This window comes from Thunnus albacares, chromosome 6 (assembly GCF_914725855.1).
Source record: "Thunnus albacares chromosome 6, fThuAlb1.1, whole genome shotgun sequence".
NCBI classification, from domain to species: domain Eukaryota; kingdom Metazoa; phylum Chordata; class Actinopteri; order Scombriformes; family Scombridae; genus Thunnus; species Thunnus albacares.
In genome coordinates, this window is record NC_058111.1 from 3,521,167 (window position 1) to 3,593,255 (window position 72,089).

At 39.0% G+C, this 72,089-nt stretch overlaps 3 protein-coding genes across 12 annotated transcripts in view; 1 reads left to right on the forward strand and 2 right to left on the reverse strand.

Annotated features, from left to right (window-relative positions):
- myo7aa (myosin VIIAa) overlaps positions 1–4,287 on the forward strand; it is a 76,921-nt gene extending 72,634 nt beyond the window's left edge. For all 4 annotated transcript variants that reach the window (XM_044355225.1, XM_044355223.1, XM_044355226.1 and 1 more), the window contains 3 exons: positions 711–794; positions 1,840–1,959; positions 3,710–4,287. In XM_044355225.1, the coding sequence (XP_044211160.1) occupies positions 711–794; positions 1,840–1,959; positions 3,710–3,802 (297 nt within the window). In that variant the 3' untranslated portion in view covers positions 3,803–4,287. The remainder of the gene's footprint in view (positions 1–710; positions 795–1,839; positions 1,960–3,709) is intronic.
- Positions 4,288–10,690: 6,403 nt separating this feature from the next.
- On the reverse strand, positions 10,691–56,350 carry gdpd4a (glycerophosphodiester phosphodiesterase domain containing 4a). Of its 4 annotated transcripts, none has more exons than XM_044355238.1 (18): positions 56,072–56,349; positions 36,082–36,240; positions 34,374–34,479; positions 33,752–33,855; positions 33,423–33,516; positions 32,731–32,790; positions 32,466–32,564; positions 31,827–31,920; positions 28,507–28,652; positions 28,282–28,364; positions 26,258–26,408; positions 25,540–25,758; positions 25,248–25,405; positions 16,562–16,709; positions 15,076–15,158; positions 13,343–13,422; positions 12,653–12,791; positions 11,498–11,586 (listed from the first exon to the last, which is right to left on the reverse strand). In XM_044355238.1, the coding sequence occupies exons 2-17, from the start codon at positions 36,141–36,143 to the stop codon at positions 12,697–12,699; spliced, it is 1,782 nt and encodes a 593-aa protein (XP_044211173.1). In that variant the 5' UTR covers positions 36,144–36,240; positions 56,072–56,349; the 3' UTR covers positions 11,498–11,586; positions 12,653–12,696. The 4 variants fall into 4 exon arrangements, with proteins under 4 accessions (XP_044211170.1, XP_044211173.1, XP_044211174.1 ...); XM_044355239.1 differs by having other exon boundaries at positions 11,504–11,586; positions 12,674–12,791; positions 56,072–56,350; XM_044355235.1 differs by lacking the exon at positions 12,653–12,791 and having other exon boundaries at positions 10,691–11,586; positions 56,072–56,350.
- A 15,138-nt stretch (positions 56,351–71,488) lies between these two features.
- pak1 (p21 protein (Cdc42/Rac)-activated kinase 1) overlaps positions 71,489–72,089 on the reverse strand; it is a 68,115-nt gene continuing 67,514 nt past the window's right edge. For all 4 annotated transcript variants that reach the window (XM_044355244.1, XM_044355240.1, XM_044355242.1 and 1 more), the window contains exon 16: positions 71,489–72,089. This exon is cut by the window's right edge and continues 3,969 nt beyond it. The gene's annotated coding sequence lies outside the window, so the exon portion shown is untranslated.

A 72,089-nucleotide genomic window follows, 5' to 3' on the forward strand; every position in this document is an offset into this window, starting at 1 on the left:
TCGGTTCTCATTTTCTCATGTCTAAAGGTAAACTAACGGTCTAGAGCTGACTGTGACTCTCCATGGCAACAGATGAAACTGCCTATCAGTGCACATTAGTTAAAGGACGAGTTCACAGTTTTTCAAGTGTGTCTTAAACCAACAGTCAGGAGCTCAAATGAACATTAAACCAGTTTTTCTTGCTGTAATCATTCCTCCAGTTCATACTGACCATTAGAAGATCCCTTCATAATGACCTTACAATGGAAGAGATAGAGGACAAAATCTGTGCAAAAAAAAAAAAAAAAAAGTATTTAAAAGTTTATCTGAAGCTAATATGAAGCTCTGGCAGTCTGAGTTCATCAGATAATGTGGATATCTCCCAAAGTTAATCTTTTTAGTATTAAATAGAATAATAACAAAAAATGGGACGTTTAACTAAAAAGACTGAGGAAGATATTTACTTTATTTGACTATTTGATCACTTATATTGTAAGGTCATTATGAAAGGTCATTATAAACTCTTGTTTATCAGATTTTGTTCTCACTTGGAACAAGTTTAAACAACATTTTCCACGTATGCAGCAGACACACTGAGACTGGTGTTCATTTGTAAAATTGTTGAAGTTTTCCTTTAAGAGGGAGACGAGCATCATCTGAACCAGAGACACATCACTGCTTTAATGTGATAGATGATAAACAAGGTAAACATCTGTCTCTCTTGTCTTCAGCAAACCACAGAACCAAACTTCCCAGAAATCCTGCTGATCGCCATCAACAAGCACGGAGTCAGTCTCATCGACCCCAAGACCAAGGTTTGTGTCGAGAAATAATCGTTACTCCTCTAAACAACCGTCTGAATGATTTTAACCCTCAGATTGAGTTTCACTCAGTAGATAAAAGGTTCACATTCACATGAAGGAATGAAAGAAACCTGCAAATCACATCAATGGTCAGACATGTTAAAGATGAGCGTCTGTGTTGTGACGTTAACGTCTGTTTACAGATCATTTCATTCTCAGACTTTAAGTGTATTTGACTAAAACGTCACAGAGGATCAGTTAGCAGGTTTAAATAAAGCAGATCATAGTAACTGGGGTCTGACTGATACTGATACCGATATCAATATATCGGCTGATAATCTTATATATACAAAACATAAATGCACGTTTTTTTCAATGATCCTTCATGATGTGGTTATCAAACCTTTGTGACAAAGATATGTGATAGAGGATATTTTAATTTATTTAATAATAAACTTTAAACAGTAAACTTCACTGGGAATTTAATAATTATAAAACAATATAAATAAATAAAAAACACACACAAAAAAAACTTGTACATATATATTAAACTTGAATTATGAAAAATGATAAAATATACATAAAATGCTGCCTGTATAACTTCATAAAAAAAAATATCGGTCCATATCAGACAAGATGTATGCAGATACCGATATATGTGTGATAATATCAGCTGCTGATATATCAGTCAGGCTCTAATAACAACATCCATGACTGTAGTTTATATAATGTTGAACTCTACATATTAACTGTGATTTAGTTTCTCTTCATTATTCTGTCAGACGTGTTTTTGATGTTTTGTTAGTTTTAGCAGTTTGTTGTTGAAGTAGTTGGTTTCTTTAGTCGTCTTGCTGTTATAAATCTTATTCACGTGAGTCAGAGATTCTTATTCTTGTCTTCAAACCTCTGATTGGTTGTTGAAACTCATTGTTAAGTTGGAAAACCGCAGACTGGGACCAGTATGTGTTCTGTTGGGACTTGTACTGTGGCCTTGTGGGTAATGTAGGCCTGTTTTATCTGTGTGTGTGTGTGTGTGTGTGTGTGTTTGTGTGTGCAGGACATTCTGACCACACATCCCTTCACCAAGATCTCCAACTGGAGCAGCGGGAACACCTACTTCCACATCACCATCGGCAACCTGGTCAGAGGAAGCAAACTGCTGTGTGAGACGTCGCTGGTGGGTGACGGCAACACACACACACACGCACGCACGCACGCACGCACGCACACACACACACACACACAGGCTTGTTGAATCAATACACAATTAAACCTGCAGTGTGGAGCTTTTACATATGAATGAACGTTGCTGATTAAGCCGATCACCATCAGATAAATCTCTCTATAGCAGCGGGAACGTCAGCTGCAACGTTTTGGCCGTTCATCAAGCAGCTCATCTAGATTTTCCAAACGTTTTCGGACCAAATGAATCAAATTTTGATAGTGAAACAAGTCATTTTGCAGAGGTTGTGTGGCGCTCAAGCTAATTTATCCACTGATTTACAGCCAACAGTAGGTTACAGCCAGTATGTACTGGTCATCGGGGCATACTGGGACAAATCCCAGTGGGGCCGGTGGACTGTCAAAACACACAGCGGCCCTCTCTGTGTGTGTCTGTCATGCAGGGTGCACATGAGAGCCGCTGCAGGCTTGTGTCAGCCAATCACAGCCGAGCGCCTCCCTTCACTCTCACAGCCAGAAGGAGGAGACAAAAGTCTGTCGTTCCAGATTTAATTGTCACCTCTCCTCTTCCTCACTAACGATGAATCAAACCATGTCTGTGAAGACTCTCCGTCCTCTCAGTGCAGCTCTTATTAGTTCTTATGACTGAGTCGTATTTATTGATCATATTCAGTCATTCAGAACACTTTCAGATATTTGTTTCCTAAAACATGAATTCAGAGTAAAATATGGATCCATTTAACGAGTCTGGTGAATGTCACAATAATTAATATAAATAGATTTGAAGAACACTTTTATGACTTCTGTTATCTCATTATCTTATCAGCAGGATCTCTTAGTGACATTTTAACAAATGTTTGTGTGACTGAAACAACCTGCTGATAGAGAGACATAGAGACATAGAGACATAGAGAGAGGGGGGGAGAGAGAGAGAGAGAGAGAGAGAGGGAGAGAGAGACAGAGAGAGAGAGACAGAGACAGAGAGAGAGAGAAAGACAGAGAGAGAGAGAGACATAGAGACAGAGAGAGAGAGAGGGGGAGAGAGAGAGCTGCACAGTGAACTGTAACAGAGTGAACCTGTCAACATACTCATACTCAGTGTTTCTATATTATAGAAGAACTGTAGCATTTATATATAATATAATATAATAATATGATAGAAGAGCTGTAGATTTATAATATAATATAATATAATAGATGAACTGTAGCATTTATATTCTGACAAACTGAACTTTCTGTTACATTAACAGTTTACGCCTGCTATTGCCACGACAACAGTCCATAACCTGAAGATATTCAGTTACTATCATAGAGGATTAAAGAACAGAAACAGGAAATATTCACATTTGAGAAGTTTGAATCAGAGAATTTTCACATTTCTTCTTGGATTATAAAAATAGTTGGTGATTAATTTTCTGTCAATCGATTAATCAACTAATCGTTGCAGCTTCACTAAACTTTTTATCAAAGAAATAATCTGCAGATGAAACAGCTGAGGCTCTGAAATGGGCAATAATCTGAAACTACAACAATTATACTATTATATTATATTTTGTACTTGTATTGATGGATATTTATTGATTCTGACCTCGTTATCACTGATATTTATTATTTCTGTTTTATCTATTCTTCTTTATAAAATGAGTGAAGTAAATATGTGTAAAGTCTTAAATATAAACGCACCAGAATTCTGTTGTTTTTGCATAATGTCAATAAAGTTTGTTGACTTGAACTCACGCCTGCAGGGCTACAAGATGGACGACCTGCTGACCTCCTACATCAGTCAGATGTTGACGACCATGAACAAGCAGCGCTCCGGTCGGGGCCACAACAAGTGAACTTCTTACTGGCAGGAGGCCGCCGAGCTCATCCGGCTCTTGCGCCCTATTGGCCAGCACTGCAGCTGGGGGCGGAGCTTCGCCCACCAGCTGTGGAGGATGAGCCGCAGTCCTTCTGCTAGCTCGGAAGGGTCGAAGCTCACCGGGGAGAGTTCGGCCGTCGGCGTTGGCGGCGACGACGACAACGACGACCCCGGCGAAGGCCCCAGCAACTACTACCACTACAACTACAATAACGATGATGATGAGGATGAGCCGTCCAGTGAGGATGACTACCTCTAAAAGCTCCGTCCAACAGATGTTCGGTCTTCCTGGTTCAGGTTGAACCGAGGACTCTTTAGTTTAGTCGGAAGGTTTGAAACTTTAGCTTCTGCCGTCGTTCTCTGGACGCGGCGAGGTCGGTTTGACGCTTCCTGCATTCGTGAACATAACTGCTGGTTGTTTTTGTTCTGTTGGTACAATAAATCGTCTCAGTCGGTGTGTTTACATGTCGTAACCTGCTCTGACCTCATTCTGCAGGCGTGGCGGAGTTGAACTGGTAGACGACGCTGCTTTCTCACTTTCTTTGTTTTCCTGGTTTGCAGCAGCCTGAAGGCGGCAGTAGACGCCATCAGAAGTACTTTGTCGTCATACTCCTCCTCCTCCTCTGTGTGGGACCATTTCTGTAACTTCCTAAACCCACATTCAACTATTTATGTCACTTTCCATGTGAACAACTGAGTGCAACACTATGAATATCTTTTCGCTCCACCTTCACGTGTTGCTGTTCGATACAGATATAAATGTCGTCAGAACTAGTTCTGATCGAGCATAAACTGACCCCGACTGGTGCAGCGAGACTTCAGATGAAATTAATTTAAATAAGAGGACGCGTCGCTCCGCTGTGTTTTCTCTGTGTGTCTTTTGTCCTGCACATGCGTACTTGTAAAAGGCTGATTATAAACTCAGCTCCAAGAGAAATCTACCGTTTACATGACCGTCAGGAAATCAGCTGACTGGAGAAAGTCGACTGTAACCTGAGTTACTGCAGATTACACGTTTACACCATAACTGTGATTTAAAGGATCAGTCTGGTGATTTTCTATTATTTTCTTATTGTCAATAATCTCATGAACTGATCTACTAACTAACTAACTAAGTATTGTGTGTGAATCAAAGCCTGGTATATCTTATTCCTCCGTTATTGTCCAGAAACTATCAAAAACACGTCAGTGAGCCGCACCGCTGCGCTGGGTGACATGTTCCTTCATCATGAAGAGTTTGGTCACGTTAGTTTGTTTAGAAACGGCTCCAAAGACTAATAACAGCATCATGTTTTCAGTCATCAGAGAGTAGTTCTGTGTAATGCAGACGCTACTGAGCATGTGCAGGAATGAGGTTCTGTTTGCAGCTTTGCTAGCTTGTTGTGCTACATATCACAACCTCTGGACTTTGTACTACACTGTAAATTTTTCAGAGGTTGTGATATGTAGCACAACAAGCTAGCGAAGCTAAGTTTTTAATAGTTTCTGGACAGGATTTGCTACACACACGATACTTGTTAGTAGATTATTGTTGACATTTGTTGACAAGAACAAAAAGATAGAAAATCACCAGACTGATCCTTTAAAGTGATAAGCGTGTTACTATCCACTCTGGTGACGTGGCTCTATGGAAGACAATGTGTGTCAGACTTAGCATTAGCATGTTACGCTAACTTGCTTTATTTAAGCCTTTTACCATGTTAGTGTTTAACACGGTGAAAACACTGTACCGGGACCTTGTGCTGCACTGTTAGCGTAGGAACGTTTGACTGTTTGTAAGCACATAAACATGTATGTTAACTGTTGGAGGTTAACATGCTAACGTTAGCATCTAGCTTATAGTTGAACTCAGAGGGTGAATAATGTTTGTTTAGGTAACAACACGACCTTCTCTGTACTGTTGTTCTCACACTGGATGCTTTTTGTCCCAACAGTGATTAGAATCTAAAAATATCACATTTTCACCCGTTTTTGTCGTGTGTAACGAGCGTCACACTGTAGACATTTAGTCTTCTTGTCTTTTTACATCTTGTCGTTCTCTCTTTACAGTTTTGGCTGTAATTTGCTCCCAGAAAACAAGATGAGAAACAGTTTCCAGTGTTTTCCTGCAGCTGAGTTCATGTTTTCATCACTTTGAATGATTTCCTCAGTGTTTCGATGATTCATCCTTCTTTGGTTTAGAAAAACATTGATCTGTTGTTTTTCTGGCCTTGGATGCAAACAGTGTAACTGAAGTGGCGTTCAGGGACCTGAACTCGTTTATTTAAGAATCTATTTTTACATGTGATCCGCTAGAAACAGACCTGTCGTGTGTTTGCTGTATTTTGGCCTTTTACTGTGTGTAACAGCTTTTAACTTTTTATTTTAAAACTTCTGTTTTTTTTAATAACATGGTTTATGTTTACATGTTGTAGTTTATTATCAGCTGTTTAGTTTTATATTTAATGCCTTAAATGTTTCTCTATTTCTGTTGAAACTGCGTTACCCAGCATCCTCTGCTGTTCTTACAGTGACATCCTCGTAGTTTGACAAATTAGTATTAATAAAAGGTCGACCTGCTAGCGTTTTCTGGAGCTTTCAGTCACATCTCACTGTCTTTGTCAGCCGTCTCCACCTGCTGAGTGACATAAATATGGAACTAAAGTCACATCATAACCATGAGATGCAGTTGAAAGCTCTGGAAAAAGCTCTTAAGTAGACTAGTGTGATTATTTTTACTGTTACATTTGTCTTACTACGTGCTGACGTTTGTGAATTCAAACTGTACATTTATGATTCTGAGCTCCAGATTTATATCATCGTGTTTAAAAAGGTACTTTTTTTTTTTTTTTTCCTTGAAATTGTCGTATTTACTAAGAAACTTAAAAGCTCAAATCCAAACAAAAAATACTTTTAACAGACCTGCTGAGACCGAGGCGTTCAAGTTCACCTGGAAAAACAAGTAAAACAAGTTAATGAGAATAAAAAAACCTTTCAGAAACGTTCTGGATGCTGATTCTGACACTCAGCTGCTTTCCAAGACGACAGAACATCAGATTAAACTCCAGTAACTCCAGTTTCATTACAAACAGACTGTGTGGCTCACGTCTGACTAAACTGGAGGCTAAACTGGGAGAAGATGATGGTCAGCTGTGGGTTTAGTTCTTCGCTTTAACCCTTTGTGGCACCGATCAGCAAGTTTTTCTTGTGTTTCGTTAGTTAGAAACGATACTTGATGTCTGTGTTTTTAGTCTCATTGTGAACGCGACTCTCCAAATACAAACTTAATACCTGCATGGTTGTCAAATAAAAAACAGAAATAAAATGTTTCAGACATCAAAAATCAAATCTGTGCCTCAAAGATTTAGAAACTCTGTTTTATTTTGTGTGTTTTGGTGAAACTCGACTGTCGTTCTGCCTCGTTTTGTGTGAAAGTTTTTACTTGTTGAACAAACACGCCGGTGTTTTCAGTGCCAACATTTACATTTGTTACCTTTGTGTTGTTCAGTTTGTCGTCTTTGTGGCTTTTTAGACTTTATTAAGTGTTTTTTTGTTTTTTCTCCAGCTGTGTAACTAAATCATCTTTACTTCCTGTAGTGTTTTCATGGTCTGTGTGACTTTTGTATAAAATATTAAACATGTTTTGTTTTGACTTGTCTGATACATGTGAGTGAATATAACTCGTATTCACAATGTATCTTCAACACTGATCTCACTAGTTTATACTGTAGATATATTTATATGCTGACATGTTGGGTTTAAGTGTGTTAATATGCTGTTTACAGTAATATAATACTAGTTAATAACCTCATATATCATCTCCTGACTTCACTGATGACATCCGACTAATTTAAGTGTTACAAACATCTAACATTGATCAGCTCGGAGCTCCTTCCTGCTGGATGTCGTCGTCTTGTTTGACATAAAGCAACATTTTCCTCCTTCAGCAGATGAATGTGAAAACAAACTCTGCACATTCATCAGTCAGTGAAGCTTAAACATCAAAGTACAGCAACAAGAAGCAAAACACATATTTGATTTTTGTGCTACCAACATCCAAACCTCTTTTTTTTTTCTCTAATGTTTTAATACCAGATGACAGCAGCATTTACAATCAGAGAAAAAGTTACAGTGAAATGTAAAAAAAAAAAAGAGAAGAAGAAAAGAAGAAAGAAAAGAAATAGGAGCGCTTCTCTAAAATAAAACAGAAGAAGCTGTTCAGTAAACACATGATGTAAAACGCTACAGAAATGTTTTAACAGAATCACATCTGGACTGTTTCACTGTACGTTTCTTTACTTTCCTTTTAGCACCGAATATCAAAGATCAATAATCAATAACTGCTGAGTGTTTCTACAGCAGCAGTGACGTCAGCCTGTCTGACTGTTTACTGTTTTATTTTATTTTCATGGTTTCATTCGTAGTTTTCAGAGTGATTTTCTAATTCAGAAGCTGTTTTTTTTACGTCCACACTGTCTTCACATTATCTACAACTGTCACATGAATCATCACATTGAGTCACCAGTGCTCCCAGTCAGAGCGTTTTCACACCACTGCTGGGCCAAATGTAACAAACAGGACACTGACTTTGAAAACAGCTGTGTAAAAATAAAACAAAATAAAATAAAAATAAAATATCGACAGCACATTCCTGCAAGCATGAAGACAGCGAAGCCCGATATGTTGGACCGATGAGTCGAACGAGGTTTTTGCACTTAAATCACTAAGAAACAAGAAAAACTCTTTTCATGCATCAGTTTATTTTGGTCACAAGTCTTGAGGTGAAGGTGGCTGAGATTAAAGAACCAGATGTTTTCCTCCAGTCAGAGTTTATATCAACTTCTTTTTTCCTCTGAGTATCATCAGTCGTGTATTTTTTTTTTAGATGTTTAGATCTTCTTTACGGTTTGAACACTCTCATCCAGGTTTTGCTTTATCTTTGCTGAAATAACGTGCAGAGCAGCATGCGAGGTTCACCTGCGTTTAAAAACAATGTAAAACAGCCAAAAGATGACTGGACAGAGAGTTAAATATAAAAACAGAACCCCGGGGTCAAACCTCTGCTTTCAGGATGCAAAATACATTTTATCTTAACTTATCAACACTTGAATCACCGATGAGAAAAATCTCTTTACATAAATCATTTAAGTCTGGAGAGTTTGATACTTAAACGATAGATTGGAGGAGGATCACTCAAAGATGAAAGACTTGAAGTGCAGCTCGTCTCTGAATCCGACGCAGCGCTGCGTCGTCACCAGATCGACTAAAGTGGGAAACATCATGTTCAATAATGATTGATAACTGTAACTAAAGGGATCAGCCTGTAAATCCACAAATACAGTTAAAATCACTGATTGATAAAACATTACGATACAGAGCAGGAAGTCGTTTACAGTCATGTGATTATCTGCTGTAACGACCTCATTTTTTTTGTAAATTTTAGCTCCAGATCGACCACAATCTCATCCAGAAGTCTTGTGTTTGTGGCCAGTGTTTGGTTTGTCCGCTCTGGGCTACCGTAGAAACATGGCGCCGCTCCTCAGAAGAGGACCTGCTCCCTCTGTAGATATAAAGGTCTCATTCTAAGGTAACAAACACACAATGATTCTTATTTTCAGGTGATTATACGCTAATTAAAAACATATTTATGAATATTTTATTCCATTTCTGTCAAGTCTGTTCTGCTAGATGCCACTAAATTCTACAGACTGCACCTTTAAAGTTGTGTAAGACAAAAAAAAAACAAAAAAACAAACAAAAACAAAAAAAATCCAACCTAATCTTACACTTAAATAATCTGATAATAATCCAAGTGTCAGATTGACAGATAATGGATATAAAATACTGAATGAAAAGATGAGTCTAGTTGGATAAAATGGTTTCAGGATAAACAGCCTGTTGAACTGTGTAACACTGATTCCTTCATGTTTGGATGGTTGGATCTACAGTACTGAGGAATAATAAGATATATCAGGATTTAGATCCACATACATACTTGTTAGTAGATCAGTTCATTGTTGGTTTGGATCCAAACATGAGATTTGTTGACAAAAAGAAAAAAAAATATAGAAAATGTCCAGACTGATCCTTTAACTGTGCTGAGTGAATAAACTGATTCTGAATAATGATTTTAATGGCACTTACTGTATCACTTCCTGCTTCACCTCCAACACTGAGCAGCAAGCCAGCAAAAAAAAAAACCTAAAAAATAATAAAAATCGAGGCTCCTAACCTCGTGGATTTCACTCCTGATACGTTGAGACAAGTCAGAAACAAAACAGATGCTGCTTTTTAAAAAGAGCACACGGTCTGGATTCTCAAGAGCTTTTTTTTTTTTTTGTTGTTTGTTTTTTTTAGATTTATTTAGAGCAGCTAATACATTTGGCACAAACCTGTAGCCAAACTGAAATGACTTCCAGCCCAAAAAAACTTTTATGCTTAGTGAAATGTGGCCTCGCTTGATAATACATTCACTTTAATAACAAAACATAAATAACTAACTAACTAAAACCTTCTGAAGCCTCAGGTTTACATTCAGTCTGTCAGTCCCAACACGTGTAAAGTTCAGGGCTTTGCAAACACTGCAAACCGACGACTCACAGCAGACACGCACAGAATAAAACTTTTTAAGGACATGGTTGAAAGGTTTTCGGTCTGATGCACCTGATGTCTGTACAGCTGAAGATGAAGTAAAGTAAAAGATCACACAGAGTCCACGTTTCATCTCCGGCAGCTTTCAGTCACTCAGAGCTTCACCTCCGAAAAAAAAACTTTTTGATCAACTTGAAACACGAGACGTAAAGAGTGAAAGCGACTCATGTTATTACTACAGCAGTATATATATATATATATATATATTATATTATATTATATTATATTATATTATATTATATTATATTATATATATATAATCACTGTTTTTTCTTCTTTTCTTTTGTGAGGTTTAGTATCTTTGATTTCTTGCGTTGTTGAGCTCAGCTGGTGGTATCGAATGACAAACAGAAAGAGGAAGAAAAAAAAATGTTCTCAAGCGTGTCAGTCAGCCTCGCAGGCGCCGCTTCTCTACTCGGAGCGTTAAAATGTGTCCTCACTCACCCGCCACATGTTAATGGTATCGATGAGATTATACTGTGTGGTAATGGGACACTGGGTGGTGGCGGCGGAGGTGGAGGCGACGACGGCGACGGCGACAGCGGCGGCGGCGCTCCCTGTCCGGAGTGTCTCTCTGCTCTCCGTCCCTGTTGGCAGCTCAGTGTAGTTTGGTTCAGTCGTCTGCAGGCGGTCGCAGACGGAGAGGACGACGGGGGGAGAGGAAGTCTCTGTTTCTTTCTGCTCTGTTCTTGGTCCCTTTCACGTTAATCTGATCTGAATTTTAAACATTTGTAAAAATCTGCCTCCCTCTATTTTCTGCAAGAGATAGAAAAGTTTTGCTTCTTTGATATGAAAGAGTTCTGCTTCTCTTACTGGTCTTTTTTTTTTTTTAGTTTAATATTCTTTTAATAAATAATAATAAAGCGTGTTTCTTCTTGTTGCTTATTTCATAATGAACATTTAGAGAAACACTTTGACAGATTTGGGCTTTTACTTTCCATCTCTTATTATCTGTACCTTTCTCTCCTGCCTCTCTCTGTCTCTCTGTCTCCCCCTCCTTCCTCCTCCCCTCCTCCTCCGCCGGTCACTCCTCTGTGATGGTGGGCAGGTGAGGGGCACTGGGTGAACTGGGCGTGCTCCGTAGGTCTGGCCGGACATTGACGCTGGAGACAGACCACACATCGCTCAGCTCTGCAAAAGGAGGAGGGGGGAGGGAGGGAGGGGTCAGAGGTCAAACAGTCAAGAGTTTATACCGTCACATGTCATGGAGCATTGTGGGTAATACAGAGGTTATACTGGAGGAGAGAGAGAGGTCAGTTATAGAGCTACAGCACATCAAACATTTACAGTATTTGGAGATTTAATGATTTCAGTGTTTTTAGTTTAGTTGCATCTTGAAAAGCATTTTTTTTTTTTAGGTGTCCGTCACTCTTTCATCTGCTTTTATCTCAAAAAAAAAAAAAAAGTAAATGTTAATCCTGTGACAGTCGGTCGCTGTCACTTCTCCTCCTGCTGTCTGCAGGTCGCCTGGAGGTTCAGATATGTGGAGCCGTCTAATCTGATATCTGATGCCTCGATCATTTAGAGCGGCTCTCTCTTATCATCACCGCTGCAGCCTGGGCCGCCGGCGTGTCCGGGATCCACATTTTTGTCACAGCGAATGTTCAATGAGCTAAACAAAACGGGATTTAAACTATTTTATATGATGTTTTGTTTAGAGCTACTGTAAGGTAACAGTAACAGTAATAAATGACTGTGTTGTCTGAGAGAGAGGCCTGACTACACATGTATGTACATGTAGCACGTCTTCGCTCACACTGCACATAAACATGGCAACATGGCATCCCCCCCATCAGTTCCAGTTTATTCTATAATTGGTTTAATCGAACCAGCTGCATCTACTTTCTGTTATTCTGTTTTGAATGAAAGGAAAGAAAAAAAAAAAAGAGAAATACGGAGCCGCAGAAAGCTGGAAAGATTGCGGACAATGATGTCTGTCTGTTTTATTTCAATCACAACGTTTTTAAAAGAAGCCACAACAACAACAAAATAAATCCAGAAATTCAACCAGATCATTGATTGTTCAGCACAATGAATCAGGCGCCGTGACCCCCGTCAAACTGAACTTTCACTGACGACCAATCTGGAAGAAATTTGACCCAAATAATTTCTTCATTTGGGCTTCATAGAGGGTTTTTTTTTTTTGGTGGGAAACATAGACGTTTGTACAGTTCAAAGAGGGTTCAAGGGTTCCTACAAGGTTCCTGAAGGGCTTTACATGCAGGGCTGACATGCAGGGTGTCATGGGTTGAAGACCAGGGGGAGGGAGACGAGGGCTCCGGCGGGGGAGTCAGTGTGGAGGGGGCTCCAGCGAACACACAGGACCTCCGAAGAGTCTGACACACACACACACACACACACACATATAGATAGACACATATAATCACACACACACACACACACACACACACACACACAGACAGCAGGGGATCACTGCATGCAAAGACAGGACTCATAAAATAATGTCTAATTATTTTATGACTCTGGTGATTGTTTGTGGCTTAAAAGGAATTAAAATAAAAGATCAAAAGATGTTTTAAGGCAAAAATCAACTGAAAAGAGCCTCAACATTTTCTCTGATAGTTGATGTCATTTCTTATAATTTAAACTTCTCAGAGACAAGACAGGCAATATTTATAAGAAGCTAATATTTGGTTTTAAGATGTATAATTTTCTCTGGTTATCTGCCTCATCAGTAAAAACCCCAAATCACAGTAAACACAGCTTGTGTCGGCCATGACGAGGCCTCAGATTCAATAGAAACGGGTCTCATATGTATATTATATACATTATGTACATTATGTACATGTGTATGTTCATCACATGACAGTACAGCAGACACACGAGCCTCAACGAAGAGCGAAGAGAAGAAAAAATGTTGTCATACCCGTCCTGAACTTGCTGTACGGTCCGTTCTCGTGAGTCTGACGGCTGCCAGACCAGAAGGGCAGACCTCTCTCTCTCCACCTGTGACACACACACACACACACACACACACACACACACACACACACACACACACACACACACACACACACACACCAAAGAGAGAGAGATCAGAGCAGCAGAGGATAACCAGGTGTCTATATGTGGCTCTGTGTTTACTACTGCAACTACTTTGATGTCTTCACTGAGCGTGTGTGTGTGTGTGTGTGTGTGTGTGTGTGTGTGTGTGTGTGTGTGTCCAGGTGAGTGATTAAAGTCCAGGTGTAAAGGGAGAAGAGGGGGACTGATGATGAAATAGGTTGTATATGAAAGAACAAATAAAAACACAGAGGAGGACATGAAGAACAACACATATCCTCAGTTTGTGAGTTTGTTCTGTTAATTAAAGATTTTAGTCTGAATTATATTAGTAACGTCTGTAAATCAGCTGTTTATCACCCGAGCTCCTCTCATACCTGCTACTGTGTTTACAACAAGCAAAAAACACTGCAGCTAGAACCTTATTCTCTAACAAGATGTATTTCATTATTTAATTGTATCTTATTTTCTCCTCTTTCCTTTGCTGTTATATTTTTATTGTCATGTACAATATATTTCTTACTGTGTTCTCTTATTTTAATCATGTGAATCACTTTATTGACTTGTACAAATGCTCCACAAACAGTATAAATAGAGTTAAAGCTAGTCTGGAGCTGACTATCTATTCCTACCACTAGGTGTCCTCTTCAGCGACACTAAAAGTTCCTATTAAGATATGGAGCTGTTTCCCTATCTTTATTCAAGAGCATGGTATATCAATGTGAGAGCATAATTTATTGATTTCACGTTCAAATTTTGTAATTTGTCCCTCAAAACCCCGCCCTCGCACTCTGCTCTGCTGCTTAGATTTGCTCTGTTTCTGCTCAAATCGTGTGTTTGCACTCAAATATAACGTCGCTTGCACAGATTTCCTGCTCCAGCTTCAGCGTTCAGGCTGCTTCTGAGCGCTCGTGAAACTTCTGCTCTCAGATTTCTGCTCTGCTTTTGGATTTTTTTGTGCAACAACTCTGTCAAAATCCCCCGACCAATAGAAGGCCAGGTTTACTGTTGACCAATGAAATGATCTCTGCCTCCTTGCGAGCTTGTTCGCTTTACTTCTTAGAGCGTCCCGTACGGGCGGGTACTCCCCTCCCGCCCTCCTGGGCTTTAATTAAATGTACTTCTCTTGCTTTATTTATGACTTTTGGACTAAGAGGACGGTTCATTTATACACTAGCACCTGTGATTTTTACTATAGTAGCTGCATACAGTATGATAGTAGCCGCTCTTGAATAAAGATAGTAAAAAAGCTCCATATTAAGACCAATCCACAAAGCTGCTGAGAACAACTTTTATAAAGGAACTGAGACTGACCCGTCTGTGTCAGAACGACAAGACAACTGAGCGACAGATATCATTCATTTGTGAGTTTTATACACCGTGACACAGATTTCATACATGAAACATGTTTCCTTCACTCTCTGTGCATCGTACGGCCGACGGTGACATCTCAGATTACATGTTAATAATAAAACCTCATCAGCAGCCAGGATGACTCATCTCCGCACAGCCTCGACACCAGACGCTACACAGAGGAGAAGCAGGGGAGGGTAATTATGTGTGAGTGTGTGTGTGAGTGTGTGTGTGTCTACGCACCAATGGAAAATGAAAATGGCGATGATGAGGAAGGCAGATACGGCATCAGTCAGGATCCACATCAGACTATATTCCTCTGGAGTCTGAAGAAGAGAGAAACAGAAAGAGAGAAAAAAGAGTTTATTGGGTTTGAAATAAACAGAGTCAGCAGAGTGTGGACGTGAATATCATTAGTTTGTTATGTAACATATGAAACTGGGACTTGAACGCTCATATTAAAAAACTTCATCAAACTCATTGGAACTTATTGGAGGTTCAATCTTCAGACATCTATGATTGTGACACTGATAGAGAAGCTGATATCTTCCCCACTCAACTGAACACAGCCGGAGGTGTGAATGAGAACTTCTTTAATGAGGAAATAATGGTGTTTGTAACTAAAATGAGCCAAACTTCCACTGTTTAGAAAGATCATTTGAAAATGCCTAAAGATGTGGTATTATGCTATTAGTCTATTTTAAACATATCTGTGACATTTTACTGTTTAGATTTCTCTAAATCCATCTTTCCTTACAGCCCAGACTCTCCTCCTGTCCTCCTACAGGCTGTTTCTGAAACTATTTACATAAAGCTGGTGTTATTAATGAGCACCTACTCCGATTGGCTGGACTAATGGCTGCCGCTGAAGACATGAAACAGCGTCTATGAACCTGAATCTGAGACTCAACAGGATGTTTCAGAACGGTGAGATTGTGTCTAAGTCATGGATGTATAATAAGAGCTGGATGGGGCGCCGCTGAGATAGATTGAGTAATTTTACAGCACAGGAGGCCTCACCATCACCCTGATCCACCGCAAAGATCATTATTATTGTTTTTCCACAATACCAGCTCTTTAACTTTTCATTTAATTTCACTCTTTGTTCACATAACAATATAGAAAGACTCTTTCTAAGTAGACGTTGAAAACCTCAGACAAATCTGGTCTTTGTTAAACAGCACAAACATAGACTCACAGGACATTAATGACAAAAAAACAATGAAAATATCTCAACATTTTGGTTCTAGCTAGTTAGCAATACTTTCTAACAACAAAGGCTTTAAAGCAGATGTAGAAAAAGTTTACGGTGACTGACGTTTTAAGACATTTTTGTGATTTCACAGATAGAAGTATAAAACATTGCTCTCAACCTAAAACAACAAAAGTCAACATTCAAAGCACAAAAAGGAGTTTTCATAATCAATACATGCACAGACGTTTTGGTTATGCCTTTGTTAGTGCGCAATCAACTGCATTTTTTCCCCTGAGATCAAGTTTGACTGAGAAAATTAAATTAAAAAAAAACAATCTAACTGATTTTGGTGTTTTGAATGATCTCACAGATGTGTGTCTGAGGAAAAACGGAGCAGCAGAGTCTGTAAGATAACTCGTACAGACTGCTGAGATCACAGACGGGGCGACACGCAGCCAAACTAAACCTTTAAGAAATATGATGTGAACTTTATTCAAGATCATAACGTCTGATGAAAGAGTCGAACATGCTCACCATGAGGAAGAGCGGCTTGTTGATGTTGGACAGGATGTGGATGGAGTTGGTGGTTACAGACTGAGCTCCGGCGCACCAGGCCAGAGTGTAGAGCCACGGCTGGCTGATCACATACAGGTTAGTGCTGATGTTCACTGACTGGTACTTACTGTAAAGACACAGAGAGGGAGAGAAGGGAGGTTGGACGAGGTGAGAGTGAAGAAAAGTGACCTTCAACTACTTCACTGCCTTGTTTTAAAAACCCAGGAGGAAAACTTTAAAGGGGACACATCGTGCTTTATGTGATTTTCTGTTATTTTTATGCTGTTATGATGTTAAAACACGAGGTGAACGTATGTAGAAAAGCTCCCTACAAGTCAAAATCCAGGGCTCCAGCCTGCTCTGAACACTTCGTTTGCAAAGTTACCTCTATTTCCTCTTCTTGAAGCTTGTTCGCACATGCAGCTGTCTGTTCTGTAGCCTTGGTTGCTAAGGTTGTTGCTAAGGTTGTTGCTAAGGTTGTTGCTAAGGTTGTTGCTAAGGTTGTTGGTAAGGTTGTTGGTAAGGTTGCTCCAACATGTACAGATGTACAAGTGAAATCCTGCTACTATAGTTTGTTTACGTAGCCCCCGGAGCCGGAGGAAGCTTCCTGAAGCTGACCAATCAGAGCAGAGTGGGCTCATCGGGAGGCGGGGCCTTAAAGAGACAGGAGCTTAAACGGCCTGTTTCAGACAGAGGCTGAACTGAGGGGCTGCATAAAGGACCAGTAGAAGATAAATAAGGAGTTTTTAACTGGAAATCATGCAAAGATATTCCAGTAGAGCCCCAGAAGATAAATATAGAGCTGGAAATGTGCAGAATATGTCTCCTCGGTCACCTGGTCATGTGACAATTACAAACACTAAGGAACATCAAGAAAACATTAAATTGGGACAAAGAATCCAACACAATCAAATTATACACAATTAAAAAAAAACAAACTCCAGTTTGTGGAAGCTCAGACGTTTAAGTCGACTGTACAACAGCTTCACACTCACAAGCTGACTTCTGATTAGAAATATAAAGAAGCCGGTTTACTCTGCCAGACGTGTTTGTCGGATGGTCAAACATAGGGGACTGGACTGTGAAGGGCCATTTTTACTCACTTCACACGATCGGCCAGCTGTGCAGAGGTGAGAAAGTCAGTTTTAAGTCACCTCTCTAGGTCTCTTTTGGCTTTCCTGACATAACCACGTCAGTCAGTGTGAATAGCTGAGAGCAACACTTGCTCCTTCTGTGAGATACTGTCTAAAAATATGCACCGTTTTCCTACCTGTAAACAACGTCACCTTCAGTGTAGCCGTTCAGAACAACTTTAAACTCTTTTACTCTCTGTTGTACCAACCAGTTCTGATCAACCATCATTTTTCCAGTTTATATGACTGCATGTGAATGCCACATCTCTTTCAATCACACTTTTCAGACTTTTCATAGGAAGATGTAAAAAATACCAAAAAAATGGATGAGCTGCCGAAATAATTTTCTATTAACAATATTAAAGATAAAGCTCTCATTCACTATCAATACATTACTGTCAAAACTGATTACAAAACTAGGACTATAATTAAATGATATGAAATCATAATAAAGATGATTGGGAGCCAACTACATTTCCCATGAACCTCACTACTTCCTGTAAGCTTTGTCCTTTCCTGGTGCGAGCTCAGAGGAGGCCAAAGACACCTTTGAATAATGTGGAAAATCCTGAGAATTTAAAATGGAAATGAGTTCTTTCATCAGTGGAACTAATCTGTCCCTCGTGGGTCACTGTAGGGGATTTGAGGAAGTCATCCTGACCTGAACATGTTAGCACTACAGAGCCAACAGAAGGAGAAAATGTAGACCGACTGACACAAAACTGTCACGTCAACAAAAACTAAACCGTGAAAGCGGTGAGAGATCGAGCGGATGATGAATCTCTCGTCACTCACCTTGCAGAAGGAGAGAAATTACAACAACACTGTGACGGCTGAGTTATTGAGAAAGACGTTAAAACAAATGGTTGAAAGCCAAAACGCTCTTTAAGAGTTCAAATTTAATAGCTTCTGACACCTTTAGATCTTTATATGAAAATTTTAACATACTTTTTTAACTGAAAATAGCCTTAAATATACAGTATATAGTACCACTGATATGCAGGATAGTGGTATAGAACTATCCCAAAAAACTATGTATGCTACAACTGGTTGTGACGTAGTGATTATACTGTAAGTCTTAAAATAAAGTGAAACAATAGCCAAAAAACAGCCTCACCTCAAAACAATCTCTCACATCAAAGGCAGGGAATATTACAAGGTTTGGCACTGATATCTAATAAAAGGCCCCTTTGCTATTAGTCCTACCCTAGCAGGAAGTCGGCTCACTCAGACAGTCTCAATGACTCCCGGTCTGAGTCAGCTGTAGACTGGATGGGGGGGCGGGTGGGGTGGGGGGGGATGGAGGGATAGAGAAAGAAGTTGGTAAGCAGCAAGAAAAGAGGAAAAGAGGCAGACAGACACACTGCCAAGCACTCATATCTCTTTCTCTTTCTGTTCCCTCCCTTTGTGTACCGAGTAGAATAACATACATTTTATTTCCTCCTCTCCTCCCTCTCTGTGCAGCGATCAGGGCCCCTGATAGTGATGCCGAGTACAAAACCGCAGCAGCAGCAGCAGCCTCCCCGCTAAGTGTTTTTCAGCTCCTGTTTTTTCAGGACCTGGCGCCACCTGGAGCACCGTAACAATAAACATGGGACAACTCAAGGCCGTCTAGTGGTTTTTTTGGGGGTTTTTTTGGTACCTGATTCACTTCAGGGAGGCGTACACACATCATCACATGTACAAAGTGTCATTGTGAGCAATTAGTGATGCATTCAGAGGCAGAGCGTGCACGGTTGAGTGACAGCTATAAGTCTGAACACATGAACACACGGGCGATCTCTGCAAAAATTTGACTTTTCAATCTCTATTGTAAAAAGTCAAATAAGCTTTAACAACCCACAAAAACAGTCGTGAGCCGTGCAGCCGAAGGAAGCTGCCATTCACACGAGTAACTAAAGCTGTCAGATAAATGTAGTGGAGTAGAAATATAAAGTAACATCAAATAGAAATACTCAAGTAAAGTACAAATACCTCAAAAATTTACTGAAGTACAGTACTTGAGTAAATGTACTGGGTTACTTTCCACCACTGGTATAAGTCCACCTCTCTCTCTCTCTCTCTCTCTCTCTCTCACACACACACACACACACACACACACACACACACGTATCTCTCTGCGTCCCTGTTGAGATGAAAACATCCTTTGAAAGTCTAATGATCATCTGCTGAAGTAAACAGTTTGAGCGAGACAGAAAAAACAGAGGATGAGGAAGAGAAAAAAAAAGAGGAAGAGAGATCAGAGGAGACAGAGAGAGAGAGAGAGAGAGAGAGAGAGAGAGAGAGAGAGAGAGAGAGAGAGAGAGAGAGAGAGAGAGAGAGAGAGAGAGAGATATTTAGAGACATCGATTTTCCATTAAGAGGAAGATCAGAGCTGAGAGGAGGAAATTACACTTTGCCAGATTATAGAAGCAGGAGTCTGTGTGTTAACAATTTTTACCTATTATTCTGGTTCAAATGATGCGATTTGTCTCAATAAAAACTTACAGAGTGGGGAGTGCCAGCTTCAAACTTTAACAGCACTTCATTAACCTCTCTGACTGCAAACTCCTGCTAAATAAGACTAAAAACTCTTATTTTATATAACATAAACTCATTATGTGTACAGTAGTGAGCAATAGAAACATTGTTTTACCGTATCTATTGCAGCTTTTAATATAACATTTATAACACTTTAAATATTGGTGCTATAAAAAGAGAAGCAGAAACTCTTACATTTATATCATCTGCTTTCACAGACACAAAGTTACATGAATATGACGATAGATTAGACTCTCACATTTTCAGTTATTGTTTTCAAAAGGAACGTCTTGTCGTAACAATAATCCAGGCACAAAGCACGGCAGAGTTTACAGCTGAAACCTTTAAAGTAGTAATGAATCCTTACAAGTGTCCAAATTAATTAATTCTTTTTTGAGCTCTTTTCTGTGATATGAGTATGTTAACTTTATGAAACACAGGATTTGAGTTTTCGTCTGAGATATGTAGCTAAATATTAACTTGTATTTCTCTCTACAGGCTGTTTGGACTCTTAGGGAGAGATGAGCCACTAGGTCTCCATTCAGTGATGTTGAGGGACGGCTGTAGTCTGTTCTGCTCATCCTGTTCAGTCAGTTGTTGTTTAATGAAGTTTAATTATATAAAATGGTGTCATTCTTGTAACTTTGTGCAACATTAATCACGTCATATTTTTTGTAATATGTATATTTTCATTTTTCGTGCCCTTTGTAAAATGTTTACTTTGAGAAAATGAAGACTGTGACTGTTTTTATCTCAGCAGTTGTACTGAGCGAACCTGAAGAAGCTACAGGAGAAACGCGTTGTTCGCTCTTAATAAAGTCACAGTAAAGTCATTACAGTGTGCAGCGCTGGTTAATTTTGATTTTCACCTCATATGTTCCTGCGACCCACCAGCACCTGACTGAAAATACTGACTGTGCACGAGGAGTTCTGTCCCCTAATATATATATATATATATATATATATATATATATATATATATATATATATATACTCATTGCTCATTGTCTTTAATACAGTGTGTTATATTCTTGATATTGACAACAGCATCCCAACAACAGTTCGGGAAGCTTTTTTAAATATTTAAATGTAAATGTTGAAAGTTTGACACACATATAACACTAATTATATAATAACCACACATGCGAAGTGTTTATAATGTGTTGTGAACACAACCTTAAGACAACTGTTACCACATGATTCATCCAACCAGTAGTTGATGACAAACACGACGCTTCATGTTTTGATGAGATATTAGAGTGAAGATGAATCAACATAAAGGGGAAAAACTATTTCAGGGGACAGTTGTGTGTGTCAGTTGTGTTATAACTCAACGTGTGAGTCACTCGACCATCTTCATCGCCTCCCTCTTTCCAGATTGTTCTCCCACAGTTCCTGTTCAAGTTCCTATACAAGTACCTCCTACTCATTTCTCTTGTACTGTTCATCCGCCTCTTCTCTTCTAAACCACCTCCGTTCGTTTCAACTTTCTCTTCCCCCCTTCACCGCCTCTCCTAACTTCTCTCTGTTCTCCAACCGATCCTCTCGTCTACTGAACACGTTTCCCCAAGTTTCATTTTCCTCTGTGTGCTTTATCACTTATAGTATGTGCAATATAACCTATATTTGTATATGTTTTATTTCTCTCCTCTCTCTCTTCTCTCTCTCCTTTTTTTATAATTGTAAATATTTATTATATACTCTAATTGAAACCAAATCTCACTGCCTTCAGCAGTCGTGTTTCCATTAGATTCACTGGATAATTTTAAGCAAACTTTTGAAATGTTGCAAAAAGGAAAATGCAAATTAGGTGCGTTTCCATCAACTGGTTTGAAGCAAATAAACTGGGCTATGTAACACATAGTTTCATCAGAATATGGCGGTATAGATTTAAATTATCCGCCAGTAAACAGTAGAAGAAGTAGAGGTTGCCAACTGGAAACAAAACAAATAGTTATATTGCCTTGACAATGTCAGTTAGTATCAGTCGTGCTTCATCTTCATGCGATCTGGAGATGCTGGAAGACGCCGAGAGCGGAAACAGCTGATCAGTCATGTCAGTTAAACGTTTGCTACGTCATTATTTATTCGACAAATGCGTTTCCATTACCCATTCTGTGCATAAACTCTTTTTCGACATTTCCAAAATCCACCTCAAGCGAGCGTAAAAACTTTTTTTTTTCAAATGTAGACGTTTCCATTAAGCTTTTTTAATGTGATATTTCAAAATGTGCATAAAATAGGTTAATGGACACACGGCTCTTGAATAAAAGCTAAAAGCTCTTGAATCTCTTCTGTCCATCATCTTCATCTCTCTACACTCCTGCCATGAACTTCTCACCCAGCTGCCCTCTGCCTCCCTCTCGTCCTCCCCTCCCTTCACCTCCTGTCACTTATCTGGAGTCGTTCACAAGCAACACATGAGGACAAACAGGACGTGGCGACCATCTGTACCTTGAGTTATATAACTACACACAAACACATAGCATAGACGGTATCAGAGTCTCTCTCAACAAGTAAAAACAGGAGGGTTTGATAATTAAATGGGCACGATTACACAAGTCTTAATGTTGAAAAATATAAAATAAGACAGCTGATGATTTGATTATAGATAATAAATCTGGAGCATGAGCATTCTGTAGATGTAGATTTATCATTTATTGTTTTTCTCTTGTGCAAAATAAAGAGCACATCAGAAATGTCTCATTTCTTCCTTCAGTTTCTATTAATGGAAGCAGGAGTGTCCATTCAACTCATTTATTCATTAGTAGTAGGGATGTGCTGGTATCAAATTTACCTGCTATGATTATCATAAGTAAAAATATCATTATAAACAGTAAACAGTATTATCACGATAATTACTTGTCCTGAAATCCTACTATTAGTGCTAAAATAAAGTGGATGGAGACCACGATGAAATAACTGACATCTCTTCTTCAACACGATACTTCTTTATTTCTCTTTTAACATCAAAACTGATGAATAAATCTAAACAAGAATAAACTAACAAATGAAATTATTTAACTCATAAGAACCCATTTAAAGGAGAATTATGGGGAATATAAAACAGACCAAATGGACCACAAGGAACACATTTCTGAATTTTATTTTGAAATTCTACCTTCAGTGTCAAAGATCTGTAATGTAACATATATGTCATAACTTGTTTTATATCAATTTGTTGAAGAAATGTGGTCAGAACAGGTTAAATATAATACAGGACGTCTTATTAAAGCATCAGAATTGTTAAATAGGTTGAAACCTTCCTTTAGTAACAAAAAAACAAGCTTTTTAAAATTAGCTAGTTCTGTCACTTTTGCTGACCAGGCACACCGCCGCCATTTTGGAAGTGATGTCATGGTGACACCTGAGTCTCCATGGGGTTCTTATGGGTTAAGATTGGAATAATTTTTAGATGAAAATAAAAACAGCAGGCCTGAAAATTTTAAATGAATTCAGGGCATTGTCCTCTGAAATAATAACTTCTCGTCTTCAACAGGACGGGTTTATTGATTACGACCGCTCCAGTTAAACAATCTCAATCGACTGAGGGCAGCCCTAAAACATTAACATACGCATTGTGAAACTCTGCCCCCTCAAAAAAACTAACCTAATGACACCCGAGAAGTAAAGTACTGTGCAAAAGTTTTAGGCACTAAAAGTAAAGTGCTTACAAAAATATTGCTATAAATTGTTTTAATTTATCAATTAACTTCTTACAAAGTTGAGTAAACAGCAGAAACCTAAATGAGCAGCTTTGTCTTTAAAAACAGCAGCAGTTCTCCTCGGTTCACTTTAACACAGTTTTTCATGGTAACTTGCAGGAAGAATGTTCTTCTGTGGATTTATTATTTAGGCCGTCCCAGGTGCTTCTTCATGTAATCCCAGATTGACTCCATGATGTTGAGATCAGGTCTCTGTGGGGGCCAGACCATACCATCTGCTGCAGGACTCATCATTCTTCTTGTTGCTGAAAATAGTTCTTCATGACTCTAGCTGTATGCTCGGGGTCATTGTCATGTCATGAATAAATTTAGGACCAATCAGACGCCTCCCTGATGGTGCTGCATAATGGATAAGAATCTAAAACTTTTGCACAGTTCTGTATTTCTGAACAGTTGTTTGTAAATAACCTTCATCTATTCACACATCAAGATCTTTGTTACTATTCAGTATAAACATCATCAACAACGAGCCAGTTCAGTTACACAAAGCAGTCATCTCACATACACACTAATGAATACAGTGTTTCCCCTGTATTCATTCAGCAGCGGCGCACCGTCACTGCAAAATTATGAGCGCCGCTGCTAAAATTTCAGACGATCATTAATATCAACGAGCTACTAATGATTTTCACTTGCACTCTGTGTGAGCACAATAACACCCTACGTTACTGTGGATTTTGTTTAGTCATCCTCCCTCTCTTCGTTCTTCAAAGGACATCTACATGAAAGGTACAAGAGTAGCGTAGCTCCGTTAAGGAATAAGGCAGTGCGTGTGTGTGTGTGCATGTGTAAATGTGTGTGTGTAGTTGTGCGAGCGGCAGAAACGTGATGTGAACATGAGCGGAGCAGAGGAAAAGTTTAGCCGTAAGTTGTCAGTCTGGCAGTAAATGTAGAGTACAGACTGTATGTCAGTTAGCCCTGAAGTTACCAACAACGTGTTAGCTTAAGTTGACCAGGCTAACTTAAGGTGGACTGACTTTTAAGGTGGACCAGCAGTCTCTGTCTTGAGTTTTTCATATGCCCTAACCTCCATAGCAGTCAACCAAGGGGAAACACTGCATATTATTGAAAATATCAGCAAGTGGGCCTTTAAAGCCCGTCAGAGTGTCCCTAACTTCAGTTTGATGCATAATACTGGAAACCAGTCTTCCCCAGATCAGAGCTGGTTCCTTGGCTGTCTTGAATTCTGCCAGTCAGTGTTTGTGTCTTCGCATCGGATCATAGTCTATGTCTACTGAGAATGTAAAGTATGTGTTTTCTGGTTAAAACTGCTCGTGTGTGTTTTACCTGATCTGTTGTTGTGACATGGAGCTGTAGTGCAGGTTCAGTCTGGAGATGTGGTTGTCTGTCAGTTCCTGAATAGAAGCCTTTTCTCCAGAGGTCTGCTGCAGCTCCGGGTCCAGAGCCTGGACTAAGTCTCTGTCCTCAGACGGCAGCCACAGCACCTGCACACACACACACACACACATACAGAAACACACACAGTGTTAAGTCCACGTTATATAAGTTAGCCAGAGTGATTCACTGGAGCTTCATTGGAACAGTTTTTCTTTTATTTATGTCGATGCAGCACATTTACCTGAGATGAGTTGATGTGTGCCTGCACCACCTGCAGAGTGGTGTTGATGTACGACTGACTGTAGGGATGTCCGTACGGTGGCCTGTGCAGGTCAAACAGCACTAGTCTGCCGCTACGAGCGGCTACCTCCAGGAACTGGGCCAGCGAGGGAACAGACTGGTTCTGGGCATGGGAGCGGTCCGCCTCAGACAGGGACGACACAGTACCGAACGGATCCCTCTGTGAGAGAGTAGTGTGTGTGTGTGTGTGTGTGTGTGTAACAGAAGGATGTGGAGGAAGAAAGACGCTTAGTCATTTTGAGAATTCACAGAAACAGAAAACAAACAAACAAATCAATATTGAACAGTTTGGCTTCATTATTTTAGTTCTTTTTTCCAAACGAACTGAGAATTTATTGGTGTGTTTTGATAATCCAAAATGTAAAAAACACTATAAAAATCAAGCTAATGCCCAATTTTTAAAAACCTTGTATGCAAAGAAATTCATTTTAAGTATTTATTGGGGTTTTTTTCCACTTAGAGGGATCCCATATGTCCACCATTTATTACTATTAACAAACAGTGATTAGTGTCAATCACTTTGGGTGACATCAAGTTATTTTCAAACATATCATCACAGTGTTCACGTTTGCATTTTATCAACAAACCAAAGCATATCTGGATATATTGTTTCTGTGTGTGTGTGTGTGTGTGTGTGTGTGTGTGTGTGTTACCCCCACCATTAAGAACCAGTCTCCAGCATTCAGCTGCTGTAGCTCGGCCCAGGTGAACATGGAGGCGTCGAGGTTCGTTCGGTTCGGGAAAACCTCGGCGACGTTAGTGGTTCTCCTCAGAGTGGAGTCATGCATCAGGAAGGGAACTCCATCATAACTACGGAGAGAAAGAGACAGAACAACAGCAGAGAATATATTAAATGTGTGATAAAGTACATAAAGGGAGAGAAAGTGTAGGACACAAAAATGAAAGATGAAGGGTGAAAAGGGAACAATGATAAAGGAGTGGAGTGAAAGGAAAATAAATAAAACAAGGAAAGCAGAGGAGAGGAAATGAGGGAAGTCACCAATAAGCATAATTTATAAACACACGCACAAGTCAGCTTGTTATCTCAATTAATTACACATGATATCACTTACAGTATGTACATTCCCATAAACACACACACACACACTCTAATAGATTTCCTCACACAAACAAACCTTTGACAGTTTAATTACACAGGAACTGCCAAGTAGGCATAGTCATTCATGCAGACACCACACACACACACACACACTCTCATTCTTACATTACCAGACTCACCGGGGTCACCAGCAGTACGGGATTAAACTAACCCACTAATGGTGACTCATGTCGTGCTGCTAATCCCCCTGTTTTCAGATCCAACTGTGTGTCACCCACCAGGCGTGGGCTAATGGAAAAGGCTAACGGCTAACTGGATTAGCATGGCAGTAATCACCTTAGTGCTGAGTGTAGCACGCTAACCTCTGCTCTGCACAATTAGCACCGAGCCACAGACTCAGCATGAGTTCACTGTTGACCAACTGCTCTGCGGATAATTTTAGCCGCAAGAAAAACATGTGTTGATCTCTCCTGTTGCTAAACACTGATGATGATTTCATCATTTCACACAAAGATAATCACGTCTCATTGCTAATGCACACTTTTAAAAATGTGCTCAGTAAGTCAGGCAGTCGTTAATTCGAGGAAATTCACTGTAAAAGGATTTTTGGGTGTTTTTTATACTAATATTGACACTTATCTTCTTAGTAGCCCCAGTACATTTCTGTAATAAACAAGGTTTTTATTGTAGGATGTTTATCCATCCTTATAAAATATAGATTGCTATCATGGGATATGAGCTGATCTGAACCTTTTGATGTTTGTATTTTTCTGTTATATTTGTATTTATTTGATTCAACTGTGGGCATGAAAACATTTTTTTTTGAAAAATATGTATTGATGTACTTTCTTTGCTTGTTTGTAAACAAACTATGTAATGTTTCCACATGATACTGGGTTTATTTACCTTCACAGGAGCTCATTGAATTCTATTTTCATGGATACTGGGAGGTGCTACTGATGCCCTGTGACTGGTTCATTTACATTTACATATATATGACACTGGAGCCCTTTGTCTGTATGAACATTTCCTGATGAAGGTCAAAGTTTTTTTGGTCCTTTAACAATGTAAGAGTTTTAAAAATCTTTAGTCTGAGCTTGGCTGTGCTTGTCAGACCTTTTTCCTGCCATCAGAAGTGTCCATCTTCATCTGTCAGGTCTGCTGTGTTATGCAGGACCCCGTGGAGTGTTCTTGTTATCTTTGCTTTCATTCAACACATTTTGGAACCTGCGTTTTTAACATCCATGTTTACGTCAGCTAGCGGTCACCAACCGTCCATAAGCAAAATATTTCTGGTAGCATCAGTAGTGAACCAAAAACTCCACCTTTAATTTAGCAGAGGTGTTCAGTATTCATTTTTTCCTCCTTTCAGCTCCCACAAGGCACAAGAAATATGTGGAAATATTTATATAATATATGGAAACCAGAAATAGCAGTTTTAAATTGCTTCTCCAGCTCTGCAGCTGGAGGACGAATAAAATAAGCTGCAACAACAGATACAAGACTGATCCAGAAAGACAGATTAAAGATATAAAACATATGTATATTTATTTATTATCATTGATTAATTTTTTAGTATTATGAGAATACATGATGGGTGCAGACGAGTGCGGTGTGACGTACCTGATGGTGACATCAGTCTCCAGTCCTTCTCCTCCAGCTTCCACTGCTTTCTCAAACGACATCACAGTATTCTCTGGAGCGAGCTACACACACACACACACACACACACACACACACACACACACACACACACACAAAGGTCAAACAATACAACAGCACACATACACAACATGTCCATAAAATATGATCATAACCAATATAAATGCTGGTCTGGTCCGGTCTTACCATCGGTGCTCCTCTGTGTCCGATGAGTGTCGGCGCAGGTCCCAGCGTTCCCGCCTCTTTAATGCAGGGCGAGTACATTCCCAGAGGGACCAGGTAGAGACTGAACAGCATGGACAGGTAGAGACCCAGGATGGCCACCTGACGCGCTGAAGAACACACAACCATACAAAGATACTCGTTGATTTAAAAAGGACTCCTCACTAAACTAATTATAGTATTATTAGAAATTACAATATTGTGTACAGTGTCATTTCTGTTGCATCCGGTTCAACATGGACTTGTTCTCGCTGGCAGAGCTGCACTGATGCATCACATCAATGTTTTAAATGAACTCTGCACACACACACACACACACACACACACGGAAAAGTGCAACTGCAGTAGACTTAACTTCACTGTGCACACATTATACATCTCTGAGCCTATAAATGCTGCTATATTAAGGGAGACTGAGTCGGGCTGGTGTAGAAATCGGAATGTAATCTGGATAATATCCAGTAAATCTTTCCTGATAGGATCAACATGTTGCTGAACAGCAGCCGTACGGGCAACAGGCAGACTGAACTAGGACTGTGAAAACTGCATCATTTTTTTTTTTTTTTCATGACAGAAATGATTGGTATTATCTAGATAATTGTTCAAAAATAAAACTGGATGAAAAAATGAAAGTACTTCCATAATACATGTTAAAATATATCACAAAATAGACGATCTACAAGTTTGTTTTATTGTAAAATGATGCAGAAATTTACTCAATGTACAGTTTAAAGACAACACTGAGCAGCTTAATCAGATTTAAATGTTTTCCTCTTCAAATCCAGAACTTGGACCAAAGTAAAAAGATCTTTTCTAATTAGTTTAATTACATAACTAACACAAGTGTCGATGTACAGTGTATGCTTTTGATGGATCATCCAGAAACACTCGCTGACAGAGTAAAATTGGCTAATGGCTGATTATTGGGATAGAAAATTACTGTAATACAATAAATCACTGACACTGTGAAAAATGTTACATGTGTAATATGTGATATATTTGTGAAATTAAACCTATTTTTGATACTATTTATGGTCTCTCTATATAGCGGTTTTAACTGTTGCCTTCAGATGATACATATATATATTTACAAACAATGCCCTTATTGTTTGTACTTTTATCTCATTGACATCAGCCTCACAGTTCACCGTCCACCTCCATACAGCTGGATCACAGCTGTATTAACTCACTGCTAATGCAAACTCAACACTTCCTACTGCTGCAGGCTTCACATTAAAAGTGTTCAATCGGTGAAACATAGTGGCTTTTATTGTGAAGCAGTCACAGGAAACACAATGTATTTGCCGCAGAGTTTTGATGTAACAGCAGTTGTTGAAAAATAAATGCATCTACAAAATAAGACACAGTCATTTTTTGGCATTTTTGTAACAGCAGATCAGCTTTAAATATCACAGGGAGTCAGCTGCACTTCTTTAACTCCTCAGTAAGGTAATCAATTTTAAAGTGTCTGCTTGTGTCCTGGCATGATTAAAAAAAAGGCCAATTATTGACCGACTTCTTTATTAAAACGTGACTTTGTCTGGCTGCACTGTAAACAACTACACTGGTTGTTATTCTGTTGTATTTCTGACAAAGAGGCAGTATTAAACCTCTCGTATTAAACCAGACTGTTACAGTAATCACGGGTTGCTGGGTTTACGTCACACCAAATCAAACAGGACTGAAATCCTGAGGATTAGACCGTTAATCAACATATAGTCCACTACTTCTCTAGATCACCACAGCATTAACAGAAAGTGAAAAAAGGGGAAGTAAGACGTCCTGCTGGGTTGGAAATGTCAACAGGTGCTTTTTGCCAGGCTCCATAATACGTTTCATTGAGAGAGTCCCAGCATGACTCAGACATACGGGCAGTCGGCGTGTCGGCTCCCGATTGATTAAAAAAGCTGCCAGAAACCATTGGCCAACTGTTACAAAGCTGATAACATGAAAAAAACACCAGTCCTGTTGGAATCTGAATGTTAAAAGGTGTGATTGTTGTGTCTTAACCTGAAATGTCATTTTTCTTGGTGCAGTCACATGTTTAAATGTTTCTTCTGGCTGAATTTGAGGCAAATCTCCTCCCTGTCATTCAGTGTGTTGTCCTCTATATTTAATAATCTCCTGTTTCCAGCTTAACCCGGCAACCCTTTACACTCCCAACCCAAACACTCATGAGTGCTCATATTTAATAAACTAAAAAACTAACCCTTAACCTTCCATTTTACATCCAAGCTACTACGTTGGTGTTCATCTCGATACAACAGGGGAGAGTTATATTAGATCCTGTGCTTTGGCAAATCTCTCTCTCTCTCTCTCCCTTATCTCCTGCCAGGAGAGACCCCCCGACATGACTCAGCATCACTCTACCCGCTGAATCACCATGGCAACCAGGGACAGTACCCATGGAGACCAAAGAAAGAGGAGAGAGGCAGAGAGACAAAGAGGTCAAATCCACTCAGCGGAGAGAGGAAAAAAAGGCTGTCAGGCACAAAAGCAAGACAGAAAGTGTGACCCGAGAGACGAGTGAAAAGAAACAGACAGACAGCAGCCAGAAGGGCGGGTCAGAGGTCTGACGATCACGAGACAGAAAGACGATAGAAAGCATCGGAGAAACTAAAATAGAAGAGAGGGAAAGTGAGCAGGAAAATGAGGCATTGATTTCCTGTTAAGAAGGACGCGGAGAGGTCTACAGCTGTATAATCCACGATATACTAGAGACTCACGTTTCTGAGGGGTGTGTTTTTATTTATGTACTGCTTTATTCCAGCGGGCGGAGCAGCTCTATACTACAACTGAAGCTTCTGGAGTCAAAAACACTTCACTGTCTGGCAGCAATCAGCCAATATGTCATTTCAACAAGGTCCTTCAGCCCTTTCTTCTCCTCAGTTACTGCTGCTGTGACAAGGACAGGTTGGTTGTCGTTAGATTTCTCCTCTTCTCTCTTTCTCTTTCTCTATAACATTCATCAGTATTTGGATTTACAAAGAGAAATATCAGTTAACTATAGATAATAATACTATATATAGATAATTCTATCCTATTCTACCTTTCTCTTTTTGTTTAGCTTTCTCTTTTTCCAGGAACAGCTGGACTTTTACCAACTTCTTCTTCAACTTCCATGTTTTGTCATGTCATGATTTCCATAGAGCACAACATATTCACAGTTCACAGTTTTCCTCTATAAATGTTTGATAAGATATATCTAGAACTGAGTCAAAGTCCTGCTTCATCGCTTCAACGTTAGCTGCAAAGCTAACAAAAACACTCATCAGCTCGCTTACCTTTCTTGTTCATGCGGAAGAAATGCAACGCTATTGGCCAGGAGAGAATCGCCATGAGTGAGACTGCAGCCACATGGAGGAAGGGCGCCGTCACCTGCAGATGAAAAAGTGGAAAAGTTCAACACAGAACGGCTTACAGTTAAAGGAAGTCTCAAGTATTTCACTCAGAACATAAAGCACAATATTATGGCTCTTTATATGCTGATGATACAAAGTTTAACTGTTAGTTAAGGGGCACTGGGGGGGGGGAGCTGTGTGAAATCTGATAAATTGGCAGTCAAGTTGCATTGTGGGTAATGTGGGTGCTATGTTTCGACAAGGAGAAGAATGGCTATCTGGCTCTGCTGCATTGGTTATAACCCTCCCAAATTATAAAGAAGTACAGCAATGTTCTCCTGTGATTGGCTAGTGCGTCAGGGTTGGCTAACCTCGAGCTGCCAAATTGATAACTGATGATCACAGACAGACCAGACAGAGCAGCACAGCACAACAGCAGCAGCGGCGGCGGCGGCGGGAAAGTGAGAAATATACACAAATGTATTGTAATTTATTCCAATGCATGCTGCTCAGAGTAATCTCTTCTGGCAGCGGCGAATCTCACACTAAGCTGAAGTCAAAAGTTGGCAGCTCCCTGCTAACCTGCAAGGAGAGGAGGAGAGTCTTCCATTCTTTACTCCAGAGGTCAGACAGGATGGCGGTGGCTGTGACGGAGAACGCCAGCGTCACCACGATGCCGGTCTGACTCGAACACAGCGGGAAGAGAAAACACAAACTTATGACGACTTATTACAAGAAAGGAAGGCAAAAAACACAAGTTGCCTGTCAGTGTTTGTGTTTATTTATCCTCTGTGTATGTGTGTGTGTGTGTGTGTGTGTGTGTGTGTGTGTGTGTGTGTGTGTGCACCTTGTGGCTCCAGTGAAGGTACAGCCTCTGCCCCTCAGACAGCAGACACACCGCCAGCACCTGAACAACATTTAGATATATATATATATATATATCAAAACATGAAGTTGCTCACAAGTAACATTTTTTACTAAAACAGCCAAATTCTTGTCTTTCTGCCTCAGCAGATTTCAGAAAACGTGTGTCAGCACTGCAGACAATGTTGTTAAAGTTGTTGTACGCCTCAGACTTTTTCTACGAGTAATGTAATCTCTTTCGGTGTGGATTTCTGTGGATCTATATCGTTTTTTTTTTTTTAAATGTATTATATAATAAAGTCTTACGTAAGTTTTGTCACCTCCAGGCAAGCGGAAAAGCTCTTAAATGTCACAGAAAGTGCTGGGAGGGCCGAGGGGCTTATGCGCACTTGCAAATAATGAAAGGCATTGTTTCAAGCACTCTGGTTAAGTGAGAGAAATATACAATGAAGTAACACTCCAATCAAAAACATCAAGCTGGACCCAATCAGGTGCAGGCAGACAAAGTTTTACTACTGTCAATCTCTCTCCGGTTAAAACAGACACATAAATGTCAAGTGTGTTGCTGTGAGTGGAGGGCAAAGTGTTTTTTTCATCCACACAAAAAGGTTTTAGTTTTTTAAAATAACTTTTGAGCTTAAACAAGACAGGCTGTAATCATATCATTGTGCGTACCAGCAGCAGGGCGATGTACGTGAAGAGAGCAGCTGCCACAACCAGCAGGACCAGAGACCAGGGGAACCAGAAACCCAGAGTCCCAAAGTTAAACCTGCAGAGCCACAAGAGAAACAGTCACCAGCTATCACATGTAGTGTGAATCAAGTTTGAATGATGGTTCTGAAATGCATGCATTATGTGTAATTAATACAAGTAAATATCATGATAAGATCAAATGCTTCAGGGGAGAGTGAGCGTCTATGCATGCATGTAATAAATATTCAGAGTAACATAGACTGTGTGCCAACATTTTACATAATGTGCTTTATGTGCTCACTGTGACCCACCAGTCAAAGTCGTGGTAGTCGTTCTGAGCTTCACTCCAAAAATAGAGGAATACAAAACTCAGGAAGAAGGTGAGGATCAGGAGGCCAAAGCTGCCACACTCCACCTGTAACACACACACACACACACACACACACACACACACACACACACACACACACACGTACAGAAGTCTTTTTGATATAAAGTTAAGGCTGAGGGAACTTGTATTTATGGTGTTTACATTTTTAAAAAGTTTGTGCGGCTTCCCGTGGCAACAAGATTTATAGTGATAATTGGAGGAAAGATAGCGACCCACCTGATGTTACACAATCTGTGCAGATAGATTAGAAGTCTCTCATATCACTGCATGCATATACAAGCAGTATATTTTGATAGTAGCTGACATAGTATATATATGCTGATATTTTTCCAGAGAAAAGCAGTAACTGACTGCTGGAGTCAGCAGGCCTGACGGAGGGAAACCGACTAAATCAATAGTCTGTGCTCGATCAGCAAACTAACCAAACTCAACACGCTGCTTATACAGTAGATGAAGCCCTGTGTGTGTGTGTGTGTGTGTGTGTGTGTGTGTGTGTGTGTGTGTGTGTGTGTGTGTGCGTGTGTGTGTGCGTGTGTGTGTACCTTGCTGCAGCAGCACTCTCCAGGCTGCGCCCGGGCTCTTTGGTATCGTCTCCATTGGCAACCATAGAGGCCGGCCAGGCAGGAGACAAACGGCTGGTGTTCATACCTTTAATCACAATTAACCAATCAGGTGAACATCAGTGACCTCAGTAGAGCGTTCAGACATTTACCTGAACAAATGACCTCACTGACTAAATGATGACTTTTAAAGCTGGATCTCAACATTTTAAAGATTTTAAAAAGAAAGTATTGTGATAAACAAGAATTATCTCGACTTGTTCTGGGGGAGCCTGTTTGTGTGTAACACTGGAAACTCAATAAACTGAAATTTAGCAACCTGTAAAGAATAAACTCTGAGGCTAACAAATCTGATATTAAACCTTTTACTTCTCCTCACGCTTTTTAAGTTGTGATGTGCAAAACACTCACGTAGCAACCTCTAATTTTTAGGCAGCACTGGGACTAATTTGGGCTTGAAATGTTTCTCTACAGGCAGTAAAGAAAATATTTTAATAGTGAACGTTCTGCGCTGTTGCACGTCCTTGGGAAGCAAAACTAGCCGACACTGACCATCGATTCTGCCAGCTTAGCTGATGGGTGATGTGATGTGTGAGCTGATGTGATGGAGCTGTGTCACATCAGTGTTAGGAATGGGAATCTCACAGTTAATTATCATAGAAAAACTTGAGGCTGATCAACATGATAGTTCTGAATCTGGACCTTCAGTAGTTGGAAGGAAATGGTTTGTGAAAAACAAGGTGTTTCAATGTGTCTGATACATATTCAACCATTATTTCCATATACAGGCTGTCAGTATTAATTAGGCTGCCACTCATAACCCCAATGATAACACAGTGTTTCAGAAAGATACAGTAGTCATATCAATTTGTCTCAAAAATACGAAGATGCCCCTCTTGAATGATTCGTTCAGGCTGTCTCTATCCAGAAAGAAGCTGTGTGACAGACAGCAGGCTGCCGTAATTCTCCATGAAAATAGTACACAGTAAAGTTTGAAGGTCATCCTGACTAACTAACTGTTTCTGAGAAGAGAAATTGCTGCTGAGTTTTTGTTTGTACATATATATACATATATTTTATAGTTTTCCACAAATTAATTATATTCAGCCCTATCTATTAGGTTGGTGGAAGAAGATCTCAAAACAACACAAGTGGGAAGTATAAAATAACTTTCTTCTATTTGTTTTTTTTCTTGGGATTTTATTTTGTAATATTTGTGTGATGGATGGTTATTCCACACATTGCTAAAGCTGTAACAATTTGTCGATTAATTAATTAACAGAAAATTTATCGGCTATTCAACTATTTTGATCTAATTTTTTAAGCAAATATGCCAAAATTTGCTGCATTTAGCTTCTCAAATGAGATGATTTAATGCTTTTCTTTGTCATACATGAGAGTAAACTTTTATTTAGACAACATAAGACATTTAAAGACCTTTGACTCTGGGAAATTATAACAGGCATTTTCACTATTTTCTGACATTTTACAGATAAAACGATTAATCTAGAAAATAACTGGCAGATTAAACTGTAATGAAAGTATTCATTGGTTGCAGCCCTACACATTACATCCATTCATTATTATGCATCAATCAGACTGTGTGTGAGTACAATGTAAACTCTTCTTTACATAGAGATGTAACCATCATTACTGACAGCTGATGGTGGTGATACGTGTTGTTTTGTACCTTTGCAGCAGCTGCCGCCGCACCACCTTTAGCTTCCCCAGCTTCAGTCTGGTCGCGGGCATACACTCACCCACAGCCCGGCATCACAGAGACACAGAGGAGAGGAGAGAGGAGAGAGGAGAAAGATGGGAGGACTGCGGGCCACCACACTATCTTCACCTAGAGGGAGGGGAGAGAAGAAGAAAGTTTGAATCGGTTTACGAGGTATTTTTAGAAAATCTAGACTCAGCAGGACTGTGTGTTGCACTGTAGTCCTAATTTTATTCCTGTGGCCTGTTTAAACTAACCTAGAAGAGAGAGATTCTCACAGAAACTGACCTAAATCTGATATAATCACACAATCAGACACGTGTCTCCTCAGGTGAACGGACGGTTTATACACACACACACACAAGTATCTGACCTATATGATGTATTTGTTTACGCTCGTCTATCATCCCATATCCGTAGCTGTCTGATGTTTTACCTCCATGCTCCTTCCTCCTCTGGATAATAAAACATCACATAATTGATTTCTGTCACATAGAGAACCATTTATATGAGGTATTAACATTTCCCCCACGCAGTAAAAAGGATTTAGGTTGTTTTTCGTCAAGCTGTCCCTTTAAACACCTCCACAACAACAGCGGTGTGATTTAATAATGAAAGTTATACAACAGCTCTACATCCACTGCTCCACTTAACCAAATACCTACATTAAGCCACACAGCCGTCAGCAAACAGTCCATCAGTCAATAAGTCACACTCCTCAGTTTGGCTTACAGGACACATCCAGGACCAACAGTCAATCTGTAATATAAGTTTATAACTAATGTATTCCTGAACTAACTTTAAGCTCTAATTTTTATTCTCATCTCATCAAGATAATCAGATGTTTGTTAAACTTCCTAAAATTTGCAAACTCTTCATTTTATCAAAGAAATGAAGATGTAAAATAAGACAGGGTTGTGAGTAATTATTATTTTCATCAATAATAATCCATCAATTCTATAAAAATGTCAGCACATCATCAGAACCAAAAGCCAGTCCAAAGCCCAGAGATCTTCACCTCACAATAAAATCAAACTGAGAGATATACAGTAAATACTCACATCTGAGAAGTTGGATTCAGATCACGTTTACCTCTTTTGCCCTCAAATAATCAATTATCGAAATTCTTGCTGATTCATTTCCCGCCAGTCGACTAATTTGCTTGATTAATTGTTTCTCAGCGATCACAAAGCAGAGCGAGGAATCCACTGAGCTGTTCTTTGTTTCTGTAGTTCTACAAATGCTGATCCTGATGTGTAACAGACCCAGATAGGTGGCCTAAATCTACTTAATGTGGGTCCAGTGACTGCTTCTCACAGTGTGCCTGAGTTAAGAACAAAGAGGTCAATTTATGAGCTTAACACACACACACACACACACACACACACACACACACACACACACACACACAATCCCACTTAAAAATACCCAGTTAGTGTGAACTGGATACATAAGACACAGTATTTATTTTAACTGCAATACGGAGAAGCAGATTGCTAGTAATGGTGGAAGTGTTTTGCAAGATTGACATCACTTAACAAACCAGGTGTACGCGTGCATGTGTGTGTGTGTGTGTAACAGGATCTAGTCGTACGAGTGAACCAGGTGTTTGAGGCTGACAGATGGTTAGTTCACTGCTGTGTTGATCCTGAACATCAGGACTGAATAATAGATGCTGTAATAGTGTCTGTAGCCACTTCAATCAGCTACAAAGTGATTACAAGAGTGAACAATAGAAACTCTCCTGTGAACTGAATATTCTACTTAATTATAGATGACAGATTGATGACTGATCTGTGAAATTGGCTTACAAAAAGACTGTGTATTCAATAAAAAATACCAGATTTTTTTTTTTTTTTGGGGGGGGGGGGGGGGGGGAAATAAAGAATTGTGAAGTTACTAATGAAAGGTTTGTTTCAGCTGGTTAAGAGCTGAGTCACATAAGACTCAGATATGTTTTAAGCTGTTAAACACTCCAGTATAAAACACTGAAGAGAGACAAGACGGCTTTAATTTAAAACTGACGCTGACTCACATTTATATCATGTATAATGAAGTTGGCAATTCGCGTGACAGAATTACAGCTGTTCATAGGTGTCATATATTTTTTTAAAGATTTTATTTTGGGGCTTTTTGCCTTGATTTAACAGTCAGTGCAGAGAGACAAGAATCATGGGGAGAGAGAAGGGTGTGACATTGCAGTTATGTGGTATGTACCTTAAAGGATAGGTTCACAGTTTTTCTTAAAACAACAGTCAGAAGCCCATATGAAGACTGAATCAGGTTTTGCTCGCTGTAATCATTCCTCCTCCTCATACTGACTGTTAGAAGATCCCCTCAAAATGCACTTAAAAGTGACAGGGGACAAAATCCACAGTCCTCGGTTTGAGTGAAAATGTATTTCAAAGTTTATCTGAAGATAATGAGGATCCAGCAGTCTGAGTTAGTCATATCAAGTGGATGTCTGACACATTTACAGTCTTTTTAATATCAAATTCCCTCTTTGTGTTTCCTCGGACAGTGTTTCCCTGTTGAGCTGCAGGTGGAAGTATAGTAACAAAAAGAGGGACTTTGGCACTAAAAAGACTGTAACGTTGAAAGATATCTACTTGATTTAACTCATTAGGACGCTGAAGCTTAATATTAGCTTCTTTGTGCAGTAGAAGGACTGGATTTTGGCCCCCATCACTTATATTGTAAGTGCATTATGAACAGGAGGAATGATTATTGTATGAAAACATGTGACATGGACAGACTTGAAAAACTGTGAACCTATCCTTTAACCATTAGGCCAACGGGGCCCCCAGTAGCATCAGATCTCTACCATTATCACTGCTGCCAGTAACACAACAACTCTACAACACAGATATTCTTCTGTAAACATGCAAGCTTAACATTTAGTGTAACAGAATTAAAAAATATGGAGAATATCCAGCTTTATACTATAAACTAATTTGCATGATTCAATTTCATATGATTGTAATCTGTTCCATTCAATTCCATTACGTTCTGTTCTTACAATCAATTTATGCATTTCAATTAAATTCTAGTCTATGCTACATCATTCAGATGTGTGCTATTCTATAATAATCTGCATAATTAATTTTTCAATTTAGTTCCTTTTCTCTCTGCTATTGAAAGCTGTGACTGAAGTCGTCCTCTAGACAAGCAGATTCAACCAGCCAAGTCATCACACGGCTGCCATGGCAACTGTGACATCAGATCTGTTATTATTACCGCTGTGAAAAGGATGAAGGGAGGTGGGGTAAAAAAGAGAAAGAACCAGATGGAGTAATAAAAAGGGAGAGACTGGAGAAATTACCACCAAGAGTCACCGATTCTGTTATGAACTAGACACAAAACCACTCGTTTTCTGCAGGGTAAGACCATAAACTGTCTATGGGTAAGAGACAGAGGACTCCCTTAACACTCTGTCCCACACACATACTCACAGTGAATAATGCTGGGAAACAGAGAGCAGCACCCACATGCATTCAAAGTAAAAAGTTAGATAACTCAAGTGTCTCATAATGGAAATTTCTGGCGAAAAACAATGTCAGCCAGCAGACAGGTCTAATAAATGACTGTGAAAAGGAATTATGAAAATGGGAGGAATGACTAGAGGAAAGACAGCAGGAGAGATATAAAACGTTGATAAAAAAACAGATTATGAGACAAGGGAAAGAAGTCTAGAGGTGAATTGTAATGCAGTTAAGATTTCAGACACAATAAGAGAAAAAAGAAACAAAAATAGAAAGAGGTGAACACATTGTGATAAGCACAAATCAAAACTGGAAAAAATACATATACATACTGTATATCTACGATGTCTGACTATTAAATAAGCAGAGCGATGATCTGACACTAAAAGTGGCCATAAAGAGTTTATGTGGTTAGGACTCCTGCCAGGTGGTCAGTGTTTTGTCACTGAGCAGGTGCAGGTTTGGTCCAAACTTAAATATTTCAACAAATATTGGATGGATCGCCATGAAATTTTGTACAGAGATTAATGGTTACCAGAGGATGAATCCTACTAACTTTGGAGATTCCTTGACTTTCCTTCTAGTACCATCATCAAGTCCAAATGTTCAGTCATCCAATACTTTGGTTTATCACTACATACACTTGCAAAACTAATGACTTGACTGTACTTTGTGTGTAGAGCTAATTAGCAAATGTAAGCATGCTAACATCCTATACTATGTTGGTGAACATGGTAAACATATCAGCACGTTAGCATTGTTATTGTGAGTATGTAAGCATACATAGACTTAGACCATAACATTTTAATCAATCGTCTCCAGTATGGGGTTGGTGTTATTGGCCCTGTCTTAAACTGGTTTACATCCTACCTCGGCAACAGAAGCTTCTCTATCAAAATAGGTGCTTCTTCCTCTCCCCCAGCCAGTCTCTCCTGCGGGGTCCCACAAGGTTCCATCCTAGGTCCCATCCTGTTCTCTGTTTACATGCTTCCCCTTGGTCAAATCATCCAAAAGTACAACATCTCTTTCCACTGCTATGCAGACGACACACAGTTGTATCTCCCCCCTGAAACCAAACGACCAGCGCAACCTTTTCAGTCTTATGAACTGCCTTGAACACATCAAGTGTTGGATGGCACAAAACTTCCTGCAGCTAAATGAGAGAGACTGAAATTGTCCTATTTGGCCCCTGTGACTCCACTAAATCAATTTCCAACAGCAAGCAATCTGTCTACCTTTGTCAAACCCCATGTTTAAACCTTGACGTGACAGCTAGCTTCTTTCAGCTCTGCACTATTGCTAAAATCAAGTCTTTCCTCTCATTCAAAGACCTTGAAAAAGTCATCCATGCTTTCATTTCCTCCTGCTTAGACTACTGCAATTCTCTGTACACAGAGAGATGAGTCAGTCGTCTCTATCTCGCCTGCAATTGGTCCAGAACATCACTGCCAGACTCCTGACCATATTAGCCCTATTCTGGCCTCTCTCCACTGGCTTCCAGTGTAGCTCAGGATCCATTTCAAGGTTCTACTATTTGTTTTTAAAGCCCTAAATGGGCAACCCGTCTCCTGTATTTCTGACATTTTAACCCCTTATTCCACCTCCAGGACTCTCAGGTCATCTAATCCGGGGCTCCTGGCTGTCCTGTGAACAAATCTTAACCTCAGAGTGGACCGTGCCTTTACTTGTGCAGCCCCTAGACTATGGAACAACATCCCCCTCTCTATCAGATCTGCACCCTCCATTGATTCCTTCAAGTCCAGGCTATGTTTGTTGATTTGTTTTTAGTCTTTCATTCTGTTTTTATTGCCTGATTTTGTTCTGTACAGCGCTTTGGTTTTTAAGTGTGCTCTATAAATAAATGTGACTTGACTCGTATAGCATGGCTATACACTAGCATGGCTATACATTAGCATGGCTATATTCTGTTGATCGCAACAGAATTGATATTTCAACAGGAGGGTTTTGACATGTCACAAAAATCAGTGCAACAATTATATGTTTGTTTCGAGTTTCCTCTGTTTAACGTTGTAAATGGACAAGCTGATCGATGGACAGCCGCACAAAAAGAGGCTTCTGAATTAAGGATTGTATTTGCACTCAGTGATGTAAGTCAAGATCTTTCTCTCTATTGTGTATGGCGATAATGGTGGTAGCTGCTGTAAATGTCTCCTTTCACCCCGTTTTAGCACTGCATTTAGTTTCTTTCTAAAGGCTTACACAACAGAACCACTAAGTGTTTTAGCACAAATCTCAAGTGTCTCTCTACCCACCACCAGCCAGACGACTGATGACAGCTTTTGTGTTTTATACTGTCAATAGAAGCACTGTGTACTTTTTTTTTTTACTTTCACTGCTTTAGAAAACGAAGGGTCTGAACCAAAAGTGGGTCACATGTATGCCAGGTAGTGACATAAAGAGAGGCATGACACACTTTAAGGACTGTGAGCTGCTGAGGTAAAAAAACGGAGAGTACATCGCTTAAATTTAGTTTCAAAACCCCTGCTGTACATGAAGTGAGGACACAGATAAAGATAGCACAGAGAGGACGGAGGGAGGACAGGATGGAGAAATACTGTAGAGAAGAAAATTTAACAAGATGCTGAATATTAAGATGCACAACGATACTACAGAAGTTCCTTTATCTTTATTCTTCTCTTCAGTCGTTTTGTCGAACAGTGCCTCTCCCCCTTCAGTCTCTCTCTGCCCATCTGTCTCATTTCCTAACCTGACTATGTGTCTCTCAACTAATTGTCTTAAGCCCAGTTTTACTCCTCTCCCCTTCCCCTGTCCATCTGTCAGTTTCCCTCCTTCTCTCTGAACAGCCTTTAGACAATGGCCTGTACCTCAGCAGCTTGACATCAAACTACATGACTGGACAGCACTTTAAAGAGAGAACCAAAGTCAGCTAAAGTCAGCTGCCCAGACACACACACACACTACTCTATTTATATGTATTTATTTACAAGTTAGCTTGCACATTTATCAACAATGACATTGCAGAAATGTTAATAAAAATGTTCCAAAGTCAGCTAAAACAGCTACTTTACTACTATTCTGAAATGACCTAGTTAAAGAATAGGTTCAAATGTTCTCAAGTCTGCCTTAAAGCTATACCTACATGCCAATATGTGCATTAAAAGAGATATTAGTTTCTGCAATCATTCCTCCTGACTACATGTATTCGTCCTGTACCATCATGGTACGGATGTTACGGTTCGGTACATGCAGAAGAATACGCTCCGTGACCCAAACAATTACTGTCAAAATAATTTAATAATCCACTTAGTCCGACGTGTGGAACAATAATTCTAGAGTCCGAGTTCCACCCAGAATGTTTTGGCAGCGCACCACTTGGCTGTAGCATGGATGTATGCTAGGTGGCTTAGCCAAGGTAGCCTGGTTACCCTGTAGTGTTGCTGCTGTCACGTTGACAAACGAGAGACTCATAACACTGACCGAGTGCAACACTATTATTAAAATATGCTCCGTTATCTCTGTAGTGAAATGATACCATGGCTTTAAGTGAAGCTCTTCAGAACAACAATAAAAACATTTGATCTCTGACGTGGTCAGACAGCACGTCGTAAAAAACAATTCTGAGAGAGAAAAATGTATCGCAGTAAAAAGTAATGGTTTTGGTCCCTCTGGCTGATATATTATTATATATGACATCATTAGATTATTAATAGTGAGCAGCATGTTACTGTTGTAGCTGCTGGAGGTGGAGCTAGTTTGAACTACTTTATATACAGTTAGACCATAAATCATCATAACACAGCTGTCAGCAGGTGTCCTGACCTGCAAGAAACAGAAAGGTTGTTTACTTTTTACACTGCAGCATAACTTAACTGTTTCAGTAACAGTAATGTGTAATGTTCAGGCCAATGAGCCATTGTTGGATGACCAAAATGTTAAACCGTGAATTTTGTGTACCGTTACAAAAGGTACTTTATTTGTCACGCATACAATTGTAAAGTGAAATTCAATCTCTGCATTTAACCCATCCTAAGTGGGCAGCCACTGTGCAGCGCCCGGGGACCAACTCCAGTTCCACGCCAGTGCCTTTGGTCAGGGACAGGAGAATTAACTTAACCTACATGTTTTTAATGGTGGGAGGAAACTGGAGCACCCGGAAACCCACACAAACACAGGGAGAACATGTAAACTCCACACAGAAAGGCCCTGCCCTAGCTGTGAACTGAACCCAGGACCTTCTTACTGTGAGGTAACATTGCTAGCCACTGAGCCAACGTGCTGCTATACTCCCACTCCTGACCATACTGGGCCTGAGGAGACTCTTTTCTAATGTGACTCCAATTAAGTGATGGGACACAAAATTCACAATCCTCCTTCTGTGCAGAAAAGGCATTCATGCAGCTGAATTAAACTAATCAAGTGGCAATCTTCCAAAGATAGCTTTTTTATACTAAACTGTGAACTGGTATAACTGTAGTATCATTTAAAATTGTCATAACCTCTGAACTTCTGAGTTTCTCAACAGAGTTTCATTTTCTAACAGAGTAACATTTTCTTTTTCGGAGTGAGTGGTCATTAATAATGCAGATTTTATGTGAATAGCTTCAGAAACAGAGCTGCTGGAGGACAGAGAGGAATCTGAGCTGTAAGGAAAGATGGATTTAGAGAAATCTAAACAACTTGTGGTGAATTAAATGTCACAGATATGTTTAAAATAGACTCTATTTAGAAAAAATAAAAGTCAAAAAAGGCCATAACACCAGATGTGAGAGTGAAGTGAACCTACAGTGTGATCAATAATTCACTTATCTGCTGAACTGAGTCTAACAAATCCTGAAGCATCTCATCTTTTGGTACATTTACTTACTAGATGACAGTAACTTTAAATGTGTGGCCTTATGTGTGATACAGAAAATCTGCTCTTTTCTCTGTAAAAAAGTGTGAAAAGTGTCTTTATTTTAGGCCATAATACACTGCAGGAAACCACACACACACACACAATAACAGACGGATGCACAGTCACATTCGCACGTAGGTCCCGAGGTTGAGCGGCGGGAGAAAAACCCAAACAAATATAACGCAGCACGCCGGGTCCTTGAAGCTGTGAGCCAACAGCTGTAAGCCGCTGAACCACTGCAGCACCACAGGAGAGAACATGACGCAGGAAACAGTCGATGTGTGACACAGTCAGACAGGCAGCGCTGCTCTGATCCCCGTGTGGGATGTCCTCTGGTACATTACACTGACAGGGAAAACAGACAGACGGAGAGGTGGGAAACCTGCCATATGCGCCTCTTTCTGAAGGACTCTGTGTGCATCTCTGAAAAAAGACTTTAAATCCATAAAGATAGAAGAATCTGAGATGTGTGCTCTCCAACCAACAAAACAAAAACTGATTGACATGTTTCACCATTTTCTGACGTTTTGTAGACCAAAAAACTAATCGATTAATCAAGAAAATAATCAACAGATTAATGGATAATGAAAATATATATATCATAACTGGAACCTAGTCAAAGTCCATTTACAATATTAGCATTAAGTGCAGAGTAGACGCCTACTCATCTGATAATTATGGGACATTTTAGAGCTGAATCTATTAATCCATCATCAGCAAATTAATCAGCAACAATTTAAGTCTATGATAGTATAGATTTGGCTTTTGTACTGCTGGTTGGTGAAAACAAGCGATGTGAAGATGGAACTGTGGCATTTTTTCAGTATTTTCTGACATTTCATAGACCAGAAAACATCCACTTGCAGAATTCATTGGATGAAACATGATCCAAAGCTTTTTTAATCTAAAATAGAAAAGAGTTTCACTTGGAGTGAATACCAGCAGCAGTTTTAACATAATATGAGCACCTGATGCAGGGATTTAATCAGAAGAACATTTCATTTAACTGTTATGTCTTTTCATGTAAAATGTAACAGGCTCTCTGAGATTAATGAGGGCGAGAACAGAATATGAATATAATACAAGGCAAATAAAAACCTAATGTCCTTCCTGAGGGAGGGTCAGTGTGCAACAGCATGCCATCATCCACGATAATGGAGAGGACATTATCACTGATTGATGACATTTGAATATTGATTACAGGGTGTGTGGGTCTACATTTTCTGCTGCTGATCCAGGAAAAACAATAAAGGGGTGTTTTTCATGACTTTTCCTGTTTTCCAAAAAACCTTGTTCTACTTCTTGAAAAAGACAGATTGTTGTGAAAGTGGTTCAGTGAACACATTCTGCTGCTTCACAATATTTAGATCAAACATAAAATACAAAGTCAGCATCTCCTGCTTCTGCTTCTGCAACCAATCAATCAATCGATCTATAGCAGGTGTAAACTTCTTACCATCATTTATAATGGGCAACAACTATACAAAGCATGATTAGTGTCCAATACATCGTTCGAAGTGTGCACAAATTACTTCACACCTTCAGTTGAGTCAGGAACCTTAACGAGTGGTCCGTGTCTTTAGACTTGACTGGGTTTAGTTCAGAGATTTAGCAGAGAGAACGAGTTTCTCTGCTTCTCTGCTTGTACAGGTTAGTCTGTCTAATCTCCGCAGCGTCCTTGCAGAACGCACTCTTAAACCTGGAAAATCCTGGCGCCAATAACGAGACTTAAAAGGTTCCTTTAGGTTAAACATGAGAACCACGAGAACGAAGGTCTGAGACTCCTGGTTCATTACTTCATGACATACATCAACACGCTACACGGCAGCTTAGCAAAAACCGTTTGACCGCAGGAAAATTTATCGCCAGAAAGAAGCCATGAAGCCTGATTTATCACTAGTTACGGTCAGTCTGGAAAGAGTTTCCATCAGTGGTTTTTTTAATTTTGAAAGTTGATCCAACATGCCAGTTCATATTGTATCACATTTCTGGCTTCAGACGACTCACCCAGGAAATATGAATGAATGAATATGTTTTCAAGATAAAAAAAAATGAATAAATAATAACAAAAAAGAAATCAACCTGCCACCTGGATTGTCTGGTTCATATTTCATCTTCTAAATGGTACCAGTATAAAACTGTTGTGGGTCTGAACCCTTCATCGGAGTGTCACAGGATTTGTAGCTGTAGCTGTTCTTACATCTTCATCTCTGGGTGATGTGAGGAACTGAGGCAGCACGGTAGAAAAAAAAAAAAAAAAGGTTAGCAATCTGTCATGTTTCCCTCGCCTGCTCGGATCCATTACAGCTGACAGGATCACCGACCGCCTCGTATCCCCGCCAAGAATTAAATTATAACACGACAGGCCTGAGTACAACTGGAAATATGGCACCTATTCACATGGACCGTCCTCTCACAGCATCCAGGAAGATGCTGTAACACTGACGTGTTGTTCTTGTATTGAAACCAGTGAGAGATATTTCATCAATTAGAAATCATAGAACAAAAAGAGAAGCTCCTTATAACATAAGATCGCGTCTGATCATCATCATCATCAGGGTAGATGTTGTCTTCAGTATTAACAGTAATCCAGTGATTGTAGGGGTGTGTGATATGGTGATATGAGATTGTGAACGATTAAAATGTTAAAGAGAGATCCTTAGTATTGTGCACAATGTATCAGCTCTGTGATGGAGCACGGTCTGCTAGCAGGAGGCTAACGGGTGAGAACATCGACATGGCGAGCACCTCGTACCACATCTCCAATCTGCTGGTGAAATCTAAAGCAGTTCCTTTTAGGAAGCTCACCTGCTGCACATCATGTTAAACTCACAGCAGGGCTGCAGGTGAACGCCGCCGTTTAGCGGTTAGCTCCCCTGCTAACTGGTAGCACTATCTTCTGTCAAGCTAGCGTGATGCCAGCTCAGGTGTACTGCACATCCCGCTAGTTATCTGAAACAGCACGCTAACGCTTCTACACAACATCAGCTGTTTGCTTTTCAGCTGTGAAATTAGTTTGGTTTCCTGCTGAAATATCCATTTTCAAAAAGGCCAAAAAGGCCGTCATTACTTTCTAATGCAGCTTTGCACATATGCTGTTATTGATGGAATTGTGTTTTAATGTAATTTTATGTCTTTCATGGGTTTATGTTTTTATGTTGTTTATGAGCCCCTAACCTAAGACAAATTTCTATCATTATGTGATAGACAATAAAGTTCTTCTGTACTGTTCAGTAACAAATGAGTCTTAAAAACCAACATGAAAAGAATCGTGATAAGATTGTGAATGGTGATCCTGCCTGAAAAAACTTGTGATATGATATTTTTGCGATATCGCCCGGCGGCTTCTGTACATCCATGTCTACAGTGCAAAAAGGAAATACCATGCAGATAAATGAAACATGCAGCGTGACATTTCATGGTGCAGAACCGCTAAAATATATAGAAATTAGAACTGCAATAATTAATCAATTAGTTGATCAACAGAATATCGCCTATGTCCAATGTCTCTGGTTCCAGCTTCTAAAATGTGAATATCTCCTGGTTTCTTTAGTCCTCTATGACAGTAAACTGGATATATTTGGGTTGTGGACTGTTGGGCGGGACAAAAAAAGACATTTTAGGTTGGATCTTGGTCTTTGGGAAACAGTGACTGGCTTTTTCACCATTTTCTGACATTTTAAAGACCAAACGACTCATCGATCAATTGAGAAAAGAATCAACAGATTAATCGTTAATGAAAATACTCGTTAGTTGCACCCATAAAAGAAATAAAGGCTAAAAAAAACAGGCTACAGCTAACTCACCCAAAGCATGATGGGTAACCTGGTGCAAACATCTCAAAATGTATCCATCCCATAAGAAAAACAATATAAAACCAAAAACATATCCTATAAATAATATACAGTTTGACCAAAATGAGGATTTCACCAATTCTATATGTTTGTGGGAGATTATTTTAAATCCTCATCTAATAAGGCAGGATGTCGGAGACGGAGAGATAGTGGACATCTAATAAAACAATCTGCAATAAAGATGTGAACAACCATTTATGTTTGAAACCTCCTCACACACATTTATATGTGACAAATACCTATGAATCACCAGGTTTGTGTTTACAGCAGCTGGTGAACAGTGGAAGTGTTTGTCAGGACAGAAGCAACACACAACAACTCAATCCACATCTCTCACACACATTAATGTGCCAGTTTTTGTGTTTTATAATGCTCCACCATACTGATAAATCTTAATTACATAAAAAACAATATAGATTTTGGCTCTATCCCAGGGGCAACCAAGTTATTAAAGAGTTTAAAGTGACACAAATGGACTCATTTAAATGGCCTGTGTGGACTCAATGAACTGACGATGAACTCGCACAATGTACATGAGTTCAGTTATGTGTGTTTATGTGTGTGTGTCTGTGCCTGCGAGTGTGTGTGTGTTTGTGTGCGAGTCATTTCACAATAATCTCCATATCTAATGTGTTTATCTCGGTCTCACTCCCACTGCAGTCATCTCAGGACAAAGAGGGAAAAATAGCAACAACGTGGAAACAACAAAAAGTAAATCGAGCAAACAAGATTAGCTTGGTAGACGACTGACGGAAAAACGTCTGATGTAAAAGGAAACAACATGGTTTTTCAGCTTAGTTTAGTCTGCAAAGCGGCTTTTTTTCCCCCTGCAACAGTGACAGCAGCAGCCGTACGTAACCGCGGGTCCACAGGTTTGATCCCCAGAGACAGTGTGGATTGCTCTTTAAATCAAGCACTTAATCCCTGCTGCTCCTGCAGAGCTGCGTGCGTGTGCCTTCAGGAAGTGAATATGCGTAAAATTAGATTAATCTTTAATGATCCCTTAGGGGAAATAGAGCATTAGATGTGTGAATGTGAAGCAGGTCAGTGCGGAGGGAGAAATATGTGATTGCGAAAAATATTTTAAATAAATGGTTAGGTAAGAGGGTGAATTAATCTCTGTGGGACTTAAGTGGATACATAAACATTTGACATAACCAGAGTTTTGTGAAATGAAACAAGCAGAAGCTAAATAAATCAATGTATTACTGCGGATCAAACATGCTGTCTTGCTGGCGATACCCAGCAGATGATGATGGATCTGAATGTGACGGCGTTTACAAAAAACCAGGAGTGAATACTGAACAGTGCAGGTGTGTTATAATGAGGGTGTTTATGTGTTTTTTTACAGAAAAATGTGGAGGCAAAAGAGTTATGTTGACATGTTCCTGACACAGAGATCTGCACATGTTTTCTTTACATCACAGTGCCTCAAAAGCTGTTTGTGATGTTCTGTTCAGATATAATCTAAATAATGATTCATAAAGACTTCATGCATAGGAGGACAGTCAACCAGCTGCACTCCAGCACAGACTAAATTAACTCACTCGCTGCCTCAGGATGCTCTTTATGAGTAATCAATTAGTTGAGCGTATGGATGACCCCCGAAACCCGGTTCTAAACGTTTAAGAACTCTGTGTAAGTCGGTTTTTTTTTTTTCTTTGTTTTTTTTTTTTTTTTTTTTTTAAATCGGTACTTTTTTTACGTTTTGGTGTAACTTATGGTTGCGCTGCAGCCTCTCCTCTGCTCTCTGTGTCAGTGTTTGACTGAGGGTGGGGCTCAGCTCCTCCACACACACACACACACACACACACACACACACACACACACACACACACACACACAGACAGAGCGGACAGCAGAGCAGAGAGGTGGAGACAGTGAAGCAGGTGAAGTGAAAGATAATGTTTTACTTGAGTAACAACTGCACTCATCACTACATGTGCAATAAAACCTTAACGAGTAAAAAGCCAATAATCATAAGTAATTTATGAAAACACCTGTTCAACATGCATGAACATGTAGGAAAGATATTTTCAACTGCTTCCCCAACAGTGTCTCATCCACCACCGCTATGTTTTACACAACAGCAGTGCGCTAGTTAGGCTAATAGTGAATTGTTATAAAACAAGCTAAAACGAAAGCTGTCAGTATGGAGCCGAACTGTTTAAATTAGTTTACTGTGAATCTTAAAACTAGTCACATTCTTGACTGAGACAGCAGCACCCAGAAATCTGAAGATGCTTCTTTTCTCTGTTGTATTTCATTATAAATTGAATCTCTTTGGATTTTTGACTGTTAGTCAAACAAAACTACTTTTCAGATGTCATTTTGGGGTCTGAAACTCATCATGAACATTTTCACTCATAGAAAACTAATCATAGAGTAATAAGTAGTAAGAGCAACCCTGAAAACACACAAAAAAGATTTACACAGAAGAAACACACTAAAACAAAGTGTATACACACTTACATAAAGAATGACTTAACGTGGCAAAGCAAGCCCACACAAACATGCAACAGTCACACTTAAAATGTAAATAGACAGTTTATCCCTCGCTGGGATGGCTGTGTTTGCAGAATATGAAGTTTAGTGACTGTATGTGCACATATCACACAAGCAGGAGGATTGATACAAAGCTACTGTAGATAGAAGGAGAGAGCGGGAGAGATAGTACCCATGAAACAATGAGGCCCTCTGTTTCCGGACCAATCAGCTGTCTGCTTTTCACTCACTGTTCAAACACATCACACCACAGCAAACACAGCCATCCATCCATCCATCCATCAGCTATCCCTGATTATCCTTACAGAGGGTCACGGGGGGCTGGAGCCAATCTAAGCTAACATCAGGTCATAATACAGTCCTCTTATCTTAACTAGGAAGCACTAAAACTGTACATACATGTACAATCCACTGCATTTATTATTATCAGAAAAGATTAAAGTCCACAGCAAACGTTCAGATCTAAAAGCAGAAATGAACAAGCGGACGTGAACCATGTCTGACTGTCAACCCAAAGACTGGAATCCATAAACCATAATCACAATCTTTATAATAGTTATATAGAGTTTTATTGTCAATCATGTACCACACAGGGGATTGACTTGCTGTCTAGAAATGTTCCTTTATATGTATGAGATTCTTCATTATAAGAAAAGATCAGTTGATGAACAGAAAATGTAAGAATTTGCTGTTGAGATGTATCTTTTTTGTAGTATGGTGTTGTATGTTTTTGGGACTATTTGTTCTGATTAGTCTCTTTTTTCAGCTTTGTATTGCATTAAGGTGAATTCTTGTCTATGTTTGTCACAGAACGCTGACTGGGCAGGTTATCTGTAATTATATATAGTGTTGTTGTTATAGATGTTGTCTGGCGGGGGGGTGGGGAGTTGAGGGAGGGTGTTATTGTCAACATATTTTTGTTTTGTCTTGTTCGTTTCATGTTTATATGTTCACTATGGAAATAATAAAAATATAGTGCACGATATAAAGAATAATTATAATAATGGTAGCATTGAACTATCAAAAACATCGTCACTGAATGTAATCTAGAGTTTAAAGGGAAATTAAAGTGTTACAGCAGCCTCTTAACATAAATCAATACACAAAAACAATCAGAAAACAATTAAAGGCTAAATTATATCCAATAACTAAACAGACTAGCTCAAAAATTTAAAAAAAATATGTTCTGTCTGGCAAAAAGTTGCGTAAATCACCACCATGACACACGTAAGACATGAAAGCAACTATCAACAACCTGAACTCTGCTGTGACTTTGTCTTCTGAGGCCAAAGGTCAAAACCTTCTGCACAGATATCATCAGTCTGACTCTTCCTGTTGTATCTAGCAGATAAGTCACTTTCCCACTGACTACCGTCACTGAGCCGTGGTGGTGATGGTTGCTGCTGCTTAGTGCCTGCAGCACGTCTCAAAATACACCCTAACAGCACTAATAACCACCTGCTGTGTACAAACCTGATATAGCACCGATTAACTCTGAGGGAACGAGGGCAATATTTACCTTTGAAAGCTAAACTCAACTAAAACACAACTGACACACTAAATGTTTTTCTTTTCAAAGATCAGATCAGAATTTCACACCACACACACATGCAAACATGTTATGAAGAGGCATGCATCACCAATTATTTTAATGAGTCATGGCAGATTAATGACAAGCCAATGGACGTATCAATTTATTTATTAAACTGCATGTTACATGTTGCCATCATCACAGCCACTAAACAGCATCAATGAGAGGGAAATAAGCCACATCAGAGGAAGCTGTAATTACTTTTTATTGCTAGACTGGGATCTCTGTCAGCCTGTGGGAATATCCATTCACAGTAATAAAAACCAATCTAATTAACTTGTCTAGAAAATTAACGTAGGGATTAGTAAGCACCTTAGAAGAACAATGCATGTGGGAATTCTGACTCTGACAATATTTTATTCAAACGCTATCACTGAAAATCTAATTAGTGCAGTATTCAGGTTTTGTTTGCTTTTATTTCTTTCTGAGTAACAAAACAGCACTAAACCTTTGTAGACACGTCAGTCAGTAGCTGGAAGGTCAGAGAGTCAGTCGGGCCTGGGAGGAGGTCGATGTGAAAACAAATACGAGGTGCCTTTAGCCTGCCGAGCTGGAGATGTGAGAGGCAGAAACTTCACTTCTGATTGGTTACTGCAATATTTCCCAAATCAATAAACATTCAAACTATCCTTTAATTGAGAATCTCTCTGAATGTTTTTCAGATTTCAGGAGGACAGTAAGCGTCGAGCTGCAAAATAATGAGCGCCGGTGCTAAAATTTCACATGATCGTTAATATCAAAGGGCTACTAATGATTTTCACTCGCACACTGTGAGAGCACAATAACACCCTACGTTATTGTGGAATTGTTTTGAGTCATCCTCCCTTTCCTCATTCTTGGAAGGACGTCTATGTGGAAAGTACTGTTACCAGAGTAGCTCCGTTAAGGAACAGGACAGTGTGTAATGTGTGTGTGTGCGTAGCGAGTGTGTAGTTCAGCGAGCGGCAGAAAAGTGACGGTGAATAGAGGAAAAGGTTAAGTTGTCAAACTGGCAGTAAATGTACAGAACAGGCTGCAGTGTGTCACAGCTTCTCAAGACCAAGAAAACACTTGTCTATCGAAGGGTTTTAGCCCCAAAGTTAGCGACAACGCGCTAGCCTAGCCTGACCTAAGGTGGACCAGCGATTCTCATTTTAGTGTGTCAGCTGCTCTTAAACAGAGGACGGAGGACTGTCTGGCTGCTGAGTGTCCTCTGAGTTTTTGACACACTCCCCCCTCCCCCCCCATCCATAAATAATTTGTGAGTGATGATAAATCATATAATCATATCAATAATGATTTTTTCCACTGTGTCACAGAGGCATCGCCCCACACAAACTCACAGCTGACTTGGAAAATTCAGATTTTAGTAGAGCCTTACTGGTGAGAAAAGCTGCAATGTTTAGTCCATTAATCGAGTAGTCGATCAACAGAAAATTCATTGGTAACATTGGTAATCATTTTAGCATTTTTTAAAGCAAAAATAACAAAAATATTGCTAGTTACAGCTTCCCAAAAGTGAATATTTCCTGGTTTTCATATTCTTCTATGATAATAGAGTGGTTTTGGGCTGTTGGCCAGATGAAACAATACATTTTGAAAAGTCCCTCGGGGCTCTGGAAATAGACATTTTACAGAGCACACAAATAATCAATAAATCGAGAAAATAATCTGTAGATTAATCTATAGTTGCAGGCCTAGTGGTCAGGTCAGTGTCAGGTGGGCAAGTATGTCCCACATCTGAAATATACCAGCACACGATCCACTTCACCCACACTGGATGCACACTTCTCCTAATATTCAGAGCCAAGAACATCCCACAATTCAACATGGTAGCCTATAGTGAACAACATCAGTCCACTTATTATAGGCTGGATTTAGAACCAATAATAATATAGATGAAATTGAAGTTGAAGTATGATTATTAATATTTGAACACTACAAAGTTATGGCAGAAACTCCACAGATGGACAGATATTAATTATCCCTGCCAGAAATATTTTAAGACGTACATAAAATACTCTTCAATTACCACATTAAATTGACATCTACTCTGTCTCCCTCATTAAAAATCACAGAATCTATAAATATGCAAATATTGTTGATTTCTAAAGTTTAACTGCTGGACACCAGATGTCTCCTCCTTCACTGTGTTTGTGCTCTGGAGGCTTCAAGTTTCCACATTACACTTGTGAATATTGGACGACGATTGGCTGCAAACTATTTGTGATGTCATAAATCATGCTCGTAGACCCGCCCTTTAAAATTAGATTTTCAAAGAGCTCAGAGAAACTTTCCTCCTTCAGCAGACGAATGTGAAAACAAACTCTGCATAAACATCATTCTGCACAGTGAAGCTCAACCATCCAAGCTGAAGGAACAAGAAGGAAAAACATATTTTTGAGCGGAGGGGGGGGGGGCTTTAAATATCCGTTTGCTAGATGAATGATGGCAGTGGGATATTCTGTCAGTGTGATGAAACAGCTCTCAGCCTGTGGATAAACAGACCGCCTTGCAAAGATGTACACAAACTGTTTCAGTCAAGCTTTCAGAGATTTCCTACAATTTTCACTTGATCTCTTCTCCCCACGGTGATGATAAAAAACAAGATCATATCACACCCTGTTCACATCCATTACTCCTTCCACAGCTGTAGGTCTATAAACTGACCTTGACTTGGTGAAAAAAAATACCAAAATGTGTATCTGATGTTGTGCCCTGACTCAGACAACTATAATCCTTATTGAGTAACAGGTAATCTTGAACCTAGACAGAGAAAATCCTGTCTGTGAGTAATCTATTGATTTGTATTGACCTATAAGATAATAATAATGAGACAGGAGTGTCAGTGGTAAAACGTAATCTGCTGTTTCACAACAATATTACTAAATCAGCCATCCGCAGAATAAATGACAGGCTCAACACTGACAGAACAATTAACAATATGACAACATTTCAGCAGAGATACGACTGCAGGCTCTGCAGAGACATAGATAAGAGATAAAAACAGACAAACACCTGGAAAACCTTATGAAGAAATACAAGAAATACATCCTCAATGCGAAATTGAAAGTGCGAAGGTTCATATAGAGAGTAGTCAACTATTATTCATTATCTTACTCGACAAAGCAAAAAAAAAAAAACAGATTCAAATGCAAAACCTACTCTTGCTCAAATGATTTAGCGTTTCATTTCCAGTGTGTAATATCCAAAATACTTTCCGGTAGTTTGAATGAAAAGACGTTAACGTTAGCTGACAGCAACTTAAATCAAGAGGTAACACATGAAGACTAATACAAAAAAACACCAGTCATAGCTCTGAATAGACATTGATAACAATATATTTCAATAAAAACGACCAAACGTACAAGAAAGGTCTTCAAAGGAAACTAAACAAGGCAGCACAGAAGGGAAAGAAAACAAATTGTGTGTTGTCGTTAATCAGGGAAATATCGTTCATCTGGCAAGCTTTAAGTAGCTAACGTTATGCTATGTGATACTGAGACGTTGGTGTTTTTAAAATGATTGAATTTCACATTCAAACGCGCAATATTTCCTTCAGTTCATTCAACACGAACTGATATTTCTGCCTCGTAAAGGTCGTTCAAGTGCTGACAACACACACAACCAAAAATAAATCACCATTTAAAGAAAGAAATTAACGTTTTCTTACCCGGAGGACGACCGTTTGTTGTTCGGCTGTTCGTTTTGCTCCGTTTCTTCTTCTCTTTTCTTTTTATTCTCTGACCGTTATTTTTTTAAAAATGCGTATTGAGGCTCGCGCTGTCTTGTGTGCTGCAGTGGTCTCGTGCAGCAGCAGCAGCAGCCGCCTCTCAGCCTCTCGCGCTCAGTGTGCGCTGCCTAGTGGGAGGACACGCGGATGTACAGTACAGTACCAGCTGCTGCACGCGCTCCGGCTGGAGGAGAAGCAGGAGAACTGCGGGCACGAGGCGGCCGCGTGGGGCTCTGACCAACCTGTTGCTTACGTCACTGTACTCCAGTCCATTCAAGTGACTGGTCTGAACAGGTTTCCATTGTATGAATTTCAAAATATTTTGGAATGATATGCGAAATTTTCTATCTAAAAAAACAGGCTTTCTGGTGGTGATATCTTCATTTATTTAAAAAAAAATTCAATGGACAAAAATGTTAGCTTTTTAATCCAACTGTTTATGATTTTCGGCAAATTCCACATACATAAAATGAAATGGACTAATAGAAAAAACAAATTTTACCTTATTTCTAATTGATATTTACCTCTATTACAATTTCATGGTCAAGATGACAAATAGAAAAAGCAGCAAAGACCCAAACAATATTTGAAACATAACCTGTGTCCCTTTATTTATTAATTTATTTTCCGATTTATCATTTTGCTTTTAGTGAATGTGAAAGCTTCTTGCACAATCCCTTTTCTAAATGTTTTTTAATGTCATAACTGTATTCCCTGACACCATGTTTCCTCTTTTTGTTCTTTAAACTTGTTTATGTTATTGTTGTTTGAGTTTGATTGTTATCAATAAAGTTGGGAGAAAGGAAAAAAGAAGCAAAGTGAAAGCACATTTATATTTTAAAGAAATATATTCTGTAGCCTCTGATTAAGGCATAATGACTTTTATTATGTTCATATACTTCATTTTTATATTTAATTTGTTAACTATTAACTCATATTTCATTTGATTGATATCTACTTTTTTCCACACACTGGAATATTGAAGAGTACCAGAATGTCCTTTCCATGTCCGCCAGCTGTTCATAATGTTCAATAAGGAGGAAATAAAACAAATTAAACATGCGGTAAGATCTGTCTGTACTGGAAAGAGTTCTGTTAACGAAGGCACAGTGATTGTCTCCCATCCTTATCTTCTACCATTTATCTTTAATTTATTCTGGAAAAACAAGCATCAGCATCTTTAAAAAGCTGTACTAGCTGGTTAAACAATCTGAAGGGAGATTCAAGATGCTAGACTTTAAGGATAAAATTAATTGGATTAAAATAAAATTTTATACCTCACACCATTTTTAATAAACTGGGTGTATTAAGTTTTGTTTTGTGATTTTTCTCCATCTAAACTACCTGTGAAACTTTCTAGATGTCACCAACAAGTTTTGTTGACATGGAGGTTATGTTTTCTACACAACTTTAGTCCTCATGAAATGAAAAAATGGAACAATGAAAGAGTTTGTCCAAAAACAAATCCGTATTCTTTAGAAATTGTTTAATGATAATGGACTGTATACTTAGAATGAATTTCTGATGATTTATAACTTCCCTGTCACATATCAATATATTCCAGATGTTCTGATACATTGGGTATAAAGATATTAAGAACTTAAACCATTTATTGGAGGTCTAGATATCACAGATTCTAAATGCAATAATAATCAAAATGAATCATACAAACAAGCAAATATCAGTCCAAGAGGAAAGTTCTTTTGGAATCACCTAATTGACAATATTAATTGAAATAAAAGTTGGCCATTACCATATAAATTGTATATACCTATAAGATCAGAGGCATACATTTAAAAGCCTTATATAACACTAATGTTTTTGTTTCATGTTTTCCTGATAGATGCTAATTGTCCTTTTTGTAAAAATGAAAATTAATCACTTGCTCATCTTTTTTTCAATTGTAACTTTGTATCCAAATTTTGGTCAGATTTTAGTTGTCATTTCTATCATAACCATAATTTTTATGTTTATGATAGAAGTCCAAGTCCTTCTAGTCCATCCAGTTCAGTTCTTGATGTAGCCTGGACTAAGATTTAGTCATAATTGGTTTCCATGGACAAGAAACCAGATTTAAATTCATTTTTTACTCTTTTTTTAAGAATCTGAAAAGGATTTTAAAGTATTTTGGCTCCTAACATGATATCTAGTACACATCATGTTAATATAAGCACTACTGAGTGAATACTTGATGATCTTGCTGAGTTAAGAATCAGATTTATTTGAATTATTTTCCTCTCAGTGTCTCATTATCAAACCTGAGGCCAAGTTTATATTCTTTTATTGTGCTAAAAGTAGTTTGCAAACATCACATTCAATCTAAAAAAATATGAAACATGTTCCAGATTTAGGTTCTGATATTATGTTGGATATGTATGTGCATATGTTGTTGCTACAGGCCAGTTTAAATACAGTACTGTAGCTACAGTGGTGGAAGTTTGGTCTAATAAATGAACAAACATCCTAAAGGAGCCTTTGATGTGTACTGGTGTGTGTGTGTGTGTGTGTGTGTGTGTGTGTGTGTGTGTGTGTATGTGTGTGTGTGTGTTTTACATCAGTGGACATGCTGAGGCAGTAAATCTATAACATGAGGCAGAACTGTGGTGAATCTCTGCTGACAACAGGGAGGAAGATGTTTCCCAACAGAAGGAAATGTCAGGTCACAGTTATTGTTATGTAACCAAAGGCAGACGTGACCTGATCAGAATTTCACAAACTCAAACGCATCTGCAACAGTTTTGTTTGAAGTATAACGCTGCTGCAGGCAGGTGGTAGCTGCTTCTGGAGGGAATATCTTTACCTTGTTAGTGGAAGGAAGAAAATAAGAATGAAACAACATATTGAACCATTTAGATAATTTAAATCTACAGCCTGTGGCTTTACTGACTGACTTGCTTAGCTTGGTTTCATGGAAAATACATTATTCTATATGGTGTATACAACATATACGGTTCTGGAAACACTGCCCTGGTCGTATTTTAGTATGTCTTGATTCCTCTTGGCTGTTATGATAAGATAACACTCAACTGCTTCATGATATGTAGGCAGAGCTCCACATAAACACCTAAAGCAACATGAGATAACTGTTCTATATATCTGAACCAAATATCTGAAAACAAGGATGTAGGTGTCATTATATCAAACTGAAATACAAAACAAGCAAAGACCAACAGGAAGTTGATTTCTTTTCAGATATGCCGTGTTTTTGTGAAAGGTCACATATCAATATCACGCACATGATACACAAACATATTGGACGGAGAAGACAGGAGGTGTGATGGGAGTTCAAGAGGCCGTCACAGTGGAAAAATCACTCAACTGAGGAGGTGGATGTGAGCATTTCTTACATAAAAATCACATCTACGGTGCATTTTTTAGTTGATAAGCTGCATATAAATGTGTATTTAAAAAATTAAGAAATGCATATTTTGACCTACCTACTTCAGTGGGCTGTTCTAGTTACAGAAGACGTCCTGAGATGGATTCAAATTAGTGAACTGAAAGTTGTTCAGAAAAGGAAAGCAGATTTACAATTGAAATGCTTCAGAACAGCTACTTTGTCAACATTAAGGTGAGACAAACATTAATATAATACAGTACTGTGCAAAAGCTTCAGGCATTTTAGATGTTTAGATCCATAATGCAACACCATCAGGGAGGCGTCTGATCATCTGCAGCAGGACAACGAGCCAAAACATCCATCCAGAGTCATAAAGATCTATCTTCATCAACAAGAAGAACAAGGAGTCCTGCAACAGATAGTCTCTGATCTCAACATCATGGAGTCAGTCTGGGATTAACATGAAGACACAGAAGAAGAAGAACTGTGGCAACTTCTCCAAGACGCAGGAACAACCAACCTGCCGAGAACCTGAAACACTGAGAAGATGCTGCTCACAGCAACATATTAATTTACTTTCTGCTGTTTATTCAACTTTGTATCAAGTTAATTGATAAATAAAAACTATCCGTAATTAATTGATACAAATCTGGCCCAAGACAACATGTTCAAGACAGGACAGACGTGATGTAAGTGGCCACTGTGTCACTAATATATAATATAATTCCTTACTTAAAGGTATGTAAAGATGTGTTACCAGGGCCGTGAGACTGATTCGTGACCTGCTGTTTCCAACGTCAATAATGACGTTAGAAGTTTGAGCCGTTTACATTCCTTCATCACGACACTAAACTGCTCCGTGAGAGCAACTCAAATCCCACCAGCAGCAGCCTGTGGTTAAACTGGGCAGCTCCCAGGTGTGAACGTGAACGACTGTGTGAATGTGAATCAGAGAGCTGCCGGAAATGAACACTCTCACTCACGCTCGGTGAGATTTCCCTGGATAAACAAAAGGTCAAAAGAGTGTCAGACGGCGAGGTATCGAGTGTTTCTCAAGAGAGATTAAAGAGGAAAAAAAATGACTGAATAATAAAACCTACACTGGTTTCAGGCCAAGAGCACTAATCTGCAACACACACACATACGGTACACACTCTTACCTCAGCTCTGTCTGACAAACACACACACACACACAGACAGTATAAACACACATAGACACTGGCTGTGCACAGAGATGTACACACACACACACTCACACATATACGCACACACAGTCACTGGGGTAACCCCTCTATCTCGCTTATGCAACTCCTACTGCGTTTCCATGGCGACTCAGTGCACCTTTAATCATAATGAGTTGAATCCGGTCGACAAAGCGTGGGTCGTCACGGTAACAGAACCATTACGTTCACCAAAAACACACACACACACATACACACACTGAGGGAAACAGCTTTATTACAGTGCGTGAGTGATGATAGCCGGTAAAAAACACTCGTTCACTGAGCAAACAATTAGTCCATAATGGACACACACGAAGCCTTCGTCACCGTCTGCATCTCTACTGGTTCCAACCTCCGGCCTCTTAAGTGTTCAGTCAAAGCCGCAGAGATCAAGGTGCCAAACAACACACGCACTGTTAAAACATTTAAAACTGTTAATGAGTGTCAGGAGAGAACAACATGAGTGAGCGCCTTAAAGATCGAGAGGGACTCTACAGATTGAACAGAGTTTGGTGACCCGGGAACCACAGAAGAGAAGAGTCTGGCTAGTCTGGAATAACCTGCCAGAGGCCATAAGACATCCTGAGATGCACCTGAAGACTCGCTTTTATTCTCCGGCTTTAATTGTGTTTAATCTGTTTTTATTTCTATCTGATTTCTTGGGTTGAAACTAGTGACTCAGGGCCCTGTAGTGGTGGTGGTACCAGGCGCCTTTCATTGGCAGACTGTAGTGAGCAGGAGGGAGTGTAGACTAGGGGTGCGCCCGAATACAAATACGTTATTCGGCAAAGCACAAATAGTGGGGGTTTTTTATGAATATTTGTTTCATACAAATATTTTTAAAATTATTTGTTTTTGGGAAGAAAAAAACAAAACATGTCAAATACCAGTGAGCAGGTCACTTATAGTCACTATCTCAGACTCTCTCTGCTCCGCTGTTACGTCTATCAGCAGGTCTCAATAAGGGGGGTCACATCCACCTGCTACATGACGCATATTTCTTAATTTGGACATCACTTTAATTTTCATCTTTAATTTTCTAAAATTATAAGTGTAATACAAACAAAAACAGGATTTTTAAGCCTCTTTCCACTTTTATTCGAATACAAATACAAATACAAATACAAATAATTTTGCTGCCTCAACAAATACAGATACAAATACAAATACTGGACCCTCTGCACATCCCTAGTGTAGACCTGTATGAGGGAGTTCAGGTAGAAGCCGCTTTAGTTCCTGTTTCGTAAGCAAGCGTAAAGGTTTTGAACTTGATGCTGGCAGCAGCCGGGAGCCGGTGGAAGGATATCAACGGCGGGGTGACGTGTGCTGTTTTGGGCTGGTTGAAGACCAGGATCATCTGCATAATGTAGGAAAACAAATCCAGGAACAGAAGAAGTTTATTCTCTCAAAAACATTATGATTCCTTTTGGCCTAACAGTCTGTCTGTGCAGAAAAACACACACAGACCCAATGACCTCTGACCGAAAGGCATAAGGATGTCAAGGAGACATGAACAGGACTAAAAACCTTTGGCGTCCTCCACCAGCCACAGGAGGAAAATGGACAGTTGGAATTGATAGCTTAAGCCCTAAATTTTAGTAGAAGCCACATTTGAGTCGCTCCTTCTCCTGCTCTCCTTCTTTTAATGCACAATAAGTGTCTGAATTGGTCAGAAAATACTAATAAATGTGTAAACTCTTGACTTGTCTAACCCATGTTAACTTTTACTATGTTTTAGAATTATTAATTAGTTTGATATTATGGAAATTCAAACTCTGCTTCAAAATGTGTTAAAGGTGATAAATGAATGAGTTTGTATTATGGTGAACAAAGTACATGCATGGATGAAATGTGTTAACAAATAAAAAACAACAAAAACAATAATCAATTCTGCTGGTGACAAAAGTACAGCTGCAACGATTAGTCAATTAATCAATTAGTTGATTGACAGAGAATTAATCAGCAACATTTTTAATAACTAAATAATCATTTAAATAACTTTTTAAGCAAAAATTCACTGGTTCCAGCTTAGAAAACATGAGTATTTTCTGGTTTTTATACTCTTATATAATAATAAACTGATTATCTTTTGGTTTCGGGCTGTTGGTCAAACAAAACAAGACATCTTGAAAAGTCACCTGGGACTCACTGACATTTTACACACCACACGAATAATCAATAAATCAAGAAAATACTTAGTAGATTAATCAATAAACAGAATAATCTATAGTTGCAGGTCTAGACAAGAGCATGGACAAGTGTTTCAGAGAATTTTTGTCATATAATATTGTTTGATGTGTTGACATTATGTGTCAGGGTCTCCTATGCTGTGGTTGGCACAGGATAATAATAATACATCACATCCCTTCCTGTCCTGTCTGATACAATCCAAGACAGTTTTAACAAAATGTTGAAACTCTTCCTCGAATATGTTGATGTGAATGTATCTGCTGTTTGGGTTTTTGTATAATTTAGCTATTCCCAGAGGCTTACCAGAATATAAAAGGTGATGGGATCATTAAAATTGAAAGGAGAATCTGACAAGTAGATGTTGATACATTCAGATATTATCTGTTCATCTTTATTTCATCAAATCTGAGAGAAAGCCAAGCTGAGACTGTCTGAATAAATAAAGCTTAATTAGTTTACTGTATGTAAACAATCAATATCTGTGTGTACACACTGTGGGTTTCGGCCTCCATCACTTACACTGAAAGCATATTTGAAGGATCTTTTAATATCCAGTATGAACAGGAGGAATGATTACAGCGAGGAAAACCTCTTTCACTGTTCATATAGACACCTGACTGCTGTTTATAGACACACTTAAACAATTGTGAACCTGCCCTTTAAGACTTGATTGTAAGGTTCGGGTTGGAATTGCGTTTAGGTTCAGTTCAGGGTGACGGTTAGTCATTAACTAGTGATGGTTGAGGTTAGTGAGCGTTATGTCCTCACTAGGATGGAAGTACAAACGTGTGTGTATGTGTGTATCAGGAGTCCTCTGCAGTGCTCGAGCTCTGCAGTGGAGGCTGTTATGTAATAGTGAGCAATAAGAAAGGTGGGGGGAGGGGGGGGGGGGGGGGGGACTCCACTGCAACACAGAGGGGCATCAATCCTTAAACACACATACACACACACACACACACACTGACGATGAATCAATACATGGAATCTGTCTCTCACACACACTCATACACATAAAGAAAAATAAAGACGTCCAGAAACAGACAGACTGACTCATTACTGTTTTTAAACACACACACACACACTTTCCACACATCTACACACACACACACACACACACACACACACGGGAGAACATGGTAATCAATCACCCCCTGCTGTCTTGGCTAACCTTTCCTCTCTCTCTCTGTCTCTAACAGACACTATTGGCAGGATGTAGTTGAATGTTTTTTATATAATAACACAAAATAAAATACAAAAACAACAAATTAAACACATAAAAGAAAGAAAAAAATCATATTAACTGTTCATATGTAGCATATGTCAGTTTCCTCAGTGATGTACGATTTGGCCAAAGTATGTGGACACCCCTGTCTACATACAATTATTTTTCTGTTAATTGACTAAACAACCAATCATGTCTGTTCTACAGTACCACCATGTACAGTGGAGGTCAATAGGAGCCAAATAACAATTTTTTTGGGAGTTGGATTGCAGCTCAGACGTTTTTGTGTAAGACTGATTAAATCATAAGATTCATTTATATAATTTACACATCTTACACTCAGCTTTAAAGTTTAAACAGTACATTAAAGGCGCAGGAGCTTCATTGCAATGTCAGCGTTGGCATTTTAAATCTCACCTTCTAACTTTGTTTTAAACAATCTTGCAGTATATACAACATCTGATAATATGGTTAAAACTTTATTACTGACTTTTAAAAGTATTATCCCCCCCTCTCTCTTCTTCTCTTGTCCTTCACTTCTCATCTGTCCTATTTTACATATAATCCCTTATTCATGCTCGTCCTTCTCCTGTCACAACCTCACCGTCCTTTCTCTCTTTTCCAGCCTGTTTTCATACATTTTTTTGCTCTCTTTCTCCACCCATCCTGTTATTTCTCACACCTTTCTCTCCACTGTCTTATTATCATTTTAGTTTCACCCTCTGTATGTTATTCGTCCTTGTCCGTGATGCGTCACACTGCGTCACTCCTCCTCTCCTCTCTCTGCCACCTCAGCAGAAACCAGCCTCATTACTTTTCCACACTGCACCTGCAGAGGGATGTATGCTAGTGTGTGTGTGTGTGTGTGTGTGTGTGTGTGTGTGACCAATTATTGAATTCACATGGGAGAAAAGTTAGGACTGAAGAAAGCATAAAGAAGGAAGCAGGAAGATGGGAATCAGGGGAGGAAAATCCTGCGTCACTGTTTCTGTTTCTGCAGGACAATTAGAGGTGGTTAACATTTATGAGAGCTGGGTCTCCATGGCAACAGATTGTGCACCGCTTTTACCGTCAGGGCTCAGATCAAAGTCTGTGGAGAAAAGATCAAACAGATCAAAAGAGGAATTCCATCACAAAAGAGCATTTCTATCTTTGATGACAGGTTGGATTCAATCGTTGACATTTTTATTAGGAATGTGAATCGCAGCCAAAAGGGAGATGAACAAAAGTCTAATCTCGTGCACATTTCCCCTCATAAAACTTAACAACATCTGAAAGTGCTGAGTCGAGAGCCGTTTGACTGGACATTTCACCTCTCATCCACAAGGCTCCTTCTGTTCCAGTCCCAAGTATTTAAAGGGCACATATCGTGGTTTTTATGAATTTATTTTTACACTGTTATCATGTCAGATGTCAATGTTAAACATGGTCAAAGGTCAGTATGTAAAAAATGATCCCTGAAAGACAAAAAGCCAGGTCTTCAGTCTGCTCTGAACGCCCTGTTTGCAAAGTTATCTCTACTTCCTCCTCGTGATGACATCAGATTGTTCCCACATGACCACAAACGTATTTTGGATCGTATTCGGGCTCGAACATGTAGGGATGTATTTGAGAAGTTTACATTTTGAATAAAGAAGATATTAGTGAAATCCTACTGGTATAGTTGGTTGCATAGTTTGTTTATGCAGCCTCTGGACCAATCAGAACAGAGTGGGCTCATCAGGAGGCGAGGCCTTAAAGAGACAGGAGCTAAAACGGCCTGTTCAGACAGAGGCTGAACTGAGGGGCTGCATAAAGGACCAGTAGAAGATAAATAAGGAGTTTTTAACTGGAAATCATGCAAAGATATTCCAGTTGAGCCCCAGAATATAAATATAAAGCTGGAAATATGAGCAGAATCCGTCTTCTTTAACCTCTGTGGTGTTGTTTACTCCTTCAGGGTCGCTGAGGTCACATGTGGTTCATTAGTCCGATTGATTCAATCTAATTATTTGTTTTAGCAGACTGATGCAGGTAAAATTACATAATGATTAATACAGCAAATGAATTGTTACATGGCTAAATTCACATATATACACATTTTATTTTTTAATTTTATCTCAAACTAACGAGAGCTACAAGAAACGAACTTATTTTATGTTTCAATTTCCAAAATGATCAGCATCCAACAGTATGGACTGCAGATATTCCCACAACCCTGGAACCACAGTTAGTTATTTTTCATGCCATCCAAAGTGAGGCTGTGAGATCCTTTCCTGCACGTTAAAAACACTGACAGAGCGAGTGCTTGAGTGGAGACAGCACGTGTGTGTGTGTGTGTGTGTGTGAAGGATTTAAGGAGGATTACTGCCACAGACAGGCTGTCCACTTACAGACGGAGACATTAGGTGGGGGTGAGAGAGGGGGGGGAGAGAGGATGGGTGAGGTCAGGGTGTGTGTAGCAGCTGGATACAGTTTAAATGAAAAAGTGATGTTAAGCAGCAAAACAGATTTATTATAATGAAAATTCCACCAATTATAACTGAGAGGAGATTTGTAAAACTACAACATGATGACATCATCACAACATTAATCTTCTGTAAGCTGATAAATGTTGAATTATCATCCAACATATTTTATATACTGTCTGTACAGTATTTTAAACGGATGTTGGCACTTCAGACTTCCCTTGTGTTCTGAAAAGGTTTTAAGTTACTGACTCTATTAAATATATCAGAAATGCCAAAAATATTCCAATAAAATGGAGAAGAAGAGAAAAAAAGAGAAGATTGAGTTTGAATTTCTTCTATAAATAAAAACTTATAGAGCCTGGATTCAGGTTAAAGAGTAATGAAGGACATGGCTGCCAATTTTCTATATTTTTCTTCTTGTCAACAAATCTCATGTTTGGATCCAAACCAACAATGAACTGATCTACTAACAATGATATATCTGATATATCTTATTCCTCTGTTGTTGTCCAAAAAAACTATTAAAAACACGTCAGTGAGTCGCACCGCTGCACTGGGTGACATGTTCCTTCATCATGAAGAGTTTGGTCACGTTAGTTTGTTTAGAAACGGCTCCGAAGACGAATAACAGCATCATGTTTTTCAGTCTCTGGAGAGTAGTTCTGTGTAAGGCAGACGCTACTGAGCATGTGTAGAAACGTGGTTCAGTTTCATATCACAACCTCTTGACTTATTACCACATTATAACACATTATAACACAACAAGCTAGTGAAGCTGTAAATAGAACAGCGTTCCTGCACATGCTCAGTAGCATCTGCCTTACACAGAACTACTCTCCAGAGACTGATTTTTTTAATAGTTTTTTTTGGACAACAACAGAGGAATAAATAACTCTTAATTTTGGTTCTTAAAGAACTGTGGTCAGGATACGCTGCGAGTGAGACATTTTACAAATGAAAAATAAACTATAAACACAAATATAACAAAAACAGATTAAAGTTTAGACAAGAAAAGTAAGTATAGAGCCTGTAAACTGAACAGCGTTCCTGCACATGCTCAGTAGCGTCTGCCTTACACAGAACTACTCTCCAGAGACTGAAAACATGATGCTGTTATTAGTCTTTGGAGCCGTTTCTAAACAAACTAACGTGACCAAACTCTTCATGATGAAGGAACATGTCACCCAGTGCAGCGATGTGACTCACTGACGTGTTTTTAATAGTTTTTTTGGACAACAGAGGAATAAATGACCCTTAATTTTGGTTCTTAAAGAACTGATATCAGGATATGCTGTGAGTTAGACATTTTACAAATGAAAAATAAACTATAAACACAAATATAACAAAGACAACTTCATAAAATCCTAATAATGACCAACTATACTGAACTATAATAAACATTAAATTGCGGTGTAGGCCAGCCTGCATTATGAATATTACATTTTTGCTCTCTAGTGGTAAAATATTGACTCTGTTTTTAAAATTATAATTCCAAACTCATCCTTGGCATTTCTGCACTGCAACGTCTTGAAATTGTGTTACATAAAAACTTAAACAAATATTATATCAGCTGTAATTTTTCTACCTCTGGACTAAAGACTTGAAACTGATGTGGGACTTGAGCGGCAGGTAACTCAGTCACACACATGACATGAACTCATCTAAACTGCCACAACACACCAGGAAGCAGCTGTTCAGATGCTCCGTAGTGTTTGTCAGTCTGTAGCTCCGGCAGATCCGAGTCCACTCAGCTGAAACAACCAGAACTGAATCCATCGCAGGGCTACTGGAGGCTTAATACTGATTCACATACAGCAATAAAGCCTCGTTTCCACTGAAAAAAAACCTCATTCCCTATTAGCTCGAAGATGACAGGCAGAGCTTAGGAAGGAGGGAAGCAGTAATTACCACTTTTAATTAGAAGGAGAAAGACAGAAAAAAAAAAGGAGGTGGGACCTGATTTCACATCCAGACGGACGGCAGGAGGCTGGCTGCGGGCGGCCGTCACAGCCAGACGGATTTAAGCCCATTTCTGCCCCAGACTCAGGCAAAGAACAGTCGTTTATATAATTGACTTACAGAGAGGCTTTAGAGGTTTTGGGGGAGTATTAGGAAAGCATGTTATAAATAAAAAAATCCTTCTTATTTAACACTGAGAATGGAAACAGGACTGTAACGACGCCCCCGTTTTTAGAAATTTAGGACAAATGCTTATCGACAAGGCAACAATTAACGTGTCATTTGATATGCTCACTGGATAGTTTCTCCTGTTGGGAAAAATCCAGTCAGTCAGGAGTTTCTGAAATTTTACAGGTGACAATTAGAGAGCAAGAAAGAAAGAACGTGAATCATTGTCACAAGTCAATAAATATCACCAGAATTGTCATAAAATGCAGCGTTCTCTTAAAGAGAGATTATGGAAAACAACAAAATATGTGACCACAGTTATGCAGATGACACACGAATTTACATAACCGTATCACCAGGGTACTATGGTCCAATACAAGCACTGAACAAATGAATGTACCAGAATTTTCTTCAGTTAAACAAAGACAAAACTGAAGTAATTGTTTTTGGAGCCAAGGATGAAAAGTTTAAAAGTCAGTGCACAGCTTCAATCAGTAATGTTAAAAACTACAAACCAAGCTGGAAATCTTGGTTTAGACGTGGACTCAGACCTGAGTTTCAACAGCCACATTAAGACAATTACAAAGTCAGTCTACTATCACCTGAAGAATATATCAAGAATTAAAGGACTTATGTCTCAGCAGGATTTGGAAAAACTCTCATTTATCTTCAGTAGACTCGACTGCTGTAACACTGTCTTCACAGGTCTCCCTAAAAAAATCGATCAGACAGCTGCAGCTGATTCAGACGCTGCTGCTCGAGTCCTCACTAAGACCAAGAACGTGGATCATATCACTCCAGTTCTCAGATCTTTACACTGGCTTCCTGTCTGTCAAAGAATTGATTTTAAAATACTGCTGTTGGTTTATAAAGCATTGAATGGTTTAGAGCCAAAATACATCTCTGATCTGCTGCTACGTTATGAAACATCCAGACCTCTCAGGTGGTCTGGATCAGGTCTGCTTTCTGTCCCCAGACTAAAAACTAAACATGGAGAAGCAGTGTTTAGTTTTTATGCTCCACATATCTGGAACAAACTCTCAGAAAACTGCAGGTCTGCTGCAACTCTCAGTTCTTTTAAATCACTTTTCTGTTTGCCGCCTTTTATTAAACCAAATTTTTTTATCAAACCAATTCTCTTGTTCCATCTGTCTTATTCCCTTTTAGCTTTTTATTTCCAAATTTAACACTTTTTAATTGTTTTTATGTCTTTTTACTTGTGTTGCTTTTATATTCTGTTTTTAATGCCTTTTATGCTCTATGTAAAGCACTTTGAATTGCCTTGTTGTTGAAATGTGCTTTACAAATAAACTTACCTTGCCTAAAGAATTACTGCAACACTAATCCCCTCAGAGTGTATTCAAGAATATTGTAGGAAGACGTCCATCAGCTCAGCTGTCATAACTCACTGATGTCAGTTTAGGTTGTCACAAATTACTAGACATTTATGTGTAATAAAGAATATTTTGTTGGTTGTTTTCATACCAAAAAATACTTCTGCTTAATGCAAAGTAACAGTAAGATAATATTGAGACAGTTTGTAACTATGTTAGAAGTAAATTCTGTTTCCATATTGTGTAGTTATTGTAGTTATGTGGCTACTATGATTATTTTTTGAAATACAGGAAATAAGAGACTCTATGTTTATTTTTAAATAGTTATATCTATTAAAAATGTCAATGCATGTCAACATGTTTCACAATTCTGTTTTATGATTATTCATATTTTCACACACACACACACACACACACACACACACACACACACACACTTTACTAATATTTGCCTCACTATTACATAAATGATGCAGACATTAAGTTATATCATCAGTTCCAGTGTTTCTACTAAATCAGCTGTTTTGTAGAAACAAAATCAAAAGCAGCAGCACATTAATGAATGAATGAATGAGAGACACGATCGATCAATAAACATTAAACATTGATCTCATATAACTTTAAACACCTGCTATGTGTTTATTTTATTCTCTGAGATGATCAGTAGTTGCTGCGACACCGGTCGGCTCCTGTGTGCATGTGGCTGTTTACAGGTTTGTTTAATAGCTACTTAACATTGTTTATAGTGATAACAGGATAACAGAACCTTAAATCAACATGTTCACATTCATAATATTTAAAAAAAAAAACAACAGACCATGTTCTCAGTTTTTGTACAGTTTTATTTTTTCATTTTTCAGTGTTTCAAATAATCAAAATGACTTATAAACAGATAAATTATGGCTCTGATACACTGGGGAGTGAAGACTTCATTTGACCGTCTCATCCTGTGGACTGAACCGAGTCCCCCTACAGACCGGACCATACCGAGACCCCCTACAGACCGGACCGGACCGTACCAAGTCCCCCTACAGACCGGACCGTACCAAGAAGCTGAGAGAACTCTGCTTCATATATTCATGAACTGATTATTATTATTATTATTATTTTTACCAAAGACACTCCTGGTATTTAAGCTGTTAGAAGGTCAGTTTGTCTGATTAGAACCACGTTCCTGCTGAGACCAGTAGATCCAGTAGATCCAGTAGATCCAGTAGATCCAGGCTGGATGTGATGGTCATCAAAATATCACTTATTGAGTTGTTGAAGCTTAAGTTTGTCTATTTTTAACTGCTATTATGTAGATATAATACTATCAAAGGAGTTGCTGTTCATCCATCTATTAAGAGTGGCCATGATGGTGTTGCTATGGATACCGTCTATTGTTATAAAAGCCAAACACATCTAATGGTAGTTAAAGGCTCGATCCAGGTTGTGTCTTTTTTCTTTACTGGTTTTTGACACATTGATGCAAAGATCAGTTCAGTGATTACTATGAGGAAAACAAACATTTGTGCACCACTTTTATTAATTAAAAATGGTCCCAAAAATATATGTTTTTGGTTCACAGTAATTACTGAACTGATCTTTGCATCAATGTGATAAAAAATCGTTGATTTGTCAGGTATTATTTTACCAAATTAGCCGAAAACAGACAAACCTCAGGTCATTTTTCATAGTTATTATATGTTCTGTGTGTATTATATGAAGATATATATCAATATGATGGTATAAAGTTCCCCCCTAATTCAACTACTGCAGTGTAACTGTGTGTCTGAAGTACTTTAGTCATACATTATTAAAGTGAGAATTTATCCAACAGAACGTTATGAAACTGTCCGTCTGTTACTTTACAGCTTCAACAAACTGCAGAATGAATTATAGATGATATTTGGTCCGATCCATCACATCAGCACGTGGTCGTTTAGTTTTAGATTAACAACGTTTTAATTTGTCAGATTAATACGACCTCATCAAAAATACCATGAAGTGGTAAAAAAAAAAAAATAACATCGTACCGAGTTTAGAGGATCATTTAAAAGACTCGTTACTGTGATTTTTCATTGACAGAC

Excerpts from the sequence above, each read along its gene's own strand:
- gdpd4a (XM_044355235.1), bottom strand. The coding sequence starts at position 36,143 with ATGCCCGCGACCAGACTGAAGCTGGGGAAGCTAAAGGTGGTGCGGCGG. Across the intron at positions 34,480-36,081 it reads CGGCGGCAGCTGCTGCAAAG|GTATGAACACCAGCCGTTTG; the intron begins GTACAAAACAAC and ends TTGTGATTAAAG. Across the intron at positions 26,409-28,281 it reads GAGACTGATGTCACCATCAG|TTATGATGGAGTTCCCTTCC; the intron begins GTACGTCACACC and ends TTCTCTCCGTAG.